The sequence below is a fragment of the Bufo gargarizans genome, chromosome 9 (genome assembly GCF_014858855.1).
Source record: "Bufo gargarizans isolate SCDJY-AF-19 chromosome 9, ASM1485885v1, whole genome shotgun sequence".
In the NCBI taxonomy this organism is placed as follows: Eukaryota; Metazoa; Chordata; class Amphibia; order Anura; family Bufonidae; genus Bufo; species Bufo gargarizans.
The window spans coordinates 23,069,952-23,142,040 of NC_058088.1; the positions used below are offsets into that span (position 1 = coordinate 23,069,952).

Here is a 72,089-nt window from a genome sequence, read left to right on the forward strand (position 1 = left end):
TCGTTAAGGCTTTTGGATTACACTGGAAAGATAACGTGCCAGTAAACTTGGGGAGAGTTCACATTGGTCTTTAAAAATTATGTTTTTTTTACAGACGAGAGAGCTTGCAGAGGATTGTCTAGACTGGATACAATTAGAGCAAACTCTCAGCTGTGGAAAAACAATCAAAAACCTTTTGCACATCCGGATGCAACTATAAGTCTGAGGTGTACGATTGGTCATGAGCTGAGCCTTCTCCATATACCCGCAGTGATCAGGATCTGAGATGGCATGGTCAAGAGTATCACATGTTCAAGACCCCTAGAGGGGGGCTAAAAAAAGTTGTTAAAATGGTCACACAAAAAAAGAATTAAACATTCTTTTCAAAATTTTACATAAAAATAAACAATAAAATAATTAAATGAGTTATCCAATATCACAAACAGCTCCCCCATGAGCCAGGACCTTCAGGGGGAATATACTTACCCCGCTCCCTGCGGCGCTCCTGGTTTACCACACCGCCGCTGCTGCTTCTGCCTGTACACGGATGAAAACATCACCCGCGATGCTAGGGAGGCTCGTCCAGGTTTGGTCCGAACTTTGCTATTTATCGGGCGGCTGACAAACCCAAATCTTTTCAGGTTTGTTTCAGCCAAATTCAATTAAAAGGCGCATAGCCTAGGAAGAGAAGAAAAAGGGGGGGGGGGGGTAAGGGCTTACCCTTATTAGCTTCCAGGCTGGCATACCTCCTGGGTGAGCCAATCGGTGCTGCAGCAGGCAGGGAGGTGTCCTAGTGGAACGAACAGAACACCATTCTGTGTTGGGCTGTGAATGTGTTTGGGTCTTACAGTGTCTGCCAGAAAAATGATATTAGGGAGTCAGGGTAGGGGCATAGCTACCATAGTGGTAGACCGTGTGACTGATATAGGGCCCAGAGCAAGAGGGGGCCCAGTCTTAGTTGGAATTATCTCCTCTTCTACTAGGGCAGGAATGGCCAACCTGTGGCTCTCCAGCTGTTGCAAAACTACAACTCCCAGCATGCCTAGACTGCTTATAGCTTTCAGCCTACAGCAGGGCATGGTCGGAATTGTAGTTTTGCAACAGCTGGAGAGCCGCAGGTTGGCCAGCCCTGTACTAGGGGTTAAAACTTGGTCAGGACTCTACCCTCTAAAGGAACAACTTGTAGCAAATGAGGCAGAGTCATTAAAATAGGGTTTAGCCAGAAAACCTTCTGTCTTGTGTGGGGGGCCTGGTATGATCCATGCTATGGGGCCCCTTACTTCTTTATGTTCGCCACTGAATCAGGGAAAGTGAAAAAACAATCAGGGACAGTCAGAAATCAGACAAGCTTATTGCCAGAAAGAGTGAAGGGAAAGGCTAGGATTCCAAAGAAGAATTGTGTGTGTTGTATACAATAGAAAGTAGCAGGGCAGCCAGGGAGAGAGGAGACAGGACCTGTGGCTGTTCATGCTATCAGAAGTGCATGTGCGCCTCAAAAGCAGCTACCTGCAAGCAAATACCTTTATTTTCCCACCATTTTCACAGAAATATTTTTTTGTGTGGGGATAAATTTAATTGTTTACATATATTCAGTTTCCACACAGTTGGAATTTACATTTTTTGGGGGATTATTAAATGTAATTAAACTATGTGATTACTATAAAACATAAGGTATAGCAGCAATCTACCTGTGTGTATTAACAAGAAATTGAGTGTCAAGATGGCACTATAATACTGGCACATTGGGAGGGGGGGGGGGGAGATGGCACTATGATACTGGCACATTGGGGGGGAGATGGCACTATGATACTGGCACATGGGGGAGGTTGGCACTATGATACTGGCAGATGGGGAGGGGGGGAGATGGCACTATGATACTGACACATGGGGGGGTTGGCACTATGATACTGGAACATGGGGTGGGGGGAAGGAGAGAGGCACTTGATACTGGCACATTGGTAGGGGGGGAGATGGCACTATGATACTGGCACATGGTGGGGGGAGGGGGGGAGATGGCTCCCTGGTACTAGGGTGACCACATTTTCTAACTGCCATTCAGGGACACTTACTTTCACAAGTGCATTTCGTCAAACTTATACTTGAGACTGGCAAAAACATATGTGCATTTTTCAGTATTTCTGCACACATTAAATGGCTACTTAGACATCTCTTAGGCTACTTTCACACTAGCGTTCGATCGGATCCGTTCTGAACGGATCCGATCATAATAATGCAGACGGAGGCTCCGTTCAGTACGGATCCGTCTGCATTATTTTTAGCATATAACAGCTAAGTGTGAAAATAGCCTCGTACGGATCATTCCAGACTTTCAATGTAAAGTCAATGGGGGACGGATCCGCCTGAAGATTGAGCCATATTGTGGCATCTTCAAACGGATCCGTCCCCATTGACTTACATTGAAAGTCTGGACGGATCCGCACGGATCCGCACGCCTCCGAACGGCCAGGCGGACACCCGAACGCTGCAAGCAGCGTTCAGCTGTCCGCCTGTCCGTGCGGAGGCGAGCGGAGCGGAGGCTGAACGCCGCCAGACTGATGCAGTCTGAGCGGATCCGCTCCATTCAGACTGCATCAGGGCTGGACGGCTGCGTTCGGGTCCGCTCGTGAGCTCCTTCAAACGGAACTCACGAGCGGACCGACGAACGCTAGTGTGAAAGTAGCCTTAAGAAATAGAAAACAAAACAAGTTGCATTAAAGAACAGGTTTTTTTTATTTATTTTTTATTAATGAGCAGGAACTTTTACAAAATATGAATACTTTACTAACCATAAATAACAGACTGCAAAACAATTCCACATATGACTTAATGTCCACGCCCTAACATCTACATATCCATTGCTTATATGTTGCCTGAGCCTCTCTCCATTTATCTTTTAATTTGCACTTACATTCCATTTCCTGCCTCTAATTCCATGTAGTAACTAACTTACTACACGTTTTACAAGTCACACAACATCCGATCCAACTTTCTAAGAAATAAATATTTGCTGCCCTAAACCCAAAGAAGACGCAGACATCATTATTCATTGCAAAGTTAAACTTGCATTTTGTCCTCCTTAATGCTGATAACGGCCGCACAGTTACAGGCACAGTAGAGATCCGGGCCAGGCCGACGTCACTCGAGTCTAAGATCACGCGGTCACGCTACTCGGCCGCGCAGCAAGGCAGGGGAGGAGCCACACACACACAGAACAGCACTATGCGATGCCGATCTGATTCGGCAATCGCATAGTATAAAGAAGTGACTGTCACAGCAGCGGTCGGCGGCTCAGGTCATTCCAGGACACTGCATTGTCCCAGAATGAGGGTGACCGGGACCTGGGACAGACTCTCCAAATGCGGGACTGTCCCAGGCGATCCGGGACACGTGGTCACCCTAACTGGTACATTGGGGGGGTGGCACTATGATACTGGCACATGGGGGGGTGCGAAGGAGAGAGGCACTTGATACTGGCACATGGGGGGGAGATGGCACTATGATACTGGCACATAGGGCACATAGGGGGAGGAGAGAGGCACTTGATCACTTAATACTGGACTTTGGGGGGGGGGGGTCGAGATGGCACTATGATACTGGGACATGGGGGGGAAGGAGAGAGGCACTTGATACTGGCACATGGGGGTTGGCACTTGATACTTGCACATGGGGGGCATCTATGGGTACACTTACTGGCACATTATTGGGGGCATTATGGGGGTCCCTTTTTACTGGCACATTATTGGGGGACTGGGGAGGGAGGGGGGTCTGCCCCCTGCTGCCTGGCAGCCCCCGATCTCTTACATGGGTCTATGATACGCACAATTAACCACTTCAGGTGCGGCACCTGAGGGGTTAATTGTGCTGATCACAGCCCCTGTAAGAGATCGGGTGCTGCCAGGCAGCAGGGGGCAGTCATGTACACAGTTCGTAGTATATTCTAACTTGAAGCGTCCCCATCACCATGGGAACGCCTCTATGTTAGAATATACTGTCGGATCTTCAGATCCGTCTGTATGAAAGTAGCCTACGGACACGGATCACGGACACGGATGCCAATCTTGTGTGCATCTGTGTTTTTTCACGGACCAATTGACTTGAATGGGTCCATGAACAGGACAGGTCATATTTTTTTGACGGACAGGATACACGGATCACGGAGGCGGATGACAAACTGTACATTTTCCGAGTTTTCAACTGACCCATTAAAAGTCAATGGATCCGCAGAAAATCACGGAAAACGGAACAACGGCCACGGGTGCACACAACGGTCGTGTGCATAAGGCAATAGACAATCACAGTCTGCTTAAACTAATAACACACAAAGAATTATATGTTACCATGTTTTTATTGAACACACCATGTAAACATTCACAGTGCAGGTGGAAAAAGTATGTGAACTCTTGGATTTAATAACTGGTTTTGGCAGCAATACTCCTTTGGTAGCAATAACTTCCACCAAACGTTTCCTGTAGTTGCAGATCAGACGTGCACAACGGTCAGGAGTAATTCTTGACCATTCCTCTTTACAGAACTGTTTCAGTTCAGCAATATTCTTGGGATGTCTGGTGTGAATCGCTTTCTTGAGGTCCTGCCACAGCATCTCCATCGGGTTGAGGTCAGGACTCTGACTGGGCCACTCCAGAAGGCGTATTTTCTTCTGTTTAAGCCATTCTGTTGTTGATTTACTTCTATGCTTTGGGTCGTTGTCCTGTTGCAACACCCATCTTCTGTTGAGCTTTAGCTGGTGGACAGATGGCCTTAAGTTCTCCTGCAAAATGTCTTGATAAACTTGGGAATTCATTTTTCCTTCGATGATAGCAATCCGTCCAGGCCCTGACGCAGCAGAGCAGCCCCAAACCATGATGCCCCCAACACCATACTGTTTTAGGTTTTGATGTTGGTGTGCTGTGCCTCCTTTTTCTCCACACATAGTGTTGTGTGTTTCTTCCAAACAACTAAACTTTGGTTTCATCTGTCCACAGAATATTTTGCCAGTACTGCTGTGGAACATCCAGGTGCTCTTGTGCAAACTGTAAACGTGCAGCAATGCTTTTTTTGGACAGCAGTGGCTTCCTCTGTGGTATCCTCCCATGAAATCCATTCTTGTTTAGTGTTTTACATATTGTAGATTCGCTAACAGGGATGTTAGCATATGCCAGAGACTTTTGTAAGTCTTTAGCTGACACTCTAGGATTCTTCTTCACCTCATTGAGCAGTCTGCGCTGTGCTCTTGCAGTCATCTTTACAGGATGGCCACTCCTAGGGAGAGTAGCAGCAGTGCTGAACTTTCTCCATTTATAGACAATTTGTCTTACCGTGGACTGATGAACAGCAAGGCTTTTGGAGATACTTTTTTTAACCCTTTCCAGCTTTATGCAAGTCAACAATTCTTAATAGTAGGTCTTCTGAGCTCTTTTGTGCGAGGCATCATTCACATCAGGCAATGCTTCTTGTGAAAAGCAAACCCAGAACTGGTGTGTGTTTATTATAGGGCAGCTGTAACCAACACCTCCAATCTCATCTCATTGATTGGACTCCAGTTGGCAATTAGCTCCTGGAGATGTCATTAGTCTAGGGGTTCACATACTTTTTCCACCTGCACTGTGAATGTTTACATGGTGTGTTCAATAACAACATGGTAACATTTAATTCTTTGTGTGTTATTAGGTTAAGCAGACTGTGATTGTCTATTGTTGTGACTTAGATGAAGATCAGATCACATTTTATGACCAATTTGTGCAGAAATCCATATCATTCCAAAGGGTTCACATACTTTTTCTTGCAACTGTAGGTCCCATGGATCCAAAAAACAAAAACACATATGCAAAAGTGGTATATTTTTATTAAATAGTCACATAAGGACAACAATAAAGACAATAATGGATAAAATTGATGAACAAAAATAGCAGTAATGAAATGGCACTGTGGACCGGCGCAACACCAAGGTTCCAGATGGTGGATTTATCCCCCAAGCGTGCGTCCACTCTAGGTCTAATTAAGCCTAATGGCTAAAATATCTGAGAAAAACCATCTCATAAACCAGACCATAGAGTGGCGTCAGCTTAAAACATAAGTAACACCGCTAGTCTTATTCTCAGCATAAATGGGTGCAATGTGCAGCAGGGTAGTCAACACCAAGTGGTATAATAAATCACAGATTACACCTAGCACCCAGATACGCTACCAGCATGAGAACATACATACATGTATCAATAGTAACATTCAAAGGGGAACCAACCTGGAAACCTGGTTGGTTCCCATACTTTTTCTTGCAACTGTAGGTCCCAAAAATCTCACTTATTTGATCTGGGGCTTTTAAAATCTGATCCTTATTATTTCTTATTGCCCCATCCATGATTTTCTCTGATGATTTTTAACTATATTAGCTAAGGTCTTACCCACTTTTTCACCCTCTGAAAAAAACTTAGTACCCTGCAAAAACAATATTGTTTGGGATTTTCTATATATAGCTAGTCCCTCCTCCTATTTTTTAAAATTTTCTAATGAGGGATCAACCGCACAACTCACTTTTGCTTCTTTTAACTTCTCTTCTGCAATCCTAGTTTTTTCTTTGACTTTTTTTTTTCCAGTAATTCAATTTATTATGCAAAATTCCTCTCAAAAAGGCCTTTGCCGCATCCCAAACCACTTGTTTATTAGTTGAATCTTTATTGACGCGGAAAAATAACTTTAGTTCTTCCTTATCTTATAACAGAGTTAGCCAGTGAGAGTTGAACTTAAATAGTGAATAGTGAGAGTTGAACTTCTCTACAACAACAGAGCAATGATCTGATAGGGCCATAGGGATATATTTTATTATTTTTATATTTTTTCCAATAATTTTCTATTTCCCAGAATCATATCTATCCTTGACCAGGTTTGGTGTGTCTTTGAATAACAGGAATAAGCTTTCTCTTCCGGATTGCATAAACGCCAGACATCCACCCAGTCAAACTCAGCTATTAAGTTGGCCAAGTTAGTATTATGGAATGAAGTTTTACTATTAGATAATCTATCTTTAATTGGATCCATCACAACATTATAATCTTCTACCGCAACCAACACACAATCTTGTCTATCAAGCATATATTTCTGCAGATCATAAAGCACATCCGGTTTATATGGAGGCGGAATGTAAATACTTGCTATCACCATCTGTACATCATTGATACTACACTGTAAAAAGAGATACCTGCCGCAGTCATCTGCCTTACATGCCACAAATTCATAATAACTTTATTATGTAATAAAATGGATACCCCTCTCGAATATGATATGTATATAGAATGATAACGGCCCTCTATCCATCTTTTTTCCACCCACCCCACAGAATCCCTATCCCGCCTCACTCCCGTAGCTTCCTCGCCGCTCCCGGGATCTCAGCTTCTCCCTCCAAGACTCCACAGCGGATAGCGAGGGGGAGAGGAGAAGCTTAGTGTCACACGTCAGATGCTCCCATGTGCCTCTCCGACATCATTATTAACGTTGTTATTTTTTAAATTAGAAGCAAACTATTTGGTAAAGGCAAGTCCGAATTTAGAAAAAGGGTGTAGCCACATCACCGGCCGGTCTATAACCGGTGAATTTGCTTAATTGGTGGGCTGCGCCGAAAGTATGGCCTGACTCCGAGGGTGGTGTCACTCCCTGGTGCTGTTGAGACAGCTGTGGATGGTTTACGGCTGGAATAATGACAAAAGTCGGTGCTGATGGCAGTGGGAGAGTTGAGGTGGATTCTTCTCACTAAGGCTTCAAAGCCTTGATAATTCGATGCAGCATTTGCAAAACAAATGCAAGCAATTGTCTGAGAAAATCATCACTAGAGCAATGCTAGAATCTGTTACAGATAAAGCTGATGAGTATGAGAAGAAGTGTTGTGCTTTAGCTGTACATATGGGGAATGCAAAAAAGAAAAAGCATTACAAAAAGTTTAAACCTGTGTTAAAGTTCATGCTGTTGTGAGAGATGGGATAGAATCCTTTGGAATGAAAAGGATAAATGTCTGACTCTGTTGAAGACAAGGAAATTTGTATGACAATGATGATTTAGATTTATTCCCACCTATGACTGACAAATGTACCATTAACGCAAGGCCTGTTGTGCAATCAAAAGGCAAGGGACCTGTGGGGCATAACCCTATGACAACTTTGACTGTACATGACTTTACATAGAATGAATATATTGAGCTGAACAAGCAATATAGACAGAAGGTAGGAGAATTGTTATTTAAATGGCTCTTCAGAATGTGGGATGAGGGTGCTGATGCAACACAAAAACACGAAAGAAAATTCATAATACTATACCTAGTGCACGATCCACTGACAAGACGACGCCAACTAAGCCAGGTTCAGATACCAAGGGTCGGTGGAGGGTACCACAACCAATACATTGAGATGAATGCAGGTTCTTTGGGGGTGGGACACCCATTAGATCTGTTGTAGCCAGGGCCGGATGCCCATGTATCCCACTGACAATTTATTGAGGTAATAGCACACGACCTCACAGAGTGTCGGCCTTAGTGGACACTGAGGCTGAAGTGACACTTATGCACAGTAATCCAAATATATCAGTAAATAGGTATGGTGGGGTTCAAACCATGGCAAAAGCAACATCATTGAAGTTAGCCATAGGTAAGTGTGTACCATTCAAAGCAGCAGTTCTAGTTTGTGACATGTCTGAAAACATACTGGACATTGACATACTGTTAGGGAAAGCCATTGATACTGAATGAGGTACATTCTCAATTGGTGTCCGGGCCTCTCATGATTCATGCAGTCAAAGCTGTTGCAAGAGGGAAAGCAAAATGGACTCCTCAATACATACCACCACCATCTACATCTACCACCATCTACACCAGTTTCTCTCAACCAATACAGATTACCTGGGGGACAAAAGGAAATCAGTGAGACGGTTGAGGAATTATTGCGGTTGGGCATTATTCGACCTATGGTAAGTCCTTTCAACGGTCCGGTCTAGCCCATTCTCAAGGCTGATGGGTCGTGGAGAATGGCTGTGGCCTATAGCTTCTTTAACAAGATGGTGTCACTATTGTCCGCTGCAGTACCTGACATAGGGACTGTTGTTGAGAGTATAATGCACCAGGCAGGCAAATGGCATGCTGTCATCGACTTGGCTAATGTTTTCTTCAGTATTCCTATTGCTCCAGAATCTCAAGGCCAATTTTCCTACACCTGGATAGACAAGTCCAGTATTTGCCACAAGGATATCTTCACAGTTATACTTCATGACACGGCCTCGTGGGCAGAGACTTAGATCTGATAAAACCACGTTTGAACAAGTGTGGTGTTGATCTTTTTCACTATGTGAGATGATTACAGGAACAAAATAACTGAGGCCCTACTAGTGCTGATTGACCACATGCAAAGCCAAAGATGAGCAGTGAACCAAAATATGATCCAAGGCCCATTCCCTGAGGTACAATTCTTGGGTTTGATGTGGGTGGGCCCTGAGAAGTTCAATCCTTTGTGGGACTTATGTGATTCTGGAATGCTTTCATCCCTCACCTGGGCCTAATCCTAAGGCCTATACATGATGTGGTGAAGAAAAAGGTCTATCTGTCACTGGAGAAATAATGAGACACTAGTGACTTACTTTGCCAATTTGAAGGCATGAAAATGGCTGGCTAGCACCCATAGATGTAGAGGCTTTGTACTCATCCATACAGCCCAACAGTAAAAAAAATTCTGGAAACTAGAAGTTGCCAGTTTCGAGATCATAATAGGTTTGTTTTTGATATTCTTCAGCATACCCTCACAAGAAACGACTTTCTGTTCAATAATACCTTTTACAACCAGCTCATGGGCACTATTGGCTTCTGGGCTGGTGGAAACTTTTTAAAAAGTTTGGCGTGGACCCAAAGCAAGTCTCGACTGCTTCGCTCATCTCTAATCTGAATGGTACATCTCACCCAGTAAAAAAGCTAGAGACATATAGAGAAAGAAAGCATTTTAAAAAATGTTTGACTTTTTAACCATAGTAAAATATAAAAAACTATACAAATTTGGTATCTTGGTAAATGTATAGACCCACAGAATAGAGGTAACATGAAATTTTCACTGCAGAGTGAATGGCAAGACACTAAACCTCCCCAAAAAGTGGACTAGAATATATTTTTTTAAATCTCCATACGGCAGCAGACGGAGTTTCAATAATTCTGGACGTGACTCTGCCCTTACCTCCCAACTTTCCCAGAAACACAGGAAAAGGAGAGAAAGGTACATATGATATTTATGATATTTTCTGTGAGTGACTGACATCAGATAACAGGAGGTAAATGATTGATAAGGTGGCCATAAAGAAGATGCCCAGTCAATACTACGCAGCAACGCTGTAAAACCGCTCCGATACCACAGCACGGGACATTTGTCTGGGAGGTTTATGAATCCGTCTTTTAGCTGGACCACGTTACCGACTTGATATCACTGCAAGAGCTGCAACTGACTGCTGCATCTAATGAACTCCTCATAGACCCCCCCATAACACAAGGTAAATCTATATATATGCTTATTTATGTATGTTTTAGTATCTATCTATCTATCTATCTATCTATCTATCTATATTCGTATCTATCTATTTATATCTATGTACAGGCTCGGACTAGCCCACAGGGGTACAGGTGAATCCCCCGATGGGCCCCTGAGTAAGGTGGGCCCCTAGCCTCCCACCCCCTGCACAAGTGGCACATAACACAGTAGACTTACTGCACTACATACATATATTCAATGTACAGCACCTCAACCAGCCTATGTTCATATAAAAAGTGATAGATATATTCACCTTAAGGACCAGGCAATTTTTTGCAAATCTAACCAGTGTCACTTTAAGTGGTGATAACTTTAAAACGCTTTGACTTATCCAGGCCATTATGAGATTTTTTTTTAATCACATATTGTACTTCATGACATGTGAAATGGAGTAAAAAAAAAATTATCATTGTAATTTATAAAAAAAATACCAAATTTGCCAAATTTTTCAAAAAATTAGCAAATTTCCAAGTTTCAATTTCTCTACTTCTATAATACATAGTAATACCTACAAAATATTTTGGGGTGCATATGACTTTTTGATCGCTTGCTATTACACTTTTTGTGATGTAAGATGACCAAAAATGGCTTTTTTTACACAGTTTTTATTTTTTTACGGTGTTCACCTGAGGGGTTATGTCATGTGATATTTTTATACAGCCGGTCGATAAGGACGCAGCGATACCTAATATGTTTTCATTGTCTTTTTTTTATGTTAAGTTTTACACAATGATTTCATTTTCGAAACAAAAAAAAAATCGTGTTTTAGTGTCTCCATAGTCTGAGAGCCATAGTTTTTTCAGTTTTTGGGCGATTATCTTAGGTAGGGTCTCATTTTTTGCAGGATGAGATGAAGGTTTGGTTGGCACTATTTTGGGGTGCGTATGATTTTTGATCGCTTGCTATTACACTTTTTGTGATGTAAGATAACGAAAAATTGCTTTTTTTACACCGTTTTTATATATTCTTTTTTACACCTGAGGGGTTAGGTCATTTTTTTGTCGATATTTTTATATAGCTGGTCGATACGGATATGGCGATACCTAATATGTATACTTTTTTTTATTTACTTAAGTTTTACACAATAACAGCTTTTTTAATGTCTCCATATTCTGCTTTTTTTACACAGTTTTAATTTTTTTTTTTTTACGGTGTTCATCTGAGGGGTTAGGTCATGTGATCTGTTTATAGAGCCGGTCGATACGGATGCGGCGATACCCAATATGTCAACTTTTATTTTTCCTATTTTTTACCTATTTTTTTAACTTTATTTGGGGAAAATTACGATTTTTTTTTTTTTTTACTTGAAACTTAAATTTTTTTGGGAGGAAAACTTTATTTTTTTCACTTTATTTTTTGTCCCACTTTAGGACTTCAACCTTTGGAGGTCTAATCCCCTTTACAATGCATTCCAATACTTCTGTATTGGAATGCATTGGCTGTATGAGTAATACAGTGTGTATTACTCATACAGATTCCTGCCTGTGAGATCCAGGGGGCTGCCATTGGGTCCCCCCTACAGCCCCACGGGGACCCGATAGCACCACCAATCGCCGCCGCGGTTTGCAGTGATCACCGACACGGGGGGGGGGGGTCACGGGACCCCCCGCGCATTTAGCCAAGGTGCCTGCTCAACGATTTGAGCAGACACCAGGTTCCGATCACCGCCCGCCGAGCGTCGGTGATCGGAAATACACATGATGTAACGGTAGGTCATGTGTCCTTAAGTACCGGGACAACATGCCGTACCGGTACGTCATGTGTCCGGAAGAGGTTAAAGAAACTCCCCAGATTATTATTATAGAAACGATCAGAGCTGAGATTACTTCTAGGTATAGAGGAAAGCCACCAGTGTCCTCTTCTCTCCAGGACATACCTTCTTAAAGTTCCTGCAGGGACCCCCATATTCAATCATCTGGTAATATGTGAATGTATCTGTACGGGGCGCCCCCAAAATACATTTTACTGGTGGGCCCTAGGCACCCTAGTCTAACACTGTCTATGTATGTATGTATGTATCTATCTATCTATCTCATATCTATTAGTGTTGATCGAGCATGTTCGGCCGAATACTGTGTGTGCTCGAGTCTCCTCCCCGCACGTTTGTTGCCTGCTACGCAGCCAATAAAGGTGTGGGTAAGTACTGCCACTCACTGTAATGCTGTAGCCATGTTGGTTACTGGCATTACAGTGATTGGCTGGCTAAAAAGCATCATCGGGTGATAAAAAGCACCCAATGACACGTGGTTCGGCTCAGTGTTAGTCAGGGAGAGATGTGCTGTAGAAGGGACAGATAGTGTAGGGAACTGATTCAATTGAATTTTATTTTTTTGTTAGGCAGGGTTGGTCTTAGAGACCCAGAAGTCCTTTTAAGGACTATTGTTGTGTCTGGCAGCAATATATATTTTTAGCGCAACCTGCGCTAAATTGCGTGCAATTGTTTGGCCGCTGCATTACCGCCACAACATTACCTGCGCTACATCTTCAGTATAACGTTAGCTCAATAAGTGAGGTTGTTGTTAGGTCAACAAGTCAGGAGGATGACCAGAGTGAGGAAGTGGAAGAGGAGGTGGTGGACGATGAGGTCACTGACCCAAACTAGGAAGGTGGCAAGCCGAACGAGGACAGCAGTACAGAGGGGGAGGGATCCGCAGCACCGCAACAGGCTGGAAGAGGCAGTGGGTGGCAAAAGAGAGAAGGCGGGCCACACCAAACAGGCCCGCACTGATCCCCGGAGCACCCTCGTGTGGCAATCTCCTTTGCCAAGGGCTAGGTCTTCCGCAGTCTGGCGCTTTTTTGAGGAAAGTGCGGACAATAAAAGAATTGCCATTTGCAACCTGTGCCGTACCAAAAGGAGCAGGGGCGTGAACACTAGCAACCTCACCACCACCAGCATGATCTGCCATATGGCATCAAAGCACCCTAATAGGTGGGTCCACAATCAGTGTCTGCAGGTGACACCACTGCCTTCACGTGATGGAGGGCGGGGTTTCCCACGGGCGGGCGGTGATGACGTGCAGGCCGACATCTCGCGGTCCCCTCACCCCTTGGAATTTTTCTCAATAGAATGGCCGATCAGCCTACCTGACAACGCGATGCCTATCACTGATTATAATTAGGTAGTTTTATATGCCCATTGTTTCGGTTTTTAGACATCAGAGTGTAGCCTTTCCCTGTTACCGGAAGTGAAGTCTGAGAGTTTCTCGGCAATTGACGTCATTTCCGGTATTTACCACAGGGCATTTCATTCCATCACATGTGTTGAGCGTTTGATCAATCTAAGGGGTATATAAGACCAAGGAGCACAATTCATGTTTATCCCCTGAGGAAGCGACAGAGAAACGCGCGTCAGGGTAAGGACTATCTTGTCTGTATATATTGGGCAGCTATCTCTCCTATGCTTATCCCTGTTTAATGCACTTTGCACTTTATTATTATCTATCGAGCTGTTATCTCTTTGGTATCTTTCTTTTCTCATCCTCCACCTCCTCCATCATATCAACATGCTTATTAGGCTGCCCTCACTCCTAATGTTTTAGAGAGTCAGCTCAGCAGCAGACCCTCAACCATAATTTTTTCGATGGTCAGCTCAGCAGCAGGCTCTCGCCCATAATTTTTTTCCATAATCAGATCAGCAGCAGGCCCTCGCCCCTAATGTTTTAGAGAGTTGGCTCACCAGGAGACCCCCAACCATAATTTTTTCGATGGTCAGTTCAGCAGCAGGCAATCATCCCTAATGTTTTAGATGGTCAGCTCAGCAGCAGGCCCTCACTCATAATGTTTTAGATGGTCAGCTCAGCAGCAGGCCCTCGCCCATAATTTTTTCCATGGTCAGATCAGCAGCAGGCCCTCGCACGTAATGTTTTAGATGGTCAGCTCAGCAGCAGGACAGGTCCTCGCCCATAATGTTTTAGATGGTCAGATCAGCAGCAGGCACTCACCCGTAAGGTGTTAGAAAGTCAGTTCAGCAGCAGACCCTCACCCCGAATGTTTTAGATGATCAGCTCAGCAGCAGACCCTCACGCCTAATGTTTTAGATGGTCAGATCAGCAGCAGGCCCTCACCAATAATGTTTTAGATGGTCAGCTCAGCAGCAGACCCTCACCCCTAATGTTTTAGATGGTCAGATCAGCAGCAGGCCCTCGCCTCTCATGTTTTGGATGGTCAGATCAGCAGGCCCTCACCCCTAATGTTTTTGAGGGTCACCAGCAGGCCATCAATCATAATTTTTCAAGGGTGTGTATGATGCCCTCCTTTATGTCTAATAAAGGGTGTATTGTAGTGCCGGTTCCTTATCATTTTTGGCAGCCCTTTCCCTTAGTGCATAGGCTTTATGAGTGTAGGAGTCCCACTACCTGAACAATTGTAACACAATGTGAATGAGGCCCTCCATTATGTGATATACAGGTTGTATCAGAGTGCCTCTTCCTTGTAATTTTTGGCAGCACTTGAACTTTATATACAAGTAAATATACAGGAAAGAATGTTTCCTAAAAAATTTTCATCCAAAATCGATTTTATCTTCGGTTTTGTGCGTATTATTGTCAGTCTGTAACAGTGGCGTACTACTCGGACAACATCGTTCTCAGCAGCGACCTGGGACCCCAAGATGCATCCAGACATCCTCCCCATGCTGTTCCCGAACCATTTCAGTGGTGTTTCCATCAATTTATGACCTTTTCCTATGAACCAGACACCCTCCCCTCTTCAGAGCAGGGGGCGCCTGGTTTAATGTTCGGGTTCTCCCATTGACTTCCATTGTGCTCGGCAGAGCACCCGAGCATTCCAAAGTGTTCTACTCGAGCACCCGAGCATTCGAGCACTTTGGTGCTCGATCAGCACTAATATCTATCTCTCTATTATCTATCTATCTATCTCATATCTATCTATCTATCAATCAGCAGAGTTGATAATATAAGCAGCACCGCAGGGCCAAAGTAAAATGGGGTGCCAGCAGATGTTGGAACGATTCAATCTCCCAAAAATTGTAGAAAACAAAAATATTTTACAGCACTCCAGAAGAAGTAAAATGAATGTGACTTTAATTCATCAATTCATCAACGCAATGTTTCGGTCCACACACTATCAAGCAGTGACACTATCATCTATTTATCTATCTATCTATTATCTATCTGTCTATCTAATATTTATCGATAACACTAAGAGATCGATTCTCTATGCCCTGTGATAAATATTTAATTCATATGCAGTATAATATAAATGCAATAGAAATATAAAATATAAACCAAAACCATGAAAAATATAATAGAAACCATGTTACAATAAACCATAAAATCAATGTTATGCCAGGAAAATGAAAATGTACTCACTGAAATTTTAGTTTCCTGGAGTCCGTAGGCAGCACATGACTAAAGGGTTAAGTCCCCTAGGTACAACCAAGATAGAGACACATTAGAAAGCAATAAACATTGATTAACACCAATCAGCAGGCTATATAGGGTAACATATGACACCAGAGCCTTGTATTTGTATACAGCAATAATATTTATTCTTAAGGGAGGGTAAGGCTACTTTCACACTAGCGTTCGGGTTTCCGTTCGTGAGCTCCGTTTGAAGGAGCTCACGAGCGGACCCGAACGCAGCCGTCCAGCCCTGATGCAGTCTGAATGGAGGCGGATCCGCTCAGACTGCATCAGTCTGGCGGCGTTCAGCCTCCGCTCCGCTCGCCTCCGCACGGACAGGCGGACAGCTGAACGCTGCTTGCAGCGTTCGGGTGTCCGCCTGGCCGTTCGGAGGCGTGCGGATCCGTGCGGATCCGTCCAGACTTTCAATGTAAGTCAATGGGGACGGATCCGTTTGAAGATGCCACAATGTGGCTCAATCTTCAAGCGGATCCGTCCCCCATTGACTTTACATTGAAAGTCTGGACGGATCCGTCCCAGGCTATTTTCACACTTAGCTTTTTTTTGCTAATATAATGCAGACGGATCCGTTCTGAACGGAGCCTCCGTCTGCATTATTATGAGCGGATCCGTTCAGAACGGATCCGCCCGAACGCTAGTGTGAAAGTAGCCTAAGTTGTGCTGCCTACGGACTCCAGGAAACAAAAATTTTGGTGAATAAATTTTCATTTTCCTGATCGTCCTTGGCAGCACATGACTAAAGTTCTCATTGGGTGGGAGCAAAGGACGCCACTTGAAGCACTCTTTTGCCCAAAAAAGACCCTTCAGCTGCAAGGATGTCTAATCTGTAGTGCCCCAAAAATGTAGAAACAGACGACCAGGTAGCTGCCTTACAGATTTCACCAAGAGAAACTTGTGCCAATTCTGCTTGTAGAGTGTGCTTTGAGATGAATGGGACAATCGAGTCCTAAAACAGAATAAGATTCTTCAATTGTTCTCTTTATCTATCTTGCTAGAGTTGCTTTACTAGCTCTTTTACCCTTGTTGGTGCCTTGGATCTGCAAAAACAAACCTAATTTCCTAAATGAGGAACTAGCATGGAGATGAGCCAACAATGCTCTTTTAACATCCAAGAGACTCCAGTCAACCTGTTCTTGTGGATCTGAATAAAGTACTGGAAAATAAATTTCCTGATTGATTTTTGCCACTGATGCCACCTATAGTACATAGTACAAAGAATAATACAGTCCCCCAAATCTCTGAAATATGGTTCTTTGCATGACTGAGCCTGTAACTCGCTCACACGCCTGGCTGATGTGATGGCTACTAGAAATTAGGCTTTCATAAAAATATACTTTAGAGGGGATGATTAAATAGGCTCAAATGGTTCTTTTTACATAGCTGACAAAACTAAAGACAAGTTCCAGGAAGGGACTGGAGTACTGATAGGTGGTCTCAGGTTTTTCAGGGCCTTGAAAAAGGTACGTATCCTTGATTGTTAGAAAACTTTCCATGCAATTGCTCATTTATTGCAGTAAGCTGTACTTTCAAAGTGCTCGTTGAAAGTACAGGCCTTGAAGAATTTTCTTGACACCAATTATTTTATTTTTTCCACACTTTGTTATATATTTTAATAGTGGTTGGTTTTCAGGCAGCTAACATGGTGTTCATGAGATCTGTAGAGAGACCCAAAGATGCTAGGGATTGCCGCTCAGCCTCCAGGCCACTAGTTGTAGCCTATTGGGGTTGTGATGAGTAAACCCCTTCTGGAGAAGTAGATCTGGACGAGGGGGAATTTTCCAAATTCTCCCCTTGGAAAGGGATATTATGGCTTGTGAAAATCATGTTCTCTGAGGCCAGAAGGAAAGTATCGCTATTACTTCTACTTGATCTTCTTGCACTTTTTTTAGGACTCTCGGAATGAGTGGAATTTGAGGAAACACATATATCAGACCCCTTCTCCAGCTGACTGATAAACTCTCCATTGCCTGAGCCCGGCTGGACTGTTGAATTAAACAAAAATGATTGAGCTTCATGTTCTGTTCTGTTGCCATGGCGTCTAAAGAAGGTCTCCCCATGCAGGTCACAATGTCGCTAAAAACTGACGGATTTAAACTCCATTCTCCCAGGTGTTGTGGAGTTCGGCTGAGTAGATCTGCTAATTGATTCTGAGTTCCCCTTATGTGGACTGCTGAGATGCCCTTTGTATAAGTCTCTGCCCACTCCATCAGGAGAGCACACTCTTTGGACAGACTGTGGCACCTCATACCTCCTTGTTTGTTGACATAGTAAATTGAGGGTAGATTGTCTGACTGTATAATTATTTTGAATCCTAAAAGATGGGATTGAAAATGGAGAAGAGCTAGTCTTACTGCTGTCAATTCTCTCCAGTTGGAGGACATCACTGCCTCTTCTTTTGTCCATCTTTTTTGTACCCATAGACCATCTACATGGGCACCCCAGCCGCAAGAGGAGGCATCTGACGTGAGGATCTTCTGACAATAGGGATTCAGATCTCTGCCTTGTCTCACATGAGGTGATGTCATCCACCATTTCAGGTCCTGGCGAGTTAATGATGATCTTTCTCTCCAACGATTTGTAACCCCTGTCCCAGCTGGAGAGAATATTGGACTGTAGACATCTGATGTGGGCTTTGGCCCAAGGAACAGCTTCTATGGATAACGTTAGAAGACCCAAAACTCTCATTGCCTGACGGATGGAAACCCTGGGGTTGGACAGGAGTTGATGGACCCCTCTTTGAAAAGAAGATATTCTTTGCGGGGATAATTTCAGTGTCATGCACTGAGTTTCCAGCATATAACCCAGGAATTGTATTTGTTGTGACAGCACCAAGGAAGACTTTTCCATGTTTATTAGAAAACCGTGAGATTCGAGTACTTGAATTGCGGTCTGTAGTTGTAGTTTCAGTTGTTGGGCTAAAGCTGCTATCAACAACCAATCGTCAAGATAGGTAAAAATAGGTGATGCCCCTCAGTCTTAGAGCAACTGAAAGGACTACTTAGACTTTCGTAAAAACTCTCAGGGCTGTTATTCCGAACAGAAGGCAGGTAAATTGGAGATGTACAATGCTTTTCATCATCTGGACCAATATTCTCAGAAATCTCCTGTGACGGGGGCGAATCGGAATATGTAGGTATGCATCCACTAGATCTATTGATGCCATGTGATCTCAGTTCTTCAGGGCCTTAACGATAGACTTTATTGATTCCATTTTGAATTCGTCTCCTGTGGGCACCATCTCTAGGGCACCTTTGTGTATAAAATCTTGAATGAGAAGACCAACGACTAGATCTTTTGCACGATTTAGAAGAAAACGATCTGGAGGAAAGCATGCGAATTCTAGGACATAGACATTTTTTACTGTGGAGGTAACCCAAGCATCTGTGGATGTGAGAGACCAGGCTGAAGAGAATAGTTTTAGTCTGACGCCAACTTTCGGCTGAAGCCTGGCGTCATTGCTCCGAGGACTTTTGACTAGATCTTTTCTTGAGCTCAGGTTTTGTTTGATTGCCACAAAATCTCCTTTGCCTAGAAAATTGTGGCCTTTTTCTAAATCTAGGAGATCTTCTCCTCTGTGGATGGTAGGACCTTAAAAATGGCTTCTTCTTTGATTCTGGAAAAACTGCTCCTTTCCCCTCATTCAGAGTCTCAAGAATCTTTTCTAGCTGAGGGCCAAACAGTAAGGTAGGTTGAAATGGAAGATTAAAGGAGTGCTTTTTAGATAAAACATCTCCAGGTCACTGTTTGATCCAGAGCGCTGTCCATGCAGCATTAGAGAGCGCCAAGGAGTTTGCTGAAAATTTCATATCGAGAGGGGCATCATTCCAAAAGAATAAGATGCGGCTTTCATCAGAGGAAGGCTTTTTAAAATTTCATCTCTGGCAACTCCTTCTTCTAGATCATAAGACAGCTGAGATAACGAGATTCTTAAAGACCTGGTTGTAGGTGCCGAAGACATGGCGGCGACACAAACGGCTGATGTAGAGGCATAGTCTTTTTTCAACAAAGTTAACATTTTCCTATTGCAGTACGCAGCCCTGCAGGGTAGTGCGATAGTGAGGTCACGGTTACTTAGGCAAACGAGGGTTGCTCTGGGTTACTCACAGTTCCTTGGAAGCTCCTGGGCAGGCGTACGGCAGTGATGGAGAGGCTGGCACAGGGGTCCTCTGGGGCACTCTCTGTGTATAGGGACCAGGCCTGATGGTGGGTGAGGTGCCCTGGATGTTGCAGGTTTGTTTAATGTGCCGGTGGCAAGATCCCTTTAAGATTGGTGACGCCAGTGCCTGTAACGGTGGCACACCGATTTATAGTCGTAATAATTGAGGAACACGATGTTGTGGTGAACCAAAACTTCCTTTTACTGGAAACAGTCAACTTTATACATTCTGGGTTCAGTTCCACATAGCAGTAGCAATAATAAGCAGGTTTTCATAAACAGCAGGCACAATGTTCTTGCAAGATACTCAGAGGGTAAAAACACTTACAGAACAGGCTGCACTTTTCCTCAGAAATCCTGTGCACTATTCCTCAGAACTCCTGTCTGTCTTTAATCCCAAGGCCCGTATGCCCTAATGCTGGCTTTATCCTTGGTAGAAAAACTTCCTCAGGTATATATCCTTGTTTTTCCAAATAATCCTTCTGCCCTTCAGCTCTCTTGTCTGGCTGGGATACTGGCTCTGCTCTGCTTTGTTATGGGAACTTGGTTTCTCAGGAGGCAAACCCTTCTCCTGGTGGCAATTAGAAGCCTGGGCTATCTAACTGCATGTCAGAGCCTGCATCTCAGCTCCTCTCTGGCTAAAGTGTCTTCTTGCTTCTGACTCTGCACACAGACTGACGCTGTCCTGTCTGGGCCTAAATATATGTATTAAGGGTTCCCTAGCTCCCTCTACTGTCTAGGAGGAGGAACTACACCCTAACAGGCCTGGTACACAGAAAACAGGGGAAATGCACATAAATAACATAGCAATGTACATTAAAATGCAATGCAAAATACGATGCCACTGTTCCACAGGAGGTGGAGAACAATGTGGCCCAATCGACCCTTGTGTAGTGCCCACATTTACCTAGTGGGACACTACACTATCTATGGGATCTTTAATAAGGGATGCTTAATCCGAAGGGAATATCGCTTTTTATATAAGCGAGAAACTGCTAAATCAACTTTTGGCACTGAGGCACACTCAGACAAAAATCTGTCATCCAACCTAGAGATTTCAACCTGGATCCTGGACCAGATTTTTTATCAGGCCTATCCCAGTCCTGTTTAATCCATTTATTTAGGACAGGATGCCCAGGAAAAAAATTCCCTTTAGTTTTTGGAAAATAAAAGAGCTTGTCTGATTTAGTTTTTCTAGAGGCATCTTTATCAATCTCTAATGTACGTTTTACTGCTTTAAGCAGATCAGGAAATGTATCTTTATGAAAAATAAAATGTTTATTTGGATCACACTCATAGGAGGAGTCAGAACACACTTCACCCTCAGACGGGCCTTCACTCTCAGAAGAGGAGGAGATCCGCTGAGGTGGAGGAGGTTTGTCTGCAAGCCTTGGCCTTTTGTTTGCTGATTTGAATTCCTCAAACACAGAAGTGAGTTGTTCTTTAAACCATAATAAAAAGTTCATATTTCCAGACTGAGTAGATGTAGTAGAAGACAAGCAATCAGTGCAGACATTGGTAGATAATTCATCCGGCAGGGGTTGCTGACATTTTTGACATTAACGGTGTCTAGATTTTCTTTTCCTCTTATTGGATTCCTCTTGAGAGGCAGACATCTGCTAGCTAAACACAAACAGAGAGGTTAGAGCTGAAGACCTTAAGTGTTATATATGTCTATATATTAACTGTCCTCGTACACCGCTATGTGTATGACAGTCCCAGCATCCCCTAGGATGTGAAATATAACGGGGAAAGACCACTTCCTCTCAGAAGTCCAATCTGATATCACCAGAAAGAGTGCATTGAGACACAAAACAGCTGACCCCCAATGCGCAAGCATATCAGACACAATGCTGCTGACTAGGGAAGGAAAAAAACTGCAAAGTTAGGTGTTTTGGAAATAGACCGCTTAACATAAAAAATTACATGCACCAAATATATATATATAAATATCATACATATCAGTCTGTAATAGACTAAACATGGAAGTCCAAACAGTTTGACCCCGGATCCCCCAGGAACCACCATACTTACATTAGTAAGCAGTGGGTGAAGCGGTCTGGCTGAGCGCGCTGGCACTGAAGTTAAGTAGTTGAACTTCCGGTCTGTGTTACCTCAGGCGGCGGGTACGCACTACAAGCTCCCCACAGCCCTCTGCGCACGCACCTGCCCAATTTTGCCGAGGCCAATATGTCGATCTGATACCTAGAGAAATAAAAAATACATGTGTTACCCTATATAGCCTTCTGATTGGTGTTAATTAATGCAAAAACACAAATGCAATCGCACTCTGCAACCAGCACTCTGCCCTGCCTCTATGCTGGATGTTGAATAAGGCATTGGTGTACATTTTGGCCAAAGCGTAATAAGCCACTCACCACGTCAAGGTCGCCTCCATGAGTGGTCCCTAACACTAGTTCCTACCTGTTATGGGCCATGACAGCCACACAAAGTCCAGGGAGCGCAGGTACAGCTCCAGGAGAAGTATATAGTGGGCTCAGCATGCATGTTGGTACTTGCATCCCTGGATTCGATGGAAGCTATTATGGCCCCGGACGGGGTTAAAAGCAGAGTGTACCTGGCGTGCATGCTGTACCTGTGCTCCCTGGACTTTGTGTGGCTGTCATGGCCCATAAAAGGTAGGAACTAGTGTTAGGGACCACTCATAGAGGCGACCTTGACGTGGTGAGTGGCTTATTACGCTTTGGCCAAAATGTACACCAATGCCTCATTCAACATCCAGCATAGAGGCAGGGCAGGGTGCTGGTTGCAGAGTGCGATTGCATTTGTGTTTTTGCGTTTGTATGTGTATTTCGCCATAGCAATCTGCAGCTGCATACAGGGTTGTGCTGACTGAACCCCCCACATTTTTTTCTTTGGTGTTAATCAATGTTTATTGCTTTCTAATGTCTCTATCTCGGTTGTACCTAGGGGACTTAACCCTTTAGGGACAAGGACGATCAGGAGCACCGATATTCAGCTGAGCGCTGGGCCTCAGCAGTAGCTATAACAGCCTATATATTGGTAACACTTCCTATGTATGCTTCCAAATAACAGCTATGTTATCAATAGACACCCTGTATCTGATGAAAACTTGCAGAACTTGTGATGATACGTAACTGTATTTAGTAATATCCACACTCATATTCCAGATTTCATATGAATATGCTCCAGTTTACTGAATCATATAATATGTCTTGTAGCACAGAGTAAAATAAACTTAAAGGGGTCGTCTCACTTCAGTAAATAGAATTTATAATGTAGAGGAAGTTAATACAAGTCACTTACTAATGTATTGTGATTTTCCATATTGCCTCCTTTACTGGCTGGATTCATTTTTCCATCCCATTATACACTGCTCGTTTCCACGATTATGACCACCTTGCAATCCAGCAGCAGTGGCCATGCTTGCACACTATTGGAAAAGTGCCACCCTAACTGGTGGCTGGGACCATGGAAGTGTACATAGGCCACCACTGATGGATTGCAGGGATTACAGCCACCTCTGCAGCGCATGCGTGACTATGCACACTCCCATGAACCCGGACACTCGAGAGATCAGAACTTTTTCAAAAAATGTGCAGTCACAACCGTGGAAAAGAACAGTGTATAATGGGATGGGAAAATGAATAAAAACAGCAAAGTAGGCAATATGGAGAATCACAATACATTAGGAAGTGCCATGTATTTGCTAAAGTGAGATAACCCATTTAACCACTAATTCTCTAGATGTGTTTTGGGAGCCCCATAGTCTCCTTCCTCAGTAGAATATCTATCTAGAGTATTTGTCCTTCATATAACTATCTCACTATATCTATCTATGTAATATCTATCTCTCTCTCTCTCTATTTAATATCTATCTACAGTGCCTTGCAAAAGTATTCACCCCCCCCCTGACTTTTTTCGTGTTTTGTTACATTACAGCCTTAGGTTCAATGTTTTGTTAATCTGAATTTTATGTGATGGATCAGAACACAATAGTTTAAGTCGGTGAAGTGAAATAAGAAAAATATATAAATAAAACTATTGTTTAGAAATTGAAAACAGAAAATTGGCCTGTGCGTATGTATTCACCCCCTTTGTTTGGAAGCCCATATAAAGCTCTGGTGCAACCAATTACCTTCAGAAGTCACATAATTAGTCAAATGATGTCACCTGTGTGCAATCTAAGTGTCACATGATCTGTCATTACATATACACAACTTTTTTAAAAGGCCACAGAGGCTGCAACACCTAAGCAAGAGGCATCACTAACCAAACACTGCCATGAAGACCAAGGAACTCTCCAAACAAGTAAGGGACAATGTTGTTGAGAAGTACAAGTCAGGGTTAGTGTAACGGATCTCCTGGCACCCCGACCGGGTACCTCCGTCGATGGATGCTCCTAGTGCTTCCCGAGGACTCCAAGCACTCCACTTGACACCGTAAGCACTGCAGACCCCACGAACCGCCGAAGCTTGGCTGAGGTCTCACCGTCTCCTACCCACCCTGGACCTACGACAAGGCTCCAGGCTGCAGTGGGTGAACCTCTCCTAAATCCAGAGAGCAGGAACAGCTCTAACAAGAGCTAGGAGTTATAGCCAGGGGAGTATGCAGCGTATAGCAATCCCCATACACATGAGACGAGGCTCTATGTTAAATGTAAAACAGGAACTCTTTATTGAACACACAAGCATTGACTTATATACACATTTTCCAACAAGGGTACCACCCCCGTGGACCTGGTTGGGAACTGAGGACATGATATAGCAGCCAAGCCTTTACAGTTTAAACACAAAAACTAACCCTATTCAACAAACACGCTGGCATTGTCTGTGACGCAATTAACAAACACAACATGCAAGCAGACATCTTCACCCCCTCCATAATGAATGAATAGGGACAGTGGAGACACATGTGATGGGATTATCTCCTGAGTGTATCATATGGTGATCTACTCAACTAGGAGTCGGCTGCTATTATAATCAACTATCTTAATCCCATCACTAACACAATCAGTGCAGAGTTAACCCTTTTTGATGTTGCTGAATCCACACCATGCCTTTTTACTGGGCAATAGGAAATATGTGGCATATAAATTACACACATAAATCAGGGTTCAGAGTTCCTTGTAACCCCAAAAGGTCTTAGGGGGTCTCCATAGTTCTCAGTCCATAGTCTGTAGGAAGGAGGCTGGCCCTCAGTCTTCTCCAGCAGCCCCAGTGACGGTTCAGTCCGTCACATTAGGTTATAAAAAAATATCCCAATCTTTGATGATCCCCAGGAGCACCATCAAATCTATCATAGCCAAATAGAAAGAACATGGCACAACATCAAACCTGCCAAGAGACGGCTGCCCACCAAAACTCACAGACCGGGCAAGGAGGGCATTAATCAGAGAGGCAGCACAGTGACCTAAGGTAACCCTGGAGGAGCTGCAGAGTTCCACAGCAGAGACTGGAGGATCTGTACATAGGAGGACAATAATCCGTACGCTCCATAGAGTTGGGCTTCATGGCAGAGTGGCCAGAAGAAAGCCATTACTTTCAGCTAAAAACAAAAGAGCACGTTGTGAGTGAAAAGGCCTATGGGAGACTCCCAAAATGTATGGAGGAAGGTGCTCTGGTCTGATGAGACTAAAATTGAACTTTTTGTCCATCAAAGAAAACGCTATGTCTGGTGCAAACCCAACACATCACATCAACCAAAGAACACCATCCCCACAGTGAGACATGGTGGTGGCAGCATCCTGCTGGGAGGATGGGACTGGGAAACTGGTCAGAGTTGAGGGAAAGATGGATGGTGCAAAATACTGAGATATATTTCTGGAGTGTAATAATATTACAGGCTATAGCTACTAGAGAGGGGTCGTTGATCCAGAGAGTTATTCTGATTGCCTGATTGGAGTCAGGAAGGAATTTTTTATTCCCCTAAAGTGGGGAAAATTGGCTTCTACCTCACAGTTTTTTTTTTTCCTTCCTCTGGATCAACTCGTAGGATAACAGGCCGAACTGGATGGACAATTGTCTTTTTTTCGGCCTTATGTACTATATGTTACTAAAACCTGCCCCACTCTGTGTATGATCTGAGGCTAGGACGGACGTTCACCTTCCAGCAGGACAATGAACCCAAACACACGGCTAAAGCAACACTTGACTGGTTTAAGGGGAAACATATAAATGTGTTGGAACGGCCGAGTCACAGCCCAGATCTCAATCCAATAGAACATCGGTGGTACAACGTAAAGATTGCTGTTCACAAGTGCAAACATCCAACTTGAAGGAGCTGGAGGAGTTCTGTAAGGAGGAATGGGCAAAAATCCCAGTAGTAAGATGTGGCAACTGCTCATAGAGCAGGAATCAGCAACCTTCGGCACTCCAGCTGCTGTGAAACTACAACTCCCAGCATGCAAACATGCTCGCCTGCTCTTCTTACTCCCATGGAAGTGAATGAAGCATTCTGGGAGTAGTAGTTGCTGGAGTGCGGGAGGTTGCTGATCCCTGTCATAGAGACTTATCCAAAACGACTTGGAGATGTGATTGCCGCAAAAGGTGGCTCTACAAAGTATTGACTTTAGGGTGGGGGGGTGAAGAGTTATGCACATTGAGTTTTTCTGTTATTTTGTCCTATTTGTTGTTTGCTTCACAATAAAAAAAAATATGAGGCACCAAAACATGAAAAAAGTCAAGGGGGGGGGGGGTGAATACTTTTGCAAGGCACTGTGTCTATCTTTCTGTCTATCTAGTATATCTATCTATCTATTTAAAGGCTATGTAGACCTTTGGAGTCAATTTTTTTATGATTGCATTTAACTTATTGGCTAAAAATCATATTTTTTAATTGGCCTATATTAAAAAATATTGAGTTGTTAAGTTACAAAGGGTTAACTGTTTTTCTAGCTGTGTGACTGGTACTTTTCACTTTGTGCAGATCTAATAAACCTTATCTCTAGACTACTATGAGGTCATAAACATTTATTTAAGCCACATTCTTAACCGTAAGGTAAGAAGTGAGCGACAATGAGTGTTTATAATGTCTGAGAGCAGAGATAAGGAGTCCAAAAACGTATAAAAAGGGGGTTTAGGGTCATTATTCCTATCAATGTGGCGAGATTGCGTACTCCGTTCTATTCTCTACACAGAGAGATTACGCGTGTTCTCAGTGCGATCTACATGTTGTAACAAAATTTTTAGTAATGAGGTATATAAAAAATTTGAGGATATGACGTGGAGATAAATACCGCCCATACCCGAAAGGGAAACTGAAACGCCCCAGACGAAGCAGCAGCGAAACCCGGGCATTATCATATGTTTTATGTGATGTTCAAGATTACGATCTTGTAAGTATAACAAAGTAGTATGAACCATTTTACATGCCGGTCTGTGCTGTGTCGATACTGTTTTTGAAGGTTTGAGAAAACATATCCACTACTGCTCGTTGGTTCAGAGACTAAGAAGCTGCGAAGGAGGAAGGATAAGGAGGAGATTGGAGGAAGCAGCATAAAAAGAACTAGTGATTTCTGTGTTATCCCTAAGTTTTCCTTTTATTGTAGCGTAGACCCTAACCCCCCTTTTTATACGTTTTTGGACTGAAAGAAGTTGGGATCTACTTCCACAAAGGGACTACAGCTGATACCAGCACGTAATCCAATACACAAAATAGACTTGTATAAGAGATAAGGAGTCCGTCTGCTCCTCAGGTGATGGAAAAGACAAAAAGTCCACAGGCAGCTAGTAGAGCATGTGAGCTCTGTACATAAAAGGGATTCCATATTGTTAATAAAAAAATATTTTTAGCTCAAAATAAGTTAAATGCAATAATAAAAAAAATTGCCCCCAAAGGTATACATAGACTTTAAGCAATAGATTAAACAGTTTGAAAATTGTGACTATTCTGTAAAGTGCCATTTTGTATGCTTATATAAAACAGCCAGTGTGCCGAAAATAAAGGAGAGGTGTTACTGCTCTTATTACCTGGTGGACCTAACCCATACCTCCCCACTTTAGAAAAGTAGGAAGAGGAATACAGTAATATGCCCAGTAAAGAGCCCCTTACAGTAATATGCCCAATCTTTCCCCCTCACAGTACTATGCCCAGGATTGTGACCCCTTCACAGGTAGTAAAAAAACTAACAAACTCCACATACTCACCTCACTCCGCAGCAGCACCAGCAGCAGGCTCCTCCCCCTGCCCAGACCTGCAGTGTAGAGCCCAGACAGGGAGAAGAAATGATGCAGCAGGGAGCCAACGGATGGCTCTTGCTTCATCATTACAGGCAGCAGGGACAGCTGCCAGAGAGAGGGACATACAGTTGCAAGAAAAAGTATGTGAACCCTTTGGAATGATATGGATTTCTCCACAAATGGGTCATAAAATGTGACTGATCTTCATCTAAGTCACAACAATAGACAATCACAGTCTGCTTAACCTAATAACACACAAAGAATTAAATGTTACCATGTTTTTATTGAACACACCATGTAAACATTCACAGTGCAGGTGGAAAAAGTATGTGAACCCCTCGACTAATGACATCTGCAAGAGTTAATTGGAGTGAGGTGTCAGCCAACTAGAGTCCAATCAATGAGATGAGATTGGAGGTGTTGGTTACAGCTGCCCTGCCCTATAAAAAACACACACCAGTTCTGGGTTTGCTTTTCACAAGAAGCATTGCCTGATGTGAATGATGCCTCGCACAAAAGAGCTCTCAGAAGACCTACGATTAAGAATTGTTGACTTGCATAAAGCTGGAAAGGGTTATAAAAGTATCTCCAAAAGCCTTGCTGTTCATCAGTCCACGGTAAGACAAATTGTCTATAAATGGAGAAAGTTCAGCACTGCTGCTACTCTCCCTAGGAGTGGCCGTCCTGTAAAGATGACTGCAAGAGCACAGCGCAGACTGCTCAATGAGGTGAAGAAGAATCCTAGAGTGTCAGCTAAAGACTTACAGAAGTCTCTGGCATATGCTAACATCCCTGTTAGCGAATCTACGATACGTAAAACACTAAACAAGAATGGATTTCATGGCAGGATACCACACAGGAAGCCACTGCTGTCCAAAAAAACCATTGCTGCACGTTTACAGTTTTCACAAGAGGACCTGGATGTTCCACAGCAGTACTGGCAAAATATTCTGTGGACAGATGAAACCAAAGTTGAGTTGTTTGGAAGAAACACACAACACTATGTGTGGAGAAAAAGAGGCACAGCACACCAACATCAAAACCTAAAACAGTATGGTGGTGGGGCATCATGGTTTGGGGCTGCTTTGCTGCGTCAGGGCCTGGACCGATTGCTATTATCAAAGGAAAAATGAATTCCCAAGTTTATCAAGACATTTTGCAGGAGAACTTAAGGCCATCTGTCCACCAGCTGAAGCTCAACAGAAGATGGGTGTTGCAACAGGACAACGACCCAAATCATAGAAGTAAATCAACAGAATGGCTTAAACAGAAGAAAATCCGCCTTCTGGAGTGGCCCAGTCAGAGTCCTGACCTCAATCCGATTGAGATGCTGTGGCCTGACCTCAAGAAAGCGATTCACACCAGACATCCCAAGAATATTGCTGAACTGAAACAGTTCTGTAAAGAGGAATGGTCAAGAATTACTCCTGACCGTTGTGCACGTCTGATCTGCAACTACAGGAAACGTTTGGTGGAAGTTATTGCTGCCAAAGGAGGTTCAACCAGTTATTAAATCCAAGGGTTCACATACTTTTTCCACCTGCCCTGTGAATGTTTACATGGTGTGTGCAATAAAAACATGGTAACATTTAATTCTGTGTGTTATTAGTTTAAGCCGACTGTGATTGTCTATTGTCCATTTTATGACCAATTTGTGCAGAAATCAATATCATTCCAAAGGGTTCACATACTTTTTCTTGCAACTGTACCTCCCCCTTATCGGGACTGCGGGACAGCAACTGAAATCCAGGACTGTCATGCTGGATCTGGGAGGGTTGGGGGGTACGCCTAAACTGCCTCTTTCTGCCATCCTAGGACTTGTTAATTTGCCTAAATCCTTAGAACTCTCATCCTCAGCCTCACAACTGCCTACTCGTCTGTGAAGATGAAGCACCAAATGTACATGCCGCGACCCCCGCTACTGTATGTGATGACTACCATCATCGCTCATTGCCATACAGATTCATTGTTTCTGGGCAGCAGAGTGTTTGGACATTACAATCCGCTGCCCAGAAATGACAATTTAGGTGCAAGAAAGATTTGTTTTGCTCGTTTATCAGTAGTGATGAGCGGGAGGGGCAATATTAGAATTTGCAATATTTCGCGAATATGAGGTAGAATATTCATCATATATTTGCGAATATTGTATTCGAGATTAAATCTGCAATGTAAAAATCGCGTAAATTTTTTTTCGTGATTGCAAAAAATCTGCAATGTAAGAATTGCATAATGCAAAGTGGGTCAAAAACTAATATATAGCATTATAGAATATAGTGCTATATATTCGTTTTTAGAATATTCAGCATTTTTTTTCCATCTGAAGTCATGATTCCTCCCTGCTTAAGTTGCTTGTGGGCCAATGACTCATTGGCCCACAAGCAAGAAGCAGGGAGGAATCGTGTTTTTAGATGGAAAAAAATTACAAATATTCGATATAACGAATATATTGCACTGTATTCAAAATATTCGTGAATTCTCAAAGTTGCGATATTCGCGATAAATATTTGTAATTCGAATATATGCGCTCACTCAACGCTATTCATCAGGTGATCTGCAGCATCTTTCCAGGGGGTAGATTATCAGGAACGAGCGTTCATATGAATGTTCATCCTCGATAATCAGGCCAATCCACCTATAATCAAATGGCTACTGTCGCATGTGTAACTTTACCCTGTGATAAACATAACCCATCTAGAAATCCTATTCCTCTCACCAACTATAAATATAAAGAAGGTTGTCCATAGAAGACAGGATTAGCAAGTTCATTCTGCTACATAACAGAGCAATATCTGACCAGGCTTTATTGCCTTCAATTGTTAATGAAAAACTGGAGTCCACATTTATGGTCTCTATAATGCACAGAGCTGCAGCCGTTGTGGTGGAGAACGTCATGCATTTCATAAAAAGTTACTTATTGCTGATTTTTTTGTGTGCAAATTTTGTTTGATGTTCTGGTCTCTTCAGTTTAATAAATCTTTGTTTTTGTGTTTTTTTTTCCCCACCCTGAATTTTCACCTCCTTTGCCTTCTTATCTATTTCTTTTTTCTTCTTTAATGTTTTCTTGTGTTCATGGTTTTCTCAACATGTTTGTCATTTAACTAATTCTCGTGCCTTGTTTATCTCATCGTCTTTTCTTTGCTTTCCACGACCCCTAGAAGCTTCTAGACAATGTCTTCACGATTGCAGTTCATCTCCTTATTATTCTTTATGTCTTTTTTCCTGTTGTATGTTTTTCATTTTCTGTCCAGCAAATCCCCTTCTTGTTACACCTCCACTTTTAAAGCAAGACGTGTCCATGTCCTCCTTCTCTCTTCTTGGAGATCTGGCTCTTCATTTCTTGGACAGATCTTCAATCACCACAATGATGTCTTCTACATTTATGAACCTGGTCATGCCGTATGGATGAAGTTGCAGGGAGAGAGTTCCGAACTTCTACACTATCCACTGAGAGATGTCCTGCATTCTCTCTTCAACTGTGATGTGACACCCTTCCGCCATTACCTTCCAAAGGAAGGAAAGTACATTAATGATATGAGGTTTTTTGCAGAAAGTCAAGCTCTTTGTATCCCCCCAGCTTGCTCATCTTTTATACCATCTGAGGGCTATGATAGGAGAAAATGTCTTCACCGCTGTGTAAACAATTCTATGGATAGAGCAGAAGAAGCCTGTCGGATGTATTCTCATGTGGTGATGAAAACAGTAAGAGTCCTGGATCTTTCCACCATTTTTCCTCTTTTAGAGGACCCTTATCTCAATTTCCGAATTATCCATCTGGTGAGGGACCCCCGAGCAGTTGCCTTATCAAGGAAGGGATTTCCACTTATCACCGACGACCATATTTTACTTAATAACGAAGGTTTTTCCAAGGACAAAAATTATACAATAAGCAATGTCATGGCCAAGACTTGTAAAGCTCAGGTTGACATTACTAGACTGGCCAGAACATCTAAATCCTTGAATGGTCGCTATATGGTCATCCGTCATGAAGATCTGGCAAAAAACCCAGTTGAAAGTGTAAGAAAAATGTTTGATTTTGCTGAGCTTGAACTAACAGAACACACGAGACAATGGATTTATAACATCACCCATGTAGAGGTTCAGGAGGGGAGTGATTTATTAACCTTCTCAAGAGTGTCCTCAAAGGTTATCGAGAAATGGAGAACTGATGCCGATTTCAATTTTGTTCACCAAATTCAACTTGTGTGCAAGGGAGCTATGAGAGAGTTCGGTTATTTTCCGGTAAGATCCAGGAAGGCTCAGCTAAATAAGTCTGTAGCGGTAATAATGGGAAACTGGTCTCAGACTGAGCAAGTAAAGTCACCAGTAAAGATAAGATAAAAATTTAGCTTAAGAACCTAAATAATATTATACAAAAAGACTACAAAATATTACATTTATGTATGTAACATATAAGATTATTACCATGTCAGAGGTGCAAACTATAAAGTCTCGTTACATATTTTATTACATTTTGTCCTGTAAACTTTGTAACCTAACAACGCTTTGAACTAATCTCAACCACACATTGTGGAAATTTTCCTCGCAGAAATTCAACTGCAGAGGGATCTTCAAATCCACAGAACATCAATTTATGTTGTGGACAAGTCGCTAATTTGTTGCAGATTTTTATACTGTGTTCAATGCGGAAGTCAAAATTCACTTACAAAATCCAGTTGTTGGGAGTTTTGCTACATATTTATCGTCTTTATGTCCATGTGCAGTACTATGAAGTATGTAAAAGGAGTGTCTTTGTGAAACTACACTTTTACCAGAATGACATAATGTTACATTTGCATAAACCATAATAAATATCAAACAGAACCGTTCCTGTTTTTTTCCCAATGGATGTGAACTTGCTGGCACGGAATGTATTTGACACATTAGTGAATGAGATCATAGCAATAGCTGTCGGGGCTGAAGAAAGTGCCAGGTATTTCACAAAAGAATGATTTATAACCCTTATTAACTTTCATAGTGTCAGATAAAACAACAAGGAAGAACAGAAACATTTCCCAGTTTCCAGAGTTTACAGTAAAACTTACAATAAAAAAACATCACATTAAGAAGCATAAATCTGAAAATTACAGACACTATGGGGATATGTACTAACAGAAATACATCTATATTAGGCATATTTTTGGCACAGATTGCGGCACAAACGTTCTTTGCGCCGCAATCTGCGACTTTTCCCTGCTCACGCCAGGTCTAAAAAGTGGTCGTGGCGTGGGTGGAGAAAGAGGTCAGCATTTTTTATGTCTGTTTTAGGTGTGCAAAATTGTCTAAATCTACACCAGCATGGGAGCTGGCTTAAATGTAAAAGTGGCAGTGGATCCGCTGCAGCCTCTACATAAATTCGCGAATCCACCAACAGCACAGGGCCTTAGTAAGACCAGCGTCTAAAATGCCATCTTAATAAATAACCACCTATATTAATGTATGTTTCAATTAATACAGGAACATAACTACTATAATTCTGCGCCAATGTACAAGAATACAACTACTATAATACTGCTTCTATGTACAAGAATATTACTACTATAATATTGCTTCTATGTACAAGAATATAACTACTATAATACTTCCTCCTATGTACAAGAATATAACTACTATAATACTGCCTCCTATGTACAAGAATATAACTACTATAATACTGCCCCCTATGTACAAGGATATAACTACTATAATACTGCATCCTATGTACAAGAATATAACTATTATAATACTGCTCCTATGTACAAGAATATAACTACTATAATACTGATTCTATGTACAAGAATATAACTACTATAATACTGTCTCCTATGTACAAGAATATAACTACTATAATACTGCTCCTATGTACAAGAATATGACTACTATAATACTGCCTCCTATGTACAAGAATATAACTACTATAATACTGCTCCTATGTACAATAATACAACTACTATAATACTGCTCCTATGTACAAGAATATAACTGCTATAATACTGCTCCTATGTACAAGAATATACCTACTATAATACTGCTCCTATGTACAAGAATACAACTACTATAATACTGCCTCTTATGTACAAGAATATAACTACTATAATACTGCTCCAATGTACAAGAATATAACTACTATAATACTGCTCCTATGTACAAGAATATAACTACTATAATACTGCTCCTATGTACAAGAATATAACTACTATAATACTGCCTCCTATTTATAAGAATATAACTGCTATAATACTGCCTCCTATGTACAAGAATATAACTACTATAATACTGCTCCAATGTACAAGAATATAACTACTATAATACTGCTCCAATGTACAAGAATATAACTACTATAATACTGCCTCCTATTTATAAGAATATAACTGCTATAATACTGCTCCAATGTACAAGAATATAACTACTATAATACTGCCTCCTATTTATAAGAATATAACTGCTATAATACTGCCTCCTATGTACAAGAATATGACTACTATAATACTGCTCCTATGTACAAGAATATAATTACTATAATACTGCTCCTATGTACAAGAATATAACTACTATAATACTGCCTCCTATGTACAAGAATATAACTACTATAATACTGCTCCTATGTACAAGAATATAACTACTATAATACTGCTCCTATGTATAAGAATATAACTACTATAATACTGCTCCTATGCACAAGAATATAACTACTGTAATACTGCTCCTATGTACAAGAATATAACTACTATAATACTGCTCCTATGTACAAGAATATAACTACTATAATACTGCCTCCTATGTACAAGAATATAACTACTATAATACTGTTCCTATGTACAAGAATATAACTACTATAATACTGCTCCTATGTATAAGAATATAACTACTATAATACTGCCTCCTCTGTACAAGAATATAACTACTATAATACTGCTCCTATGTACAGGAATATAACTACTATAATACTGCCTCCTATGTACAAGAATATAACTGCTATAATACTGCCTCCTATGTACAAGAATATAACTACTATAATACTGCTCCTATGTACAAGAATATAACTACTATAATACTGCTCCTATGTACAAGAATATAACTACTATAATACTGCTCCTATGTACAAGAATATAACTACTATAATACTGTTCCTATGTACAAGAATATAACTACTATAATACTGCTCCTATGTACTAGAATATAACTACTATAATACTGCCTCCTATGTACAAGAATATAACTACTATAATACTGCTCCTATGTACAAGAATATAACTACTATAATACTGCTCCTATGTACAAGAATATAACTACTATAATACTGTTCCTATGTACTAGAATATACCTACTATAATACTGCTCCTATGTACAAGAATATAACTACTATAATACTGCCTCCTATGTACAAGAATATAACTACTATAATACTGCCTCCTATGTACAAGAATATAACTACTATAATACTGCTCCTATGTATAAGAATATAACCCTGTTGTCCACTACTTTCAACATTGTAGGCTGAGGGGAGTCTGACTTCAGCAGGATTGGTGACATCTGCCACGTATGTCCAGGGACCTTTCCTAAACAGTTTTCTCCATATCTGTTGGGGATGTTTGGGCGAGTTAGCTATGACTGTCATACCTTGAGGTTAAGGTGTCTTCACATAACACATCCAATTGGATTTATATTTATTATGGATTAATATTTAATTTAAAAACATGCTAATATTTTGATATGACAGAACAATTACCTGTGGAGTGCCCCTTTCCCCTGAGAAACATTACAGTCATTTCAGGCCGGCCTTTAATACTCTGTAAATGAATACGTCAAATGTTCATGGTTGTAGAATGTGACGTCCACAGCAGCACAGCGCATTTAAGCAAAGTGACGTGCAAGTCTTGTGGGGGCTGCAATCTTGAGGACAGGAGCAGTGCCATGAAGTGAGGAGGGAATGGATTTACAGTAAGTGGGAGGTCACAAACTAAGACTGTAATGGAAGGCGTAATCTCCACAGTAGCACAGAGTATTTCTGCAGATGGTGTGCTACGCTTGTGGGGACAGTGATCTGCCCACAGGGGCAGCTCTTTAAAGTGAGAAAGGGGGCAGAAACGAGTGCGAATATATTGGTTACATAGTGTTAGGAGCAGGGTTCACCCAGCAGCGCAGAGCAATTCGAGAGAGGGGTCTGCTTATCTTGTGGGAGGTTGGAGACTGAGAGATATATAGTAGAAGGAGTAGGGTTCCCACAGCAGGGCAGAGCATTTCAGAAGAGGAATGTCCTTCTTCAGTCTTGCATATGATGTCCACTCTAGGAGCAGGGTCAGAGTCTGATGGTGTGATGACACCTCATCTATCCCAAAACCTACAGATGCCCCCCCAATAACACAGTCCATGATCACATCGGCAGCAATAACCGCATTGCACAAAACCTTTACATGACAAAATCCTAAATGCCGTCGTCATCTTGTAATAGATTGCAATTTCCAGTAATAACACCAGTCCTCTTAATGGTTAATTATAGCGCTCTGCCAAACTTCCTGCTCGTAAATCCCAGCGACATTGGAAGCCTCCGCCCGGACCGCACCTTCCATGAGGCAGCAGAGGAATTTCCTCCCTGTCCTCACTGGGGAGCACACTGCCCGAGGATGGAGTGACAAGCTCAGTGACACTGAGGGCTCTGGATGATCTAGCTCGAAACAATCGGCCATTTTGATCTGTATGGAAAGAGGTCTTTGGTCACTCAGTCAACCTCCCCTATAGAGGAATGCACAGGCCGTCTCTCTCCTGCGTTTCTCCTCTTGGAAAGATGTGGACCTCATGGGCACGGTAGACCTCCTACACTGTAGAAGTAACATCCACACGACTACCCACATCACACGGAGCTTCCATTCATTTCAAATGGAAGGCAAAACATATGGTATCGACGTGGTCTGAGTTGTCGAGAGGATAAATGTGATAAATCAATAACCCGTTTATTGTCATCGACACAATGTAGATTTCAATGGAAATAATCTCTGGCTGAATGAAAACAATAGGGCGTGGAGTTCATGGAGATTTCCAGGTGAAGATAGCATCATGTATTTAAATAGTTAACGAGACAGATTTATGAGAGTTCTCTCCAGAGCTTTATTTAACCAGTTCAGGAGTGGTCCATCTACCGACTCTTTCTGACCAGGTGCATTTCCTCCTTTTTTTTTTTAAGTACATACATCTTTGAAAGCCAGAAACTTTTTTTCCGTTCAGTTATGGAAAGAATTTTTGTGCCTTTTTGCGGTAAGACGTGTAGCTTTATTTTTAGGTCATTTTTATCTTTGTATTTTTTTATTTATTTTTTTATTATGAGGAACATTTAAAAAAAAAAAAAAAAGGTAAAGTAGTCTGTATCTCACATTCTTAGTTTTTGGTAATATCACACCAAGCAACTGAATGATTATTATGGTCATTATGATATATGGGATGTATGGGTTTTGGTTGCTGGGGGAGGGGCTGGAAGCTGCGGTGTGGCATGTGGTGGTGTTTCTTGTTGTGTGTATTTATTTATTTTATTGTTTAATTTTACAATTTGTGCCCCCTTAAAGGGTTCAGAGCTGAACCCGGAAAAACCTCAATTTTCACCCAGGCAGCCCCCCTGACTTGAGCATCGGAGTAGTTTACGCTCCGATGCTCTCCTTTGCACTGCGCGATTTAGCATTTTAGGCATTTTCAAGAGTTCTGGTGACGAACTGGGCTCTCCATGGGGCTGCACTGATGGGCGGGCTTTAGCGCTGCCCTAGCCAGTAAAACGGCTTGGGCAGCGCTAAAGCACGCCCATTAGAGGCTAAAGCCTCCGCCTAGCAGTGTGTTATTGTAAACAAAAGAGCCCTTGTCTTGCGCAATTTAGCACAAGGCAAAGGAGAGCATCGGAGCATGAACTGCTGGCATGCTCAAGTCAGGGGGGTTGCCGGGGTGAAAATGGAGGTATGTCCGGGTTCAGCTCTGAACCCGGACAACCCCCTTAAGTTCATACAAGACTAGGGATGAGCGAGCTTCAAGTTTTTAAGGTCGAGTTTGGGTTCGAGTATATGCTGGATTCCGTTACCACGGACCATAACGCAATTCCATGACGCAATGCATAACAGAATGCCTTTAGAGGCATTCCATCATAATAGAAGTCTGTGGGCAGCATAACGGATCCATCTGGGAACTGGACGGATCTGTTATGCTAGCCATAGACTTCTATTATGATGGAATGCCTCTATATTTTGTGGTAACGGAATCCATAACGCAATTCAGCATATTCCCAAACTCCAAGTTCAAAACTTGAAGCTCGCTCATCCCTATACAAGACCTTTGTGGGACATTGAACTCTACAGTCGTGGTCAAAATTTTTGAGAATTACATAATTATTGAAAATTGGAAAAGTTGCTGCCTAAGTTTTTATAATAGCAATTTGCATATACTCCAGAATGTTATGAAGAGTGATCAGATGAATTGCATAGTCCTTCTTTGCCATGAAAATTAACTTAATCCCCAAAAAACCTTTCCACTGCATTTCATTGCTGTCATTAAAGGACCTGCTGAGATCATTTAAGTAATCGTCTTGTTCCCTCAGGTGAGAATGTTGACGAGCACAAGGCTGGAGATCATTATGTCAGGCTGATTGGGTTAAAATGGCAGACTTGACATGTTAAAAGGAGGGTGATGCTTGAAATCATTGTTCTTCCATTGTTAACCATGGTGACCTGCAAAGAAACACGTGCAGCCATCATTGCGTTGCATAAAAATGGCTTCACAGGCAAGGATATTGTGGCTACTAAGTTTGCACCTCAATCAACAATTTATAGGATCATCAAGAACTTCAAGGACAGAGGTTCAATTCTTGTAAAGAAGGCTTCAGGGCGTCCAAGAAAGTCCAGCAAGCGACAGGATCGTCTCCTAAAGAGGATTCAGCTGCGGGATCGGAGTGCCACCAGTGCAGAGCTTGCTCAGGAATGGCAGCAGGCAGGTGTGAGCGCATCTGCACGCACAGTGAGGCGAAGACTTTTGGAAGATGGCCTGGTGTCAAGAAGGGCAGCAAAGAAGCCACTTCTCTCAAAAAAAAACCCATCAGGGACAGATTGATCTTCTGCAGAAAATATGGTGAATGGACGGCTGAGGACTGGGGCAAAGTCACATTCTCCGATTGTTTGGGGCATCAGGAAAAAGGCTTGTCCGGAGAAGAAAAGGTGAGCGCTACCATCAGTCCTGTGTCATGCCAACAGTAAAGCATCCTGAGACCATTCATGTGTGGGGTTGCTTCTCATCCAAGGGAGTGGGCTCACTCACAATTTTGCCCAAAAACACAGCCATGAATAAAGAATGGTATCAAAACACCCTCCAACAGCAACTTCTTCCAACAATCCAACAACAGTTTGGTGAAGAACAATGCATTTTCCATCACGATGGAGCCTTGTGCCATAAGGCAAAAGTGATAACTAAGTGGCTCGGGGACCAAAACGTTAACATCTTGGGTCCATGGTCTGGAAACTCCCCAGATCTTAATCCCATTGAGAACTTGTGGTCAATCCTCAAGAGGCGGGTGGACAAACAAAAACCCACTAATTCTGACAAACTCCAAGAAGTGATTATGAAAGAATGGGTTGCTATCAGTCAGGAATTGGCCCAGAAGTTGATTGAGAGCATGCGCAGTCGGATTGCAGAGGTCCTGAAAAAGAAGGGCCAACACTGCAAATACTGACTCTTTGCATAAATGTCATGTAATTGTCGATAAAAGCCTTTGAAATGTATGAAGTGCGAGTAATTATATTTCACTACATCACAGAAACAACTGAACAAAGATCTAAAAGCAGTTTAGCAGAAAACTTTGTGAAAACCAATATTTGTGTCATTCTCAAAACTTTTGGCCACGACTGTACATTTTTTTCTTACTGTAATTGGGGCTGACATATTAGCCTCAGTTACAGGGGGCATAAAGCCCCCCAGAGAGGTTGTACAACCTCACTGCAGAACTGATCTGGGCTAAGACCGAGAAGCTCGCGCAGACTCCTGGCCCCCGGTGATCACATGATTATTAGGACCAGGGCAGGACGCAACGTTGTGGCTTCCTGATCTCTATAAACAGGGTCAGTAATTTCCATCAGTGATTGTAAGCCAAAAATCAGGACTGGAGCCTCCACAGACATAAGGTATAAGGGAAAGATCTGCACCTGTTCTGTGTTTACAGCCACACCTGGTTTTGCTCTCCATCACTGATGGAAATCACTGACCAAAACACTGATGTGTGAATAAGGGTCCATTCACACGTCAGCAAAATGGGTCCGCATCCGTTCTGCAGTTTTGCGGAACAGGTGCGGACCCATTCATTTTCAATGGGGGACGGAATTTGCTGTCCGCATCCGCATTTTCGTTTCGCAAAAAAAATAGAACATGTCCTATTCTTGTCCGCAATTGCAGGTGTCCGTGTTTTGCAGAGTTTCCACCTGAAAAGTCCAGCTGGCAAATGCACAGTATACAGTGCCTTGCAAAAGTATTCACCCCCTTTGACTTTGTTTTGTTACATTACAGCCTTAAGTTCAATCTTTTGTTAATCTGAATTTTATGTGATGGATCAGAACACAATAGTCGGTGAAGTGAAGTGAGAAAAATATATAAATAAAACTATTGTTTAAAAATAGAAAACAGAAAATTGCCATGTGCGTATGTATTCACCCCCCTTGTTAGGAAGCCCATAAAAAGCTCTGGTGCAACCAATTACCTTTAGAAGTCACATAATTAGTGAAATGATGTCACCTGTGTGCAATCTAAGCGTCACATGATCTGTCATCACATATACACACCAGAGGCTTCAACACCTAAGCAAGAGGCATCACCAACCAAAGTCTAGGTCTTTTTGTAACTCGGTAACTATTTTGCTTTATTTATTTTTATTTTAATAAATTTTGAATTATTTCTTGTTCTCCACATTCCTAAAAACAGCGCTTTTCAGTACTTCAGCAGGGGAAAGCACAAGTTGTACAAGCCGATGTGTATTTGCTGTGGATTAAAGCTCAGATTCCTGCTGCTTTTTGCAGTTTTGCATTTTGCAGTTCACACTTCACGGAAGTTGCACTCAGATTAGCCCCATTCAGTTTTGGCTAATCTCCGTACGGCTACTCACCGCAGTTTCCACATGGAAAAGCCCTTCAAGAATTGATCAGTCCATTCTCTTTTCTTCCTGGCACGAGCTCCCATTTAAATTGGTTGGTCATTTATTTTTAAGGGTTTGTTCACCCAGCGATAGTTTCACTGTAAATCCATACACCATAGTTAGAAACGAGAAAACTTGATGCCACAAATTTTTCTGTGCGGATTTGATACACATCAGGAACTGAAATGTCCCTTTCCATGTGAAATTTGCAGCAGGCTAGCCACGTGGGGATGAGTTCCATTGAATGGCCCGCTGCATTGATGGTCCACCTCAGATTTCTGTAACGGATGTAGCAGCACATTTTTTCAGCTGAATAATCCATGTGAGCAGAATCTATGCAGATGTTTACATATATTTCCATGTGGCAAGCACTCCGAAATCTATGCAAAAATATATACACAGCCTGTCCCAAAAAAAAATTTGCCACCCAAAAAAAAAAAGGTCACACACTCTAATATTTCGTTGGACCGCCTTTAGCTTTGATTACGGCACGCATTCGCTGTGGCATTGTTTCGATAAGCTTCTGCAATGTCACAAGATTTATTTCCATCCAGTGTTGCATTCATTTTTCACCAAGATCTGGTAGAGTCTGACCGCTGCGCAAAGCCTTCTCCAGCACATCCCAAAGATTCTCAATGGGATTAAGGTCTGGACTCTGTGGTGGCCAATCCATGTGTGACAATGATGTCTCCTGCTCCCTGAACCACTCTTTCACAATTTGAGCCCGATGAATCCTGGCATTGTCATCTTGGAATGTGCCCGTGCCATCAGGGAAGAACAAATCCATTGATGGAATAACCTGGTCCTTCAGTATGTTCAGGTAGTCCGCTGACCTCATTCTTGGAGCACATACTGTTGCTGAACCTAGACCTGACCAACTGCAGCAACCCCAGATCATAGCACTGCCCCCACAGGCTTGTACAGGCGGCACTAGACATGATGGGTGCATCACTTCATCTGCCTCTCTTCTTACCCTGATGCGCTCATCACTCTGGAACAGGGTAAATCTGGACTCATCAGACCACATCACCTTCTTCCATTGCTCCAGAGTCCAATCTTTATGCTCCCTAGCAAATTGAAGCCTTTTTTTCTGGTTTCCTCACCGATTAGAGGTTTTCTTATGGCTACACAGCTGTTCAGTCCCAATCCCTGGAGTTCCCTTCGCATTGTGTGTGTGGAAATGTTCTTACTTCCACTATTAAACATAGCCCTGAGTTCTACTGTTGTTTTTCTTCGATTTGATTTCAACAAACGTTTAAGTGATCGCCGATCACGATCATTCAGGATTTTTTTCCCGACACATTTCTTCCTCGAATACGATGGGTCCCCACTATCCTTCCAGTTTTCAATAATGCGTTGGACAGTTCTTATCCCAATTTTAGTAGTTTCTGCAATCTCCTCAGATGTTTTCTCTGCTTGATGCATGCCAATGATTTGACCCTTCTCAGACAGACTAACATCTTTTCCACGACCACGAGATGTGTCTTTCGACATGGTTGTTTAAGAAATGAGAAGCAACTCATTGCACCATTTGGGGTTAAATAACTTGTTGCCAACTGAAGGATAATCGCCCATGTAGTAATTATCCAATAGGAGGCTCAGAACTATTTGATTAGTTAAATCCAGGTGGCGACTTTTTTTTTTGGACAGGCAGTGTACATGCGTTGAGAACACTCCCTGTCATAGAATCTCCCACAATAAACGGCCGTATGTAACAGGAAACCAGCAGAGTTGTGAACTGTCTAAGTGGTCAATAAAACACTGCTTCAGCCCCAAAAGATAAGAAAAACAAAGATGTTAAAAAGATTACCGAACCTTCGTGTAAACTGTGGAATATTGTCCAACTCGGTAGAAAAGTTTCCCTTCCAAGGGGTTTTCCAGTTTCATATAATCAAATGACAATTGCTTTAGAATGTAAAGTTCGACAACTTTCAAATATACTTTACGTTTCAGTTCTTCCCTATTAAAATTGACATAGGAACATTCATTTATTTACCCCCAGGGACTGAAAACCTGTACACAGCCAATACTTCTCACATCTGAGCGGTTGTTAGAATTGCATCCAGCCTAGACCAGTCTAGTTTAACACATCAGCAGCACAAAGCTCTCTCCTGGCTTGAGGCTTTGCTACAGTTTATCAGCGCTGGTAAAATTTATAGGTCTGAACTTGAACTGATTGTCTAGACAAAAAATTTAACTACTGTATTTGCCGCCTGTGATAAGTAGGTCAATATCCCATTTGCTGGCAGCAAGCAGAGATTTTTTAAATGCGGAAATATTGAAACACAAACTGTATTGCAATGTTGCAGAAACTGTAATTATACAATAATAAAGCCGGATCCAGCAAAACTGCTATTGTGAAAGTAGCCTTATCTGTATTCAGGATCATAATCCCTGACAAGTGAGAGAGGAGGATGAGGCAGCTCTTTACCTCAGTGCTGTGAAGTAACTTGTCCTCCTGTGTAATTAGGACAGGTTTTGTGTGTACTAACAGGGCGGCGGCCATTTTATTTCTCCTAATGATTGCTCCCCAGATAAAACGAGCCATTATAACTAATGAAAGGCATTAGGAATATATTTATAATAAACTAATATTTAAGTATTTTTATTTTCTTAATTTCCGAAGAACCCCTTTAACCATAGCATATTGTCTTGAGAGAACCGGTGAAGTTTAAAAGCCATGATGACTCTGGAAGCACCAGAGGAGTTCACTTGGATTTCAGAAATATATGACAATTGTTTGGAACTTGGAAGTGCCTGTCTTAATTTTCCTAATTGTACACTAGTTGTAATGACATAACATATGTGCTGTCACAGTTGATTCAGGATCTTATTATATGTGGTGTGCTCCGAGAAGGTGAACAAACATCACTTTTCTGATCTGCACAACGGCTGCCTCCACAGGGAAACAACCTTTTTGGATCAACCACATTTCGCCACTTCAGGGAGTTTTAAACATACCGGGAGACAAAATGTTACCAAAACTCCCCACCTTTTAGCCACACAAGCACAGCCTTCTTCCCCAATCCCACATAGTTTGTCGTCACCATTAGCATATGTAAGTATTTGGAAAAAGTACTTCTGATCTGATTAAACTCTGCTAAAGGCTTTGGAAAAAATAACTTTTGTTCCTGTTTTCCTCTTTATAGGTGCATCGATAAACAACAGAGAGTGTCTGTGTTTTTGATTTTCCACACATAGAGCATCCATTTTTATATGCTCTTTTAAAAAATCTCCCATTCATGTCAGAGGCCTACTTCTTTAATATGTGATTATTTCAGCATGTTTTTTTTTTATTCTAGTATATGCGCCCAAAGGGATGGAAGTATTAGTAAGACAAGGATGGCATCATGTGGTCTCCAAAATGGCATTCCTTGCCAATGGTTTCCTATGCATTCATGTAACAATGCATTTATACACAGGATCCCCATGTAAAGTGAAGTCCAAAAGGTGAACCTCAGCCACGTGGGTGATACCAGTACATTTCAAATTGCAGTCATTATTATTAACATAATCCAAAAGCTCTGTATTAGCACTGCATCTCGGTGCCAAATAAAAGCACATCGTCAATGTAGCGCCCACACCAAACAACAGCCTCCCTGAAAAGATTTGATGCAGAAAAGAAAAAAAAAATCCCTCCCACAATGACATAAAAAGATTAGCTGGGAAGGGTGAAAATGTGGATCCCATGAGGCCCTCTTCTGTTTGAAGAAAAGATACCCAATCAAACATAATGTTCGGTCGTCATGATGATAAATTGGCATAAACCAGAATTGTAACTACTCTATTTTATCAAGTGATGTTGAAGTGCTTAAGTAAATTACCCAGGGTTCTGTATATCACGGGCTGAAGATAGGAATCAACCCACTCACTTAACCTCTCACATAGAAAACGAATACCTGCAATAATTGAATGTAGAGGGGAGGGAAACATTCTTTATGTACCTTAAGAAGGCCATGGAAGATTGGGGTAACAGGATATTTTAGACAGATATAATCACTTATTTTTTTGAAAGTTTATCCAAACTCTGACTTTCCTTGTTCAAGTAAAACTACTTTCACACCCGTCAGAGGATCTCAATAGCGGGGGAAAACGCTTCCGTTTTGTCCCCATTTATTGTCAATGGGGACAAAACTTAACTGAACAAAACCGAGTGCACCAGAATGCATCCGTTTTCTCTGACACAATAGAAAATGGATCTGTCCCTCATTGACTTTCATTGGTGTTCATGGAGGATTCGTCATGGCTATAGAAGACATAATACAACCGGATCCATTCATGACGGATCAGTTTTGGCTATGTTAAAGATAATACAACCGGACCCGTTCATAACAGAGGCAGATGGTTGTATCATCAGTATCCATTACGGATCCAGCAAAAACACTGCTGTGAAAGTAGCCTAAAGAGAGTGCTAAACTGAAATCCTTGGTGGCTTCTGAATGAAGCCTGCAGTATGTAGCATTGTTATTCGATAATGAGAAAAACTTGTCCACATGTCACACCTCAATGTAAGAATTATTTTTTATTTCTTGTATAGCCATATATCGTGACTCACAGGCAGACTAACATTGGCATCACGGACGTTCCTGCGACATTTGGCAGGAAATCAGTGAGACTGGCAACACGTGGTTTGATCTGACATGTTTTCTGTTTGACTCAAATGTATTGTTGATCGAGCACCAAAGTGCTCGGGTGCTTGAGTAGAACACTTCTGGGATGCTCTGGTGCTTGGCAGAGCACCCGAGCACAATGGAAGTCAATGGGAAAACCCGAGCATTAAACCAGGTACCCCCTGCTCTGAAGAAGGGAGGGTGTCTGGTTCATAGGAAAAGGTCATAAATTGATGGAAAAACCACTGGAATGGTCCGGGAACTGCATGGGGAGGATGTCTGGATGTCTGGATGGATCTTGGACTCCCAGGTCGCTGCTGGGAACAATGTTGTCCGAGTAGTACGCCACCGAAGATAAAATCTATTTTAGAGGAAAAATTGTTAGGAAACAAACATAAAGGAGGGCCTAATTCACATTGTGGTACAATTGTTCAGGTAGTGGGACTCCTACACTCATAAAGCCTATGCACTAAGTGAAAGGGCTGCCAAAAATTACAAGGAATCGGCACTCCAATGCACCCTTTATGTCATGATAGGTAGGGAAGGGAACAGCAAACTGAAAGACAAACTAAACAACAGACTAGGACCCACAAGCTAGGGAAAAACAAGGTCACCTCCGAGCAATCCCTGAAACACTTTCCCTAGGCTGCTAAGCCCATGTGCATCAATGGTAGATATACACATGTCCCCGTGCCTAAGACTATAACACACTAAACAGACCCTCAGCAATAGGGAAAAAGGGTAAGAGAACCCAGTGCCTTCTACCACCGAAGGCGCTAGCGTCCCCACTAGAGGCCTAGACCAAACAGAAACCAAAAGGGAAAAGAGAAGGGAAAATACTTATCTGATACAAGAAGGAGCAGATGATCCACCAAGCAACCAAAGCTTGCACAAGGTAGAACTATAACCTGCAAAGGCTATAGGGAAAAAGGGAGGTACAAATAGCTTCACTAATCACCAAAAGAACACCACCTGGGAGAAGGTGGAACTGTGCTCAAACCCACAACAAACAAACTATCAGATCGAGTCACGAGCACCAATTCTGACAGATCTCCTCAAACCACCCACAGGGCAGAGCGTGACAGTACCCCCCCCCCCCCTTCTACGGGTGACCTCCGGACACCCAGGCCCAACTCTATCTGGGTGTGCTCTGTGAAAGGCGTTCACAAGGCGGCTAGCTTTAATATCGGTAGACGGAACCCACATTCTTTCCTCGGGACTATATACCCTCCAATGCACCAGGTACTGAAGGGAACCCCGAAGAACACAAGAGTCGAGGATCCTAGAGATCTGAAATTCCAGATTACCATCAACCAAAACAGAAGGAGGAGGGAAAGGAGATGGTTCCGCAGGTTTTACATACTTTTTCAATAAGGACCTGTGAAATACATCATGGATCTTCCAGGCCTGCGGAAGTTCCAGATAAAACGCCACCGGATTGACAATGGCCGCGATTTTGTAAGGGTCAACAAATCTTGGACCCAATTTCCAAGAGGGTACCTTCAGCTTAATATTCTTAGTGGACAACCACACCAAATCACCCACAAACAGGTTCGGACCAGTCATACGTCTCCTGTCAGCCATCCTTTTATATCTTTCACCCATCTTTTTCAAATTGAATAGAATCTTCCGCCAGATAGATGACAAAGAGGAAGAGAACCTCTCTTCCTCCGGTATCCCAGAAGAAATGGTCCCAGAAAAAGTACCAAACTGAGGGTGAAACCCATATGCGCCAAAAAATGGTGACTTATTAGCCAAACTCCGCTAAAGACAAGAACGATGACCACTAATTCTGATTCTCAGTGACAAAACACTTCAAATATGTCTCCAGGCTTTGGTTAGTGCGACTGAGGATGAAAGGCCGAAGAGTGCCGAAGAGAAATAAAACTGAATACCCAGGCGAGAACAAAACGCCCTCCAAAACCTGGAAACAAATTGAGTCCCCCTATCACACACCACATCAGAGAGAATGCCATGTAGTTTCACAATGTTATCAGTAAAGACCTGAGCAAGGGTTTTCGCATTGGGCAAACCTGATAATGATACAAAGTGAGCCATCTTGCTAAAGCGGTCCACTACCACCAAAATCACAGTTTTGCCAGAAGAACTCGGCAAATCAGTAATAAAGTCCATTGACAAATGCGTCCAAGGACAAGATGGGATGGACAAAGGAAGAAGAGATCCCAATGGCCGCGTGTGAGCCACCTTTGCACGAGCACAGGTCTCACAAGCTGCTACATAACCTTCAACATCTTTACGCAACCCAGGCCACCAGAATCTCTGAGAAATAAGATCTACTGTGGATCTACTCCCAGGATGTCCCGCAAGGACAGTATCATGATGTTCCTTGAACACTTTGTATCGCAGTTCAGAGGGAACAAACAACTTGCCTGGAGGACAAGAATCAGGTGCCTCCTCTTGGGCCCCCAACACTTCTGTCTCCAGCTTGGAGTAAAGGGCTGAAAACACCACCCCATCAGCCAAAATTGGAGAGGGATCCTCTGACTCTCCCCCCCCCCCCCAGGAAAGCTACGTGACAACGCATCCGACTTGACTATTTTAAGCCCCGGGCTATAAGTGACCACAAAATTTAACCTAGTAAAAAACAATGACCATCTAGCCTGCCTAGGATTCAAACGCTTAGCAGATTGCAGGTAACCCAGATTCTTATGGTCAGTAAATACCGTAATCGGAAGATTAGCCCCTTCCAGCCAATTATGTCACTCTTCAAAGGCCAATTTGATGGCCAACAACTCTCTATTCCCCACATCATAATTTCTTTCAGCGGCCGAGAGTTTCTTGGAGAAAAAAGCACACGGAGGCCATTTGCTGGGAGAGGGACCCTGCGACAAGACTGCTCCAACACCTACTTCTGATGCATCAACCTCCACAATGAAGGATTGAGACACATCAGGCTGCATCAGAATGAGAGCAGAAGCAAAACATTTCTTAATAGCAGAAAAAGCCTGTAATGCCTCATCCAAACAGACAGAGAAGTCAGTGCCCTTTCTAGACATATCTGCCAGAGGTTTGACAATGGTGGAATAATTCAAGATTCATTTTCTGTAGTAATTCGTAAATCCTAAAAACCTCATCAGGGCTTTCTGATTCTCTGGCCGATCCCATTCCAGTACCGCACGGACCTTTTCGGGATCCATACGAAAGCAGGAGGCAGAAAGCAAGTACCCCAAAAACGGCAGCTCCTGAACAGCAAACATACATTTTTCCAACTTAGCATACAATCTATTCTCCCGAAGGATCAATAACACTTGTCTCAAATGATCCTGATGGGTCTTCATATCGGGAGAATAAATAAGTATGTCATTGAGGTAAATAACAACAAACCTCCCCACCAAAGGATGAAAAATGTTATTTATAAAGTGCTGAAAGACTGCAGGGGCATTAGTTAAACAATTAGTTATCCTCTTTTGTTCTCAAAGAAAAAAAAACCGTAGTGCATATAGTACTTTGTTTAGCTGGGGGGGGTAACACACCAAATGTGTAACACCAAACCAGAAATAGAGGGGGGAAGTTTTATTATTTTTATTTTATTTATCCATGGTATCTTTCTGAGTGTATATAGTATGTATATTAACCTAACTCCGCACCCTCAGAAATGATGAAGTGCCTGCCCTTCAAGTACAAGTGACACTGGAGAGCTGCACTTTTATTAATGATGTATGCTGGGACTTATTACTATCAAGTAATAGCACTTATTACTACCATATAATAATTCCCACACCTATTCTTGCTATTCTTAATGTTGGATTACACTCTGTATCCACTACATTATATATTTGTATACTGTGCACTGCTCCATTACATATCTGTATACAACACTTCATTATATATCTGTACACACCGCTCCATTATATATCTGTATGCAGTAGACCGCAAAAAATCCTGTACAATGTATCACCAGGTGTTATCCAAATCTAATCCACTTGTATCACAGATCTAAAGACATAATGGCAGTATTAATGATGTATGCTGGCACTTGTAGTTCCACCACAATAGACCACTCCCTCATAGTGATAACAGACAACCTGTAGCTTTGGATATGCCAAATATATATTGATGTATACAGAGAAAAACAAATAATAATAAATAAAAATAAAAACAAAAACAAGTCACATGCCCACCCCTGCCCACGCACATTAAAAATTAGGTTTCATTCACAGAATGAAACATAGTTTTTAATCTGATTGGGCAAGGTAGGGCGATGTGACTTCTGGAACCAATGATATCATAATTTTTTTTATTAACCCTGAGTGTTCTGGAGCTCTGTGACAAACGTACAAAGCTTACAGTACGATTGGCCTTTGTCTTGTCTCCTTATTATGACTTTCTCAGGACTTCTTGGAGACACCGTAAGCGGTCCTTAATACTGTAAATGATATATTGTATTGGTTGGCTTGCTAGAATTAACTAAGATAGAGAATATAGCGCTATATTTTCTATCTTCGTTAATAAGAAGATATAATGTATATTATTTGTTTTTCTCTATATGCATAAACGGAGAGCTCAGTGACATAATCTGTACCCAGTATGAATGACTATTTATTTAAATACTGTAGTAAGGTAGAAGGTAAAAAACAAACAAACTGGTGTTATCTCGAGATCGTGGACTCACTGAAAGTAAAGTGTCCATCTTTTATTGTAATGTTGGCACTATCACTATGGACAAAACAGATTAAATAAGAAAGTACTGTGCCTACCCTTTTGCATATATTTAAATATAGGATTGATGGTCAGCTCTGTATATAAAATATTAATCTATTTATTTTTTTTAATAATATACTGTGCATAAAATGACAAAAATCCCTGTATCCTTATTTTAAAAAAAACATAGAAAAAGATAACAAAAAAATAGAAAAATAAATTGCACATTTTATTACTACCATATAATAGTACTGTAGTGAGAAGATAACTACTACACAAGATCTATGATTGCCAGCTACATATATATATATGTCCACATCGAAATCTCTCCCCGCCTGAACCTACCATAGCACCATCTCCCAAGTTCCAGAGTCCCAATGTTAACTCCTTAGCTGAATTGACTATTGAATAAAGTAACAGTTTATTAATATTATTATAGACACACAGCGGGACTGCGCTCCTCCTGCTGCCACATCGCGCTTGTCACCGGCGCATACCGCCAGCATACAGCTCTTCTATAATTTAAATAAAGACAAGTTAAATATTTTTATTACCTATACATCACTATGTATGTATAGTACACCTTCTATTAGCAGATTTAGTGTAGATATCCCTGCAATTAAAATATAGATCTTCTCTCTATCACATAATTAAGATATCGGGGATATCTACACTAAAGCTGGGGAGACTATATTAGCGGACTAAGGATCGGAGAGACTCATACTCTGGCTCAGTGGAGAAGGGTGCGGGAGAAGGGTTAGCCATGTAGTTCCATGCACCATCTGGTGTTCACAAACCTAAATTGCACCCTGAATTTTCTCACTCTATTTACGTGCTTCGAGTTTGGTAATGAAATTGGATATCGCTATGCGCTCACGCGAGTCTGAAGGGAGCTTTAGCGATGGTATATCTGTAGTTTAGGGAAGGGAAGCAAATACAACAAAATTAACAAAAACACCAGGCTAGGCCCCAAAGCTAGGAAACAGGGAAAGGTCACCACCTGACAATCCCTGAGCCTTTCCCTGACTGCTGACAACATGAGCAAATCCTGAAGGTGGAAGTGCTCATGCGCTGGAACCTAAGCCTAGCTGAAATTGAAACAAACCCTCAGCTAGGGAGCAGGAGATAAGACAACCGGTTCCTAGCACAAGGTGCAGGAACCAGCGTCTTCCTGAGGCCTAGCCAGAACACACAACAAAAGGGAAGGAGTAGGACTTAGCTTAAGACGGACGGGGAGCAGGAGATCCACCAAACACCAGCAGAGAACTCCAGAAGCAATTATAAACCGCAAGGGCTATAGTGAGAGGCGGGTATAAATAGCACCACCAAATAGCTAATGAGTAGAGTTGAGCGAACACCTGGATGTTCGGGTTCGAGAAGTTCGGCCGAACCTCCCGAAAATGTTCGGGTTCGGGATCCGAACCCGATCCGAACTTCGTCCCGAACCCGAACCCCATTGAAGTCAATGGGGACCCGAACTTTTCGGCACTAAAACGGCTGTAAAACAGCCCAGGAAAGGGCTAGAGGGCTGCAAAAGGCAGCAACATGTAGATAAATCCCCAACAAATGTGGATAGGGAAATGAATTAAAATTAAATAAATAAAAATTAACCAAAATCAATTGGAGAGAGGTCCCATAGCAGAGAATCTGGCTTCCCGTCACCCACCACTGGAACAGTCCATTCTCAGATATTTAGGCCCTGGCACCCAGGCAGAGGAGAGAGGTCCCGTAACAGACAATCTGGCTTCATGTCAGCAGAGAATCAGTCTTCATGTCATAGCAGAGAATCAGGCTTCACGTCACCCACAAAAAATTGCACAAGTCAAGCTTGAAGTCTTGACCAAATATCCCAAATTAAATGAGTTATATGACCTGATCCATTGAGGGGATCAAAGGGATTAAAACTTAGCATTTAATAGTAATCAATTAGAAAAAATGGCACAAAAAAAGGAAAACAATAAATATCAAGTAGACGTGCCCGAATGGGCCAAACACAAATGCACGAATGAGCACCAATATCAAAGAATGGAACGTTCTCACCCGGATGGTAGATGAGTGGGCCGATCTCGGTAGGTGGAACCTGGGTGACACGGTCACAGGTACGGAGTCCGGTTCACGGCGGGTGCTGGTGCTGGTTACAGAACTTCGTGCAGTGAGGATGATACCGAAGGTCATGGACGGTGGGCAGGGTCAGGAAACTTAATCCCTAGTGTGTCCCTAGTGATGGGGGAGGGGCTAATCGACCCTACCTACCTATACGGAGTGCTTGCTCCGCAAGGAGCGACCCCGTCCGGATACCTGACCCTGGTGGGGCCGGTGTCCCTAGTAAGCCCTAGCAATGTCCCGACGTGTCACGTTTCAGTTTAGACTAACTCATCAGGGGACGTGAAAAAATGGGCTAGCAGGCACTTAGTGCCTGAGAGGCGAAAAAATGCTGTTAGCTAGGCCTGTGGCGGGGACTAGCCGCAGCAGTGGGAGCTTGTAGCAGTAAAACAGAAAGAGTACCTGTTTAGAACTGCCAAAAAGGTCCAATGGGGCCTGTTTAGACTCCGGGTGCAGTGGCCAGGCCAGTGGGACTGGACCAAAAAATCCTACAAGTGGGACCGCAAATGCTGGATGGCCAGTGGGCTGTCCAGACACATAAATGAGGATGCCAGAACGGCGAAATGCGGTCACTGTGGGGCCCAAATCAAGGGTATGAAATAAGGGGCTGTCAGCACTGTTAATCCTAAGAAGTGCCGTTTAAATGGGGAGCCAGAGCGCGCCTTTTCACAGGCACGCCCCCTCCGAATGTCACATGGGGACCGGGAGGCTGAAACATGTGAGCCGCAGATCTGCGTGCGCTGGAGCGCAGCGTCGGGGGGCGTGTGCGCTCCACATGCCGCCACAGCAGACGCACCCCAGGAACGGAGGCGGAGTCAGGTGGAACGCACGTGGAACGCAGACGCCAGCCGAGGGCGCCGCGAGCACACGCAGAAGAGGAGGAGAGGGAAAGGTAAAGCGACTGGGGGCGGGTCTGGCTTCCTAATGTGAGACCTGCGTGTCAGCGGTCTCAAGAACAAAGGGGAGAGAGAAATGCTCTCAACCTCAGAGCTTGATTGGGAGGAATGACATAAGCAAGGAGGCCCATATGCAGTGCCAGAGAGCCGGCAGAGAGATCAGGAGGTCCACAGGACAAGGAAAAATTGTGACTAAATGAATAAAATTATAATGATGAGAAATAATCGTCATATTGAGAAAAAATCAATCAATGAAACAGAGGGGCTGAACAATAAAGCCGATATAGTGTCATAAACTGTTCACAGAAAGCAGCTAAAATTAAGCTGTTCATTGAGCCCCAGTGGTGTCATGGATTTAAGGTAGTATATCCAGCGGAGTTCACGCTGCAGGATTAGCCAGTCCCAATCACCTCCGCGACGCGGCGGGAGGACCCGGTCAATGCCCATGAAAGTCACATGGGCAGTGCCGTTGTGATGGGTACGGATATGGTTGGCTATAGGCGTGTCCTTACTCTTTGAAATGTCGTTGAGGTGTTCACCCACCCGCCTGCGAAACTCTCGGATGGTCTTGCCAACATATTCCTTGCCGCATTCGCAGGCTAGGCGGTAAATCACCCCCCGGGTCTTACAATTGATAAAATGGTTAATAGTATAGACCTTGCCGGTGTTATTACTGCAAAAGGTCCTGCCTGTTTGCAGGTGGCTGCATGCAATGCACCCACTGCATCTGTAACAGCCTTTGATGTTTGACTGCAGCCAGGCGGTTCCCGCGGGTATGGGCGGTATAAATTCACTTGAGACCAATCTGTCACGGAGGTTACGGCCCCTGCGGTAGGTGATATTAGGGTGGGGTCCTAGGACCTCTCTAAGATCTGGATCCATCATGAGGACGCCCCAATTTTGGGATAGGATATTGCGAATTTCAGGTGCTGCACGGTTAAAGGTGCTGATCAGGCGGATAAGATTACCCGTCTGCTCCTGGTGGGATTTAGGAATTAGAAGGTCTGTACGGTCTACCTGGAGTGCTGCTCTGAAAGCCAATCGCAATACCCTATCAGGGTATCCCCTCTGAAGGAATCTCAGACGTAGATCCGCAGCCTGACGAATAAATTCCTTTTTGGAGGAACAGTTTCTCCTAAGGCGGAGGTACTGGCCTTTTGGGATGCCTTTCTTAAGCGGGAGCGGGTGACTGCTTTCCCACCTAAGCAAGTTGTTGGTTGAGCTGGGCTTCCTGTACACCGTCGTGGTCAGTTCTCCCTCCGCTGTTTTGGAGATAAGGACGTCCAAAAATGGTAACTGAGCAGAGTTATTCTCGCTGGTGAAGCGAAGACCTATATTGTTGATGTTAAGCGCTTTCACCAGAGAGCAGAAAGATACTTCATCACTGTTCCAGAGGATGAAGATGTCGTCAATGTATCGCGCCCACAGTCCCACAGAGTCCAGAAGTACAGATCCGGTGTCTGTGAATACCAGGGTTTCTTCCCACCAGCCCAGGAACAAATTAGCATACGATGGGGCACAGGGGCTCCCCATCGCGGTGCCCCTGAGCTGGTGGTAGATCCTGCCGTTGAAGGAGAACACGTTGTGAGTAAGCGTGAACTCCAACAGACGGAGAATGAACAGACTGTGGGCGCGATACTGACGACCTCTACTACTCAGAAAATGTTCGACGGCCTTGAGGCCTAGTGGATGTGGAATGCTAGAGTAGAGTGCCTCCACGTCTATACTGGCCAATAGGCTATTTGCCTCTGTGTAAATGCCCTCCAACCGTTTCAGGAGGTCTGTCGTGTCACGAGTGTAAGATGGTAGTGTAGTCACAAATGGAGCCAGAATTTTATCTACGTAAATCCCTGCATTTTGGCATAGGTTGTCCACCCCAGAGACTATGGGTCGTCCCCTGAGTGGATTGACCCCCTTATGCAATTTAGGGAGGCAGTAGAACGTTGCCATGCGGGGGCACGGAGGAAATAAAAACTTAACTTCACGTCACCCACCACTGCAACAGTCCATTGTCAGATATTTAGGCCCAGCACCCAGGCAGAGGAGAGAGGTCCCGTAACAGACAATCTGGCTTCATGTCAGCAGAGAATCAGTCTTCATATCATAGCAGAGAATCAGGCTTCACGTCACCCACCACTGCAACAGTCCATTTTCATAAATTTAGGCCCAGCACCCAGGCAGAGGAGAGAGGTCCCGTAGCAGACAATCTGGCTTCATGTCAGCAGAGAATTAGTCTGCATGTCATAGCAGAGAATCAGGCTTAACGTCAGCCACCAATGCAACAGTCCATTGTCAGATATTTAGGCCCAGCACCCAGGCAGAGGAGAGAGGTCCCGTAACAGAGGATCTGGCTTCATGTCAGCAGAGAATCAGTCTTCATATCATAGCAGAGAATCAGGCTTCACGTCACCCACCACTGCAACAGTCCATTTTCATAAATTTAGGCCCAGCACCCAGGCAGAGGAGAGAGGTCCCGTAACAGACAATCTGGCTTCATGTCAGCAGAGAATCAGTCTTCATGTCATAGCAGAGAATCAGGCTTCACGTCACCCACCACTGTAAGAGTCCATTTTCATAAATTTAGGCCCAGCACCCAGGCAGAGGAGAGAGGTCCCGTAACAGACAATCTGGCTTCATGTCAGCAGAGAATCAGTCTTCATGTCATAGCAGAGAATCAGGCTTCACGTCACCCACCACTGCAACAGTCCATTGTCATAAATTTAGGCCCAGCACCCAGGCAGAGGAGAGAGGTCCCGTAACAGACAATCTGGCTTCATGTCAGCAGAGAATCAGTCTTCATGTCATAGCAGAGAATCAGGCTTCACGTCACCCACCACTGTAAGAGTCCATTTTCATAAATTTAGGCCCAGCACCCAGGCAGAGGAGAGAGGTCCCGTAACAGACAATCTGGCTTCATGTCAGCAGAGAATCAGTCTTCATGTCATAGCAGAGAATCAGGCTTCACGTCACCCACCACTGCAACAGTCCATTGTCATAAATTTAGGCCCAGCACCCAGGCAGAGGAGAGAGGTCCCGTAACAGACAATCTGGCTTCATGTCAGCAGAGAATCAGTCTTCATGTCATAGCAGAGAATCAGGCTTCACGTCACCCACCACTGTAAGAGTCCATTTTCATAAATTTAGGCCCAGCACCCAGGCAGAGGAGAGAGGTCCCGTAGCAGACAATCTGGCTTCATGTCAGCAGAGAATTAGTCTGCATGTCATAGCAGAGAATCAGGCTTAACGTCAGCCACCAATGCAACAGTCCATTGTCAGATATTTAGGCCCAGCACCCAGGCAGAGGAGAGAGGTCCCGTAACAGAGGATCTGGCTTCATGTCAGCAGAGAATCAGTCTTCATATCATAGCAGAGAATCAGGCTTCACGTCACCCACCACTGCAACAGTCCATTTTCATAAATTTAGGCCCAGCACCCAGGCAGAGGAGAGAGGTCCCGTAACAGACAATCTGGCTTCATGTCAGCAGAGAATCAGTCTTCATGTCATAGCAGAGAATCAGGCTTCACGTCACCCACCACTGTAAGAGTCCATTTTCATAAATTTAGGCCCAGCACCCAGGCAGAGGAGAGAGGTCCCGTAACAGACAATCTGGCTTCATGTCAGCAGAGAATCAGTCTTCATGTCATAGCAGAGAATCAGGCTTCACGTCACCCACCACTGCAACAGTCCATTGTCATAAATTTAGGCCCAGCACCCAGGCAGAGGAGAGAGGTCCCGTAACAGACAATCTGGCTTCATGTCAGCAGAGAATCAGTCTTCATGTCATAGCAGAGAATCAGGCTTCACGTCACCCACCACTGTAAGAGTCCATTTTCATAAATTTAGGCCCAGCACCCAGGCAGAGGAGAGAGGTCCCGTAACAGACAATCTGGCTTCATGTCAGCAGAGAATCAGTCTTCATGTCATAGCAGAGAATCAGGCTTCACGTTACCCACCACTGCAACAGTCCATTGTCATAAATTTAGGCCCAGCACCCAGGCAGAGGAGAGAGGTCCCGTAACAGACAATCTGGCTTCATGTCAGCAGAGAATCAGTCTTCATGTCATAGCAGAGAATCAGGCTTCACGTCACCCACAACTGTAAGAGTCCATTTTCATAAATTTAGGCCCAGCACCCAGGCAGAGGAAGAGGCCGAGGCGGCAGCAGCAGAAGAGGTAGCAGGGGGAGCCTGAGTGACTTCCTTGGTTTTAAGGTGTTTACTCCACTGCAGTTCATGCTTTGCATGCAGGTGCCTGGTCATGCAGGTTGTGCTCAGGTTCAGAACGTTAATGCCTCGCTTCAGGCTCTGATGGCACAGCGTGCAAACCTCTCGGGTCTTGTCGTCAGCACATTGTTTGAAGAAGTGCCATGCCAGGGAACTCCTTGAAGCTGCCTTTGGGGTGCTCGGTCCCAGATGGCGGCGGTCAGTAGCAGGCGGAGTCTCTTGGCGGCGGGTGTTCTGCTTTTGCCCACTACTCCCTCTTTTGCTACGCTGTTGGCTTGGTCTCACCACTGCCTCTTCCTCCGAACTGTGAAAGTCAGTGGCACGACCTTCATTCCATGTGGGGTCTAGGACCTCATCGTCCCCTGCATCGTCTTCCACCCAGTCTTGATCCCTGACCTCCTGTTCAGTCTGCACACTGCAGAAAGACGCAGCAGTTGGCACCTGTGTTTCGTTATCATCAGAGACATACTGAGGTGGTATTCCCATGTCCTCATCATCAGGAAACATAAGTGGTTGTGCGTCAGTGCAGTCTATGTCTTCCACCGCTGGGGAAGGGCTAGGTGGATGCCCTTGGGAAACCCTGCCAGCGGAGTCTTCAAACAGCATAAGAGACTGCTGCATAACTTGAGGCTGAGACAGTTTCCCTGGTATGCATGGGGGTGATGTGACAGACTGATGGGGTTGGTTTTCAGGCGCCATCTGTGCGCTTTCTGCAGAAGACTGGGTGGGAGATAATGTGAACGTGCTGGATCCACTGTCGGCCACCCAATTGACTAATGCCTGTACCTGCTCAGGCCTTACCATCCTTAGAACGGCATTGGGCCCCACCATATATCGCTGTAAATTCTGGCGGCTACTGGGACCTGAGGTAGTTGGTACACTAGGACGTGTGGATGTGGCAGAACGGCCACGTCCTCTCCCAGCACCAGAGGGTCCACTAACACCACCACGACCATGTCCACGTCCGCGTCCCTTACTAGATGTTTTCCTCATTGTTATGGTTCACCACAACAACAAAAATATTATTTGGCCCAATGTATTGTATTCAAATTCAGCGGGATATAAATTTGAGGCCTAGTATTTAGGCGCTGGGTGACCGGTATGGATTTAGTGACAGAATTAGACTTGGAAATGCACAGAAGCGTGTGTGTGAAGTTATTCTGAATGACCCTATGTGCACCTTGAATATTATATACCCTTTTAGGGATAGATTTCAAATAGCTCTGATATAGCAGAAACCACAAAATTATGAAATTGCTAAATTGGGAATTGTATTTCAACCCTGAACAAAAAATGTGCTTTGACGGACACTAAATAACTTGCCCAGCCACAACAGTACAGCGGTAACGACAGATTTAGCGGGATATAAATTTGAGGCCTAGTATTTAGGCGCTGGGTGACCGGTATGGATTTAGTGACAGAATTAGACTGGGATATGGCCAAAAAATAACCACACTATTGCTGGTTAAATGCACTTGGTGTGACAGCTTGACCAACCACACTACTGAGGGTTAAATGCACTTGGTGACGGGCGCAGCTTGCCCCTGATGTAGTATATGGCCAAAAAATGAACAGACTATTGCTGGTTAAATGCACTTGGTGTGACAGCTTCACCCTGATGTAGGCTTTAGCCAAAAAACAACCACACTACTGAGGGTTAAATGCACTTGGTGACAGGCGCAGCTTGCCCCTGATGTAGTATATGGCCAAAAAATGAACAGACTATTGCTGGTTAAATGCACTTGGTGTGACAGCTTCACCCTGATGTAGGCTTTAGCCAAAAAACAACCACACCATTGAGGGTTAAATGCACTTGGTCGCAGCTTTGATGCACTTGGTCGCAGCACCGCACAAGACACAAAATGGCCGCCGATCACCCTAGAAAAAAGTGACTGACAAACGGTCTGGGCAGCCTTAAAACAGTGAGTGAGCAATTGAATTTCAGCAGCTCAATGATGCACAGCTGCAGATCGATCGATTAATCAAGTCCTTTGGAGGAGTTAATCTGCCTAATCTCGCCCTACTGTCGCATCCGCAACCTCTCCCTACGCTAATCAGAGCAGAGTGACGGGCGGCGCTATGTGACTCCAGCTTAAATAGAGGCTGGGTCACATGGTGCTCTGGCCAATCACAGCCATGCCAATAGTAGGCATGGCTGTGACGGCCTCTTGGGGCAAGTAGTATGACGCTTGTTGATTGGCTGCTTTGCAGCCTTTCAAAAAGCGCCAAGAAAGCGTCACAAACGCGCCAAGAAAGCGACGAACACCGAACCCGAACTCGGACTTTTACGAAAATGTCCGGGTTCGGGTCCGTGTCACGGACACCCAAAAATTCGGTACGAACCCGAACTATACAGTTCGAGTTCGCTCATCCCTACTAATGAGCAGAACCTGTGGGGAGGTTGGATCCTGCCCAAAACCACAACAAAGAGAAACAGAACAAACTGTCAGATAGACTCACGTGTAGCAAGTCTGTCAGATCTTCACAGGGCAAGGCCTGACAAGAATTTATTGTTATTGTTTTTAGTATTCTAGAGGTATTTTTGTGCCTAATTCACAAACTGTAGTATTTTTTTTTAATTTTTTTTTGAATTTTTTTAACTTTTTTTTATCTCTTCATTAATTTATTTTCAATAATGCATATTTAACATTGATTATACATTATGGTGATGTATAATCCATGTTAAATATACATTATTAAAAATAAATTAATGAAGAAATAAAAATAAGTTAAAAAAATTATAAAAAATATACTACAGTTTGTGAATTAGGCACAAAAGAATGTTTATTATTTGAAAGTTTAAATTGAAAAGTAGTAATAATATGTATAATTTTATTTTTAAACACAGGTATGTAGAGCTGAGCGTACAAAGTTCTGAATTTTAAAGGAAATTCGATGCCACTATTCCAGTCTTTTTGAGAAATCGGCCAAGAGAAATAATTTGTCATATTATAAGCCGACTGAGCAGCACACTTTTTTTTTTTTTTTATAAATATATATTTTTATTTTCCAAGTCATAATATTAATACATAAAACAATATTAATCACAGCGGTGTGCCCAGCATGGCAATCATAGACGTCATTACAAGAAAAATTCTACACAACATCCTAAGGACACCCTCAAAGTATTATATAATAATAAACTATATAACCCCCCCCCCCCCCCCCATTGGCTGCCGTCACTCCATTCATTATTATATAGAATAGTATCAGTATTAGTTATAGCTATGCAGCTATGCGTGCAACTCTCCGTTTCCTTTCAATGTCCTCATATACCTTAATTCTTTGGAGGTATGAACCCCACTCCCTTATTGAGGGCGGGGAGACAGAGCCCCAATACTTTAACAATATAGCCTTAGCAACCATCAATCCCCGCATCCAAATCCGTCTAGCCTGAGGCGGGACTTCCACTTCTGACCCATAATCCCCAAAAATCACTATCAAAATTCCCGGGTTATAGTTCATTGAACTCTCCTTTTGTAGGGTAGCGAAAACCTCATCCCAATAACTTCTTATTTTGCTGCAGCTCCAAAGCAGATGAACATAGTTTGCATTAACATATCCACATTTAGAGCAGCAGCAATCCCTATCTTTATTTTGGGGAAATTTTCCTTGGGTTTTAGGCGTACAATACAGTCTATGGAGTATCTTAAATTGAATTAACCTATGCGCACTGGAAACTGTCGCCTTTTTCACATTCCTATAAATAGTAGACCACTGTAGTGGGGGGCAATTCAGCTTTTGCTCCCACTTATCTGTACTTTTAAAAGGTGTTACAGTTGCCAGTGCCGTTCGGAGTTTTGCGTAAAGTCTAGATAGCTTCACTTTTTCATACTTCTGAGCGTCACAAAAATCAAAAAATATATTCTCTCGTGAAAAAATAACACCCCTATTCCTAGAGGTTTCAAATATATGTTTCAAACGTGAATACATAAATAGGTCTAATGGTGAACTATCTAAAAAACCAAATTCCAAAAGTGATTTGAAACGACCCATATAAAAAAGGTCGGACACTCTATTAATACCACTACGTAACCAATAACCAAAATCTGTAATTTTGAAGAACTCCTCCAGCCCCCTGTTCTCCCACAGAGGGGTGAAACCAAACGGAATGGAAGATTTAAGGATCTTCTTCAATCTGTTCCAAATCCTCTGCAGTGAGCAGGGGATCAGCAAGGACCTCCTCATTCCCATAAACCCAGTCTCCAAACATGCAAAGATATTCTCCACTGGTTTATCAAAAACTTTTGTCAAATAACGTGAAAGTAACCTCTCTTTAGAAAAACAGTGCTGAATCTGTGCACATAAAAAATAACCTTGAAAAAAAGGTAATGACAGCCCACCATCTGCCTCCGACAGCCATAGATATCTCTGCTTTATACGCACCCTCTTCCTTCCCCAAATTAAATCATTAATCATAGTCTCCAACCTATGAAAGAAAATATCATCTATCCAAATAGGGGAGGCACACAACGGAAACAAAACTAACGGTAAGATAATCATTTTAATCAAAGCTATACGGTCCGTCTGTGCCAATATCAATTTCCGCCAAGCGCTGATTTTGTCCCTAACTTTATTCAAAACCGGGGCCAGATTAAGATCATAAAACCTATTTATAGGGACCCCAATCTTAACCCCCAAATAATCCAAAGTATCATTAGGAGCCAAAACACGAACTCCACTCCCCTCATCTACAGCTTTGCGGTTTAACGGGAGGAGCGATGAATTTGGCCAATTAATTCTATAACCTGCTAATTTGCCATAATCTTCTATTACCTCTATGACATACGAGAGGATTTTCCATCCCTGATCTAGGAACAGAATCACGTCATCGGCATATAAGCTTATTTTTTCACCCACTCCCGCCACCCCAAACCCATCTATACGATTATCTAAACGAATCCGGGAAGCCAATGGTTCAATAAAGAGAGCGAAGAGGAGAGGAGACAGGGGACAACCCTGTCTCATCCCTCTCCGCATCATAACAGGGGAGGAGCTGATACCATTGACACTGATAGATGCAACTGGCTGTACATATAACATTTGAGTCATTTCCTGGAACGAATCCCCAAGGCCAAAATGGGACATTGTAGCCCACAAGAAGGACCACTCCTTTTGCGGCGTCTAGAGACAGAATGGAGTGGTCTATACTACCCCCAACAGACAAATTCAAATACACCCTATATAGACTCATCTGTATTTGCCGTCCCGGGATAAAACCCGTCTGGTTAGGGTGTACCAAACCCGCTATAACCCCTTTTAGACGATTGGCCAAAATTTTAGCAAAGATCTTGTAGTCCGTATTTAAAAGTGATATGGGTCTATATGACCCCATATCACATGGATCCTTCTCCTTTTTTAAGACCAAGATAATCACTGCCTCTCTAAATGATGGAGGTAAGGAGCAGCATGCGCGGGATTCATTCAGGACTAGAAGCAGGATCGGCAAAAGTACAGCACACTTGACATCATAAATCATATTGAATGTGTAAAAAGTTCTACTGGTTTGTTTCATTTGAAAAGTGAAACTGAGACAGATCGAAAATATATAGTCAATTTAGGTGGACCAACCCCGAGCTGCACATGTGATGACTGGGTTATATTTTTACTCCCGTGCAAACACATGTGTTGCATTTTTAAATGTATTGATGGCTGATGGGACAGACTGTGTAATTCGTACTAATTTTCACTGGATTAGCAATGTTTTGAAGAATACGTTTGAGAAAAAGTGGAGGAATGCTGTAATGTGCATGACTTCCAACTACCACTGCCTGAACATGTACTTGACCTACCACCTAGAAGGAGAGCATTGAGAATGGTTTTAATTAGAAACTGCAATCAACTGACCAAAAAAATTTCTGATTCTTTATTTTTAATTCAGGAAGTAGGAGATTTGCATGTCATACAACAAGACCTAGAAGAATGACTTCAAAAATTAACAACTCTTATACCAAAAGAGCCTGGATTGCCTTTGACAGAGTCGCCCAAAAAACATAACCAAACTGAAAAATTTAAGCCGCTACCGATACGCAAATATGGTCGACCAAAGTACCCAGCCTACCAAAGGGTTGGCGCAAAAGTGGAGGATCTCAGAGAAGATGTTTGGGAGAGTGTGGAAGAGGACATAATGATGACCAGCCCAGCCAACAGATCTGACATTAGTCTCAGACAAGAGAATGATACCTGGGTAATAATACATGGTATACGTCTCACGTATGCAGAAAAAAGGATGGTAGAACAAGATAAATGGTTAGATGACAAAATAATTAATATCTGCCAGTATCTTTTGTCATCCAAGAACCCACGTTAGGCTGGGCTATTTGATACTGTGTTACTTGCCCATGGTCAGGTTGAGAAAGTAAAAAAGACAGACGAAATTGTACAAATACACCATGTTGGAGCGCACTGGCTAGTGTCACATGGCTGTCAGACAGTGTTAAAAATGTATGACTCAATGAAAACATGTGAACTTACAGAGAGTTTGAAAAAAAAAATAATACATATGTACAGTGATTTTTTTTTTTATGGGTGAATACTCTATCCTTGAGCTTGAATGCTTAATATTTCAGAAACAGACCGGATCTAATGATTGTGGGCTGTTTGCTATTGACACAGTCACTGTCAGTATTTCCACATTGTAAATTGAGAAAGCCACATGCTAAATATTTGTCAAGGAAATTTACACTCAGCAATTATTGCACTTGCAAGATCCATCGACCAAAAGAGCAAAATGGTGGAATGCTCAAAATGCAAAATGTGGTACCACTTCAACTGTTTGTCAACTATGTATCTAAAAATATATTATTGGTGTTAAGTTAGAAGTGGCACTGGCAACCCATGTACCATTCTAAAAGTTCTTGTTTTGTTGTTTAGAAATTTTTATTTTATAAAGTTACAGAATATAGTATATAAATATAAGTTATATATTATGTTTTATTTATAAAGTTTGTATACTAGATTGTACTGTATTTATAATTGTATACATGTAACAAAATATCATGTTTGTTCAATCTTTGTTAAAAAAAATAAAAGAGAGTTCAAGTGATAAAAGCAGTCTGTGGTACAATATGCACTAGATAATTAACATGAGCTGTGATGTGACCAAATATACATAACAGTACACGGTTGAGTCATATTATAGTACCACTTCCTAAATTTAACGTCTTCATTGTTTCCACTTATAAAGGAAGTCACGTGTCGTGAGGTGGCTAGGTGGGTATGTAAGGTGTGTTTAAGGCCAGCTGCACATACAGTAATATAAAAAGTCTACACACCCCTGTTAAAATTTCAGGTTTCTGTTATGTAAAAAAAAGAGACAAAGATAAATAATTTCAGAACTTTTTCCACCTTTAATGTGACCTATAAACTGTGCCACTCAATTGAAAAACAAACTGAAATCTTTTAGGTGGAGGCAAGAAAAAAAAACTAAAATAATGTGGTTGCATAAGTGTGCACACCCTCTTATAACTGGGGGATGTAGCTGTGTTCAGAATTAAGCAATCACATTGACAATCCTGTTAAATAGGAGTCAGCATACACCGGCCATCATGTAAAGTGCCTCTGATTAACCCCAAATAAAGTTCCGCTGCTCTAGTTTGTCTTTCCTGAAATTTTCTTACTCGCATCCCACAGCAGAAGCCATGGTCCACAGAGAGCTTCCAAAGCATCAGAGGGATCTCATTGTTAAAAGGTATCAGTCAGGAGAAGGGGACAAAAGAATTTCCAAGGCATTAGATATACCGTGGAACACAGTGAAGACCGTCATCATCAAGTAGACAAAATATGGCACAACAGTGACATTACCAAGAACTGGACTTCTCTCCAAAATTGATTAAAAGACGAAAAAGAAAACTGGTCTGGGAGGCGACCAAGAGGCCTACAGCAACATTAAAGGAGCTGCAGGAATATCTGGCAAGTACTGGCTGTGTGGTACATGTGACAACAATCTCCCGTATTCTTCATATGTCTGGGCTATGGGGTAGAGTGGCAAGACGAAAGCCTTTTCTTACGAAGAAAAACATCCAAGCCAGGCTACATTTTGCAAAAACACATCTGAAGTCTCCCAAAAGCATGTGGGAAAAGGTCTTATGGTCTGATGAAACCAAGGTTGAACTTTTTGGAGATAATTCCAAAAGATACGTTTGGCGCCAAAAACAACACTGCACATCACCAAAAGAACACTATCCTCACAGTCAAGCATGGTGGTGGCAGCATCATGCCAAGGGGCATTTTTTCTTCAGCTGAAACTGGGGCCTTAGATAAGCTAGAGGGAATTATGAACAGTTCCAAATACCAGTCAATATTGGCACAAAACCTTCAGGCTTCTACTAGAAAACTGAACATGAAGAGGAACTTCATCTTTCAGCATGACAACGACCCAAAGCATACATCCAAATCAACAAAGGAATGGCTTCGCCAGAAGAAGATTATAGTTTTGGAATGGCCCAGCCAGAGCCCAGACCTGAATCCGATTGACAATCTGTGGGGTGATCTGAAGAGGGCTGTGCGCAGGAGATACCCTCGCAATCTGACAGATTTGGAGTGTTTTTGCAAAGAAGAGTCAAATGTGCCATGCTAATAGACTCATACCCACAGAGGGCTGTAATAAAATCCAAAGGTGCTTTAACAAAGTATTAGTTTAAGGGTGTGCACACTTATGCAACCATATTATTTTATTTAGAATTTTTTTCTTCCCTCTACCTAAAAGATTTCAGTTTGTTTTTCAATTGAGTTTATAGGTCACATTAAAGGTGGAAAAAGTTCTGAAATGATTTATCTTTGTCTCATTTTTTTACATCACAGAAACCTGACATTTTAACCGCGGTGTGTAGACTTTTTATATCCACTGTATATCTATTGCTGCAGTCATAAGTAAAAGGGGTGACTTGCAACAAATGGAATGATTTAAGACTGTTAGGCAGTATTCTTGAAACTGATAAGTGTGAGCTGTTTTATTGTGGATGTGTTGTGAAAGTTTATAGTGAGTGGACTTACGTCACCATTGTTAATAAGCAATACTGAAACTGGGGAGCATCATGTGACATAGATATGAGAGGTGAATTATTGACAAAAAAGGTGCGTGAGGGCAGACCAACGGGTTATAGTGTAGCAAATCCCGGCCAAATTGAACTAGGGGTCTACCAGACAGGAGTCGAAAGCACTAAAGGCCACCTGCTCAAGTGGTAGTCAAGAATGAAGCATTCCTTCCCAACAATCGTTTGCTTGACAGTGGAAGATTCATTGAATTAATATACAGCGATCCCTTCCAGAGCATGTGTAGAAGCAATCTCCAACGCCATTGCTAATCCCCGCTAAAAAATCATTGTTGGCAGCAAGCAGAGTGCAGTATAGATGATCTACTGATGACAAATACATTTAGATTTCCACTGCAAGAATGATGGATATGAAGTTAGAACAAAAAAATGCTAATTCACAAGGAGTACATGTAAAATTATGATAACATCAATAGTTAAAATTTCTTATATGAGGTTGATTTAGGAATGTCAAACTCATGGCTCACCAGCGCTAGCAAAACTAGAACTATCGGCAATCCATGATAGCTGTAGGCTATCCGGTCTTGATGCTAGTTGTATTTTTGTAAAAACTTGAGGGCCACAATTAGAGCTGTCGCTATCGATTATTTTAGTAATCAAGTAATATCGATTTGAAGAATTCGAAGTATTATTGATTATTCTAACAATCGAGAATTAATAATAAAAACCTTCCTTCCTAACATAATGTATTGTTTTATAAATATTACATTTGAATTTAAAATAATTTAGTTTTTTTTATGTTTTACACATAAGGTTGTTTCACAGCTATAATATACAATCTGGCAGAAGAACAGCCTGCCGGAGTGTACCGTATCGGGTATAGCTAGATACTGCTGCGATTGACTTTAATAGGGTCCGGCCATGTTATAGCAAACAAGCCAGGTTTTGGCAGGACAAAAAAAAAAATGCTTTAAGTAGTGTTTTTTGTCTGGACGATATCCTGGAACATGGTCAGATGGCCTGGACCACATTATAGTCAATGAGAGCATATAGTACCTTGTAGTATCTGGATATACCTTATGCAGTATACTCCAGCAGGCTGTTATTATGCCAGAATCTAAATCTAAGGCGGTGTCCATAAGTGAACTCCGTCAGTCTGTTCCGGTGGAGGAACAGACTGCTGGAGTTCACCGTATCTGTCATACCTGAATACCACCATGCATCGCCGGATGGCCATTGACTCTAATGTGGATCTGGCAACTTTCCCACTGTGAGTAGGCTGAACCCGATGACTGAAGAGGACCTCACCAGCAGGAAAACTTCTCTGTACATAACACATAGAAAAGGTCCGTCTGGTGTATGGGAAATAGACATTACACTGTGAGCCGGCTAAACTTCATGTCTGAAGAGGACCTCACCAGCAGGAGAACTGATGGCGAAACATGCCGAGCTTTCCTTTGACAATGATGACGGTGAAATCACAGGTTACCGCCAAAGTCCTGCAATCTGAATGTTTACTTTGGTAGAAACAATTCAACTCTTGACAAATGAAAAATTTGAGCTGATACTTTTCGTACACTGCAAGGCAGGAATTGGTCAGTGATATAAAGGCTCATCTGCAGCATCATCTGAGCTCAAACCCTGTTCTCACAGGACTCGGGGTGAAGTGCGTCCATGATATGGATTCATGTTTTATGGTGAGTTATAAGGATTGAAAATAAAATACAGATAAAAACCCTAGTGTAGCTAATCCCTACACACATGTTTTGTATAAGAACTCATCAGGGGAATATTCAGCACACACAAAGGGGTAATATAGTGTAGTAACACATGGTGTTGGTAATCGCTTTTAGTAAACAACACACATAGTTATAACAAAAAAGGAATGACACATTGATACCTTGCAGGTGGTAGCCTCTGTTCCAGGCTCCACACATGTATCAGGGCGCAGTACGTGCCTGGCGGTAAACAGGCAGTGTTGAAAGGGCAGCCTAGTGATGATGGGATCCCTCTCAGTGAGCGCAGCGGTGTCTCCTGAGGCCGTGATGTAGCCTGCTTAAAGAGAGTCGCCCGCTCATATTTAAACCAAGTTTAGCCTCAGAGCGAGGCTTGAAGCGCAGCGCGGTGACGTCATCGGGGCGGTCGGCGTCCCCGCGCATGCGCTGTCCATGCTGGAGGTAAGCAGCGCTGGTAAGATGCATGATGACGCGGTCGGTTAGGGGTGCGTCATTGCGGATGGCCGAGGATTATGTCATCAGCCCAGGACACATTATATCCAGCGGCCATTGTTTAATGTGTTGCCTAGTAACCGGGACGTTTTATGGCAACCTTCATTACCGCACCGTCTATAGCAAAAGCGGTGCTTAATATAATGGCATTTTTTGCAGTAAAGTAAAAATAACAGTATTCTGGTCGGTTTGGTCCCTACATGGATACATAGGAAGTCACACATGAGAGGTGAAATTCTCATATCAGTGTGGATGAGCCTGTCAGATATCAAAGACAGGGGTTAACATCCATTATAGTCCTTTGTTATGGTTGCTCCGTGAATAGGACGCTAGGGCTGAGATAGCACCTTTATCTAGGGCTGTCTAGGTACCTTAAACCCATTAATACGCCTGTCCAGCTTTAATCGCTCTTTTTCACAGTAATATTATACCAACTGACTACCGGTTATTTAAGGTGCCGCCGTGCACCGCTTTATTTTCTATTACTTGTGTTATCATACACTCCTCTTTGGTATCAAATACGAATATTTAGGGTCCTTATTCTATCAAATAAATTAAAATTTAAGTTTTAACAAGAATCACCTCTCCTATTCTGTCTATATAATTAAAAAATACAGGTGATTAAGTCATCAATTAACATATAGCTTCCCCTTAGTAATATCACATTGGACCTGTATAACAAACCTACCGACCGCAACAGTCTTCTCTAATAAAATAGTTATCATCTTAGAGCCACTAAAAATTCCCTTCCCAGATCACAATACATGCGGGTTAACCGTATTGTATCTGATAAGGATACAAAGAAGGAGAGACTGAATGAGATGACACAGACATTTCGGACCAGGGGATATCCACAATCTCTACTTGATTCAACAAGGAACAACCTAGGAGAAGTTAGTTCATCACGGACAAATGACTCCAAACGAGTGGCATGTGTCACAACATATCACCCCCTCATGCCTAAAATTCATCAGGCATTGAGAAAACATTGGCCAATACTCACAAAAGCATATTCCAATATAGAAGAGTTTCGTCAACCCCCACTCACATGCTACAAGAGGCCACAAAACATTAGGAACAAACTGTCAAAGTAAATATAGGAAGTTTTACCAGAGAACCCAAGGAAATGTTCTTTAAAAGTCAGCGGCAGGGAACATTTCCCTGTTTACACTGCGCAGTGTTCAAGTGTTATCAGATGTGAATACAGGGAGTGCAGAATTATTAGGCAAATGAGTATTTTGACCACATCATCCTCTTCATGCATGTTGTCTTACTCCAAGCTGTATAGGCTCGAAAGCCTACTACCAATTAAGCATATTAGGTGATGTGCATCTCTGTAATGAGAAGGGGTGTGGTCTAATGACATCAACACCCTATATCAGGTGTGCATAATTATTAGGCAACTTCCTTTCCTTTGGCAAAATGGGTCAAAAGAAGGACTTGACAGGCTCAGAAAAGTCAAAAATAGTGAGATATCTTGCAGAGGGATGCAGCACTCTTAAAATTGCAAAGCTTCTGAAGCGTGATCATCGAACAATCAAGCGTTTCATTCAAAATAGTCAACAGGGTCGCAAGAAGCGTGTGTAAAAACCAAGGCGCAAAATAACTGCCCATGAACTGAGAAAAGTCAAGCGTGCAGCTGCCAAGATGCCACTTGCCACCAGTTTGGCCATATTTCAGAGCTGCAACATCACTGGAGTGCCCAAAAGCACAAGGTGTGCAATACTCAGAGACATGGCCAAGGTAAGAAAGGCTGAAAGACGACCACCACTGAACAAGACACACAAGCTGAAACGTCAAGACTGGGCCAAGAAATATCTCAAGACTGATTTTTCTAAGGTGTTATGGACTGATAAAATGAGAGTGAGTCTTGATGGGCCAGATGGATGGGCCCGTGGCTGGATTGGTAAAGGGCAGAGAGCTCCAGTCCGACTCAGACGCCAGCAAGGTGGAGGTGGAGTACTGGTTTGGGCTGGTATCATCAAAGATGAGCTTGTGGGGCCTTTTCGGGTTGAGAATGGAGTCAAGCTCAACTCCCAGTCCTACTGCCAGTTTCTGGAAGACACCTTCTTCAAGCAGTGGTACAGGAAGAAGTCTGCATCCTTCAAGAAAAACATGATTTTCATGCAGGACAATGCTCCATCACACGCGTCCAAGTACTCCACAGCGTGGCTGGCAAAGAAGGGTATAAAAGAAGAAAATCTAATGACATGGCCTCCTTGTTCACCTGATCTGAACCCCATTGAGAACCTGTGGTCCATCATCAAATGTGAGATTTACAAGGAGGGAAAACAGTACACCTCTCTGAACAGTGTCTGGGAGGCTGTGGTTGCTGCTGCACGCAATGTTGATGGTGAACAGATAAAAACACTGACAGAATCCATGGATGGCAGGCTTTTGAGTGTCCTTGCAAAGAAAGGTGGCTATATTGGTCACTGATTTGTTTTTGTTTTTGAATGTCAGAAATGTATATTTGTGAATGTTGAGATGTTATATTGGTTTCACTGGTAAAAATAAATAATTGAAATGGGTATATATTTGTTTTTTGTTAAGTTGCCTAATAATTATGCACAGTAATAGTCACCTGCACACACAGATATCCCCCTAAAATAGCTAAAACTAAAAACAAACTAAAAACTACTTCCAAAAATATTCAGCTTTGATATTAATGAGTTTTTTGGGTTCATTGAGAACATTGTTGTTGTTCAATAATAAAATTAATCCTCAAAAATACAACTTGCCTAATAATTCTGCACTCCCTGTATATCACTCACCCACGAACTGAACGATTATGTCCCATTAAAAGGTTTTTTACGTGTACCTACTAAAATGCCCATGCAGTCTCGCGTATGTAGGTGAGACCACGCAACACGTCCGCGACCGCATAAGCTAACACAAGTCCACAATTAGACTTGGAGAAACGATGTTGCCTATTCCACACCATTTCATCGAGAAAAAACATCAAATCTGGCAATTCCGGTTTCAAATACTGGAACAAACTGATCCACCCAGACGCGGCGGTAACCGGACTT

The 72,089-nt window shown here is 42.6% G+C and overlaps 1 protein-coding gene across 1 annotated transcript; it reads left to right on the forward strand.

Moving 5' to 3' along the window:
* Window positions 1-27,325: 27,325 nt before the first annotated feature.
* LOC122919657 (carbohydrate sulfotransferase 6-like) lies at window positions 27,326-32,986 on the forward strand. Its single transcript, XM_044268813.1, has 2 exons — window positions 27,326-27,378; window positions 31,378-32,986. The coding sequence occupies exon 2, from the start codon at window positions 31,391-31,393 to the stop codon at window positions 32,558-32,560; it is 1,170 nt and encodes a 389-aa protein (XP_044124748.1). The 5' UTR covers window positions 27,326-27,378; window positions 31,378-31,390; the 3' UTR covers window positions 32,561-32,986.
* Window positions 32,987-72,089: the final 39,103 nt, after the last annotated feature.

What these genes read in the sequence shown, in the direction of transcription:
- LOC122919657 (XM_044268813.1), top strand. Translation starts at nt 31,391, where the DNA reads ATGTCTTCACGATTGCAGTTCATCTCCTTATTATTCTTTATGTCTTTT.